The 70469-nt window shown below is 36.1% G+C and overlaps 5 protein-coding genes, 3 long non-coding RNA genes and 1 pseudogene across 17 annotated transcripts in view; 4 read left to right on the top strand and 5 right to left on the bottom strand.

Annotated features, from left to right (window-relative positions):
• Nucleotides 1-6149: 6149 nt before the first annotated feature.
• Nucleotides 6150-8988, top strand: LOC108808234 (uncharacterized). The gene is made up of 6 exons (XM_056987140.1): nt 6150-6181; nt 6258-7239; nt 7283-7522; nt 7753-7899; nt 7996-8501; nt 8700-8988. Exons 1-6 carry the CDS (start codon nt 6150-6152, stop codon nt 8986-8988), a joined length of 2196 nt encoding a protein of 731 aa, XP_056843120.1.
• Nucleotides 8989-17976: 8988 nt separating this feature from the next.
• On the top strand, nt 17977-22712 carry LOC108811231 (uncharacterized). The gene is given in 5 exon segments (XM_056988469.1): nt 17977-18362; nt 18499-19442; nt 19540-20877; nt 20979-22055; nt 22138-22712. Coding segments are annotated over 5 exon segments (4320 nt in total).
• Nucleotides 22713-24143: 1431 nt separating this feature from the next.
• Nucleotides 24144-24747, bottom strand: LOC130496417 (uncharacterized). 2 transcript variants are annotated; one of them, XR_008935556.1, is made up of 3 exons: nt 24603-24747; nt 24353-24503; nt 24144-24252 (listed from the first exon to the last, which is right to left on the bottom strand). It is a non-coding gene; the product is annotated as an uncharacterized LOC130496417 (long non-coding RNA). The 2 variants fall into 2 exon arrangements; XR_008935557.1 differs by having other exon boundaries at nt 24144-24249.
• A 3925-nt stretch (nt 24748-28672) lies between these two features.
• LOC108809651 (transcription factor ABORTED MICROSPORES) lies at nt 28673-31713 on the top strand. Of its 2 annotated transcripts, none has more exons than XM_018581808.2 (10): nt 28673-28796; nt 28919-28968; nt 29194-29310; nt 29413-29580; nt 29665-29737; nt 29817-29885; nt 29967-30581; nt 30653-30907; nt 30989-31165; nt 31257-31713. In XM_018581808.2, the coding sequence occupies exons 3-10, from the start codon at nt 29207-29209 to the stop codon at nt 31515-31517; spliced, it is 1722 nt and encodes a 573-aa protein (XP_018437310.1). In that variant the 5' UTR covers nt 28673-28796; nt 28919-28968; nt 29194-29206; the 3' UTR covers nt 31518-31713. The 2 variants fall into 2 exon arrangements, with proteins under 2 accessions (XP_018437310.1, XP_018437312.1); XM_018581810.2 differs by having other exon boundaries at nt 28712-28796; nt 28925-28968.
• A 515-nt stretch (nt 31714-32228) lies between these two features.
• LOC108813030 (uncharacterized) lies at nt 32229-36962 on the bottom strand. Of its 2 annotated transcripts, XM_018585457.2 has the most exons (16): nt 36783-36962; nt 36067-36582; nt 35688-35743; nt 35516-35543; nt 35245-35326; nt 35103-35159; nt 34946-35001; nt 34527-34758; nt 34207-34290; nt 34049-34123; nt 33654-33743; nt 33217-33281; nt 32931-33129; nt 32758-32846; nt 32559-32673; nt 32229-32476 (listed from the first exon to the last, which is right to left on the bottom strand). In XM_018585457.2, exons 2-16 carry the CDS (start codon nt 36555-36557, stop codon nt 32435-32437), a joined length of 1761 nt encoding a protein of 586 aa, XP_018440959.1. In that variant the 5' UTR covers nt 36558-36582; nt 36783-36962; the 3' UTR covers nt 32229-32434. The 2 variants fall into 2 exon arrangements, with proteins under 2 accessions (XP_018440959.1, XP_018440958.1); XM_018585456.2 differs by lacking the exons at nt 35516-35543; nt 35688-35743 and having other exon boundaries at nt 36783-36961.
• Nucleotides 36963-42931: 5969 nt separating this feature from the next.
• On the bottom strand, nt 42932-45710 carry LOC108805600 (translation initiation factor IF3-1, mitochondrial). The gene is made up of 8 exons (XM_018577522.2): nt 45264-45710; nt 45015-45105; nt 44769-44836; nt 44506-44604; nt 44350-44406; nt 44194-44262; nt 44014-44097; nt 42932-43940 (listed from the first exon to the last, which is right to left on the bottom strand). Exons 1-8 carry the CDS (start codon nt 45471-45473, stop codon nt 43125-43127), a joined length of 1494 nt encoding a protein of 497 aa, XP_018433024.1. The 5' UTR covers nt 45474-45710; the 3' UTR covers nt 42932-43124.
• Nucleotides 45711-49499: 3789 nt separating this feature from the next.
• Nucleotides 49500-55092, top strand: LOC108807192 (uncharacterized). Of its 5 annotated transcripts, none has more exons than XR_008935078.1 (4): nt 49500-49652; nt 49876-50842; nt 51104-53061; nt 53197-53394. It is a non-coding gene; the product is annotated as an uncharacterized LOC108807192 (long non-coding RNA). The 5 variants fall into 5 exon arrangements; XR_008935079.1 differs by having other exon boundaries at nt 49876-52764; nt 52884-53061; XR_001942694.2 differs by having other exon boundaries at nt 49876-52791; nt 52884-53061.
• Nucleotides 55093-55750: 658 nt separating this feature from the next.
• LOC108809024 (tryptophan synthase beta chain 2, chloroplastic-like) lies at nt 55751-56886 on the bottom strand (annotated as a pseudogene).
• An 11742-nt stretch (nt 56887-68628) lies between these two features.
• The window catches only part of LOC108810424 (uncharacterized), a 2504-nt gene continuing 663 nt past the window's right edge, over nt 68629-70469 (bottom strand). The window contains exons 2-6 of one of the 3 annotated variants that reach the window (XR_008935434.1): nt 70277-70469; nt 70056-70137; nt 69858-69964; nt 69293-69394; nt 68629-69132 (exon numbers count right to left, since the gene is read on the bottom strand). The exon at nt 70277-70469 is cut by the window's right edge and continues 6 nt beyond it. This is a non-coding gene — a long non-coding RNA (uncharacterized LOC108810424). The remainder of the gene's footprint in view (nt 69133-69292; nt 69395-69857; nt 69965-70055; nt 70138-70276) is intronic. The other 2 variants (XR_001943089.2, XR_001943092.2) reach the window with 2 other exon arrangements.

The raw sequence follows: 70469 nt of genomic DNA, 5'->3' as shown, positions 1-70469 counted from the left end.
GAAAATAATTTATTTTAATGGTTCTCGAATTGATAATATATTTATTTAGTAATTTAGAAAATTATTAAGCCCGCAAATGCGGGCAAAATACCTAGTTGTTAGTATAATATCCTTATATATTATTGGAGAAATATTATAACCTTTTAACTATCAAAATATGCGAATGATTTCCACAGTCTTTAAAAAAATAATTTGGTTCATTCAAACATAAAATTTATTTTTCATTAAACTAATAATAAAACTGACTATTAATATATAAAATATATTTTCCCATCCTAAGAAAAAATCATTTTCCTTAAATAAAAACATGAAATGACCTAATTTGATCAAAATATATATGAAAAATAATAATTTTAATAATAAAAATTTGATAATAATTCATACATCCTCTATCATATTTATTTAATCTTATATTACTAAAATAAACTAAACAATCACAATAACTATATAATAAGTTTTATCTTTTTCTGCATATATTATATTTTGAATTTTTTAAAAAATCATAAATTAATAAAACTGTTAAACTTTCGCTTCGAAATTTTTTGATCAGTGGTTTTATTTTTTATTAGAAGATATAAATATTCATAAAACTATATGAATATGAAGGAAAATAATGACTAAGAACGATAATGGTGATGGCATGGCGACTCCGCGAAGGCTGAAATTCTTCTCGTTAGTCCATGGCGATGGAGATGGTCCCGAAAGATGATGGAGTTGGCGACATGGCGAGGGAAAATCTCCGAAGGCTGAAGATGAGTCTTCTCATGGGGATTCTCTAGTGGTGAAGAAGATGCCGAGTGGTGATGGAGTTGGCGTCTCTGTATCGATTGTAGAGGGAGATATTTCTGATGGAAGTCTGGCGAAAGTTATTTCAAAGATCTCTTACTCTGATGTGGTAAAGGATGGATTTTATCTGTGGGGGATGAGGCTGTCTTTCAGGTGAATGATGGGGTCGCAGAGATAGTGGTTCCAGATGAGACTTTGGAGGATGTTAATCCCCGTGGAAGTATTTTTTTATTGGCTACTTCATGAATGATGCGCCATACATTGGCTCGATTCATGTTACACTGAACAGAATCTGGGCAGTGCAGGAGAAAAAGAGTAGGATTGATGTGCAGTTTATTGGGAAGACAACTGTTCTCTTTCGGATTGAAGATGCGGAAGTGTGTGATAGGATTCTGAAGAAGAATTTTTGGCATATTTTGGAAGTCCCTTGATGATCGGCGAATGGAATCCTGAAACCGCTAATACTTCTCCTGATATCTCAGCCATGCCGTTGTGGGTAGATTTATCGAATGTCCTTGGTTACCTCTATTCAAAAAGGGATTGAGCTTCCTTGCTTGTGCCTTGATTAAGTTTACCAAGCTTCACCCAACACTGAGAGATGTCTCTTCATGGACGTGGCTAGGCTTCTTGTTGAAGTTGACCTGGCGAAACCATTACCCAGCAAGATCAGTCTTAAGGGTCGTGATGGATCGTCTGGCATGGTTTTGGTCAGCTACCCTTGGTTTCCTCCTCAGTGTTCCACCTGTTTGAAATAGGGGCATTTAGGTAAGGAGTGTCAAAGTAAGAAGGTGATGGATGTTCAAAAGCAATTGGTTGTGAGGGCAATATATGATGCAAAAGAGCAAAGGAAATTGAGTTGGAGAATGATAACGTAGAATTGGAGGATTTTCTAGCGAAAGAAGGCACTGTGAAATCCAGCAATGAGATTGTATCCAAGTTGATAGAGAAATTAGAATCCTTGCCAAAAAAGGATAACCTTGTAGGTTTCATTGAAGGGGAGGAAATTACTTTCGGAGCGGAGATGGTTTGTCAGTTCAGGAGTCTTTGTTAACAGATACTGATAAGAAGATGGAGGCTCCCTGTGAGTAGAGAGACTGCATTTCCCCTAATGGATTTCATATGCTGCTAGAAATTAGGGAAGAGGGGAGATTGATGATGATGATGGCCAAGAAGACTCAGTTTCTTGGAATGTAGCGCAGCAGCTCAGGAACCCCATGAAGTTAACTCGGGTAAACCTCCTTCTATAATTCAGAGGCAGAGAGTTTCGCAAAGATATAATGGAAGAGTGTCGAAGTTCATAGAAAATTCTCAACATTTGGTTAAGGCAGTTATTCAGCAACAGAAATGTCCAACAAATAATAGAAAAGCTTTCTCTCGGAAGCACTGATGTCTTCTATATTTGCTTGGAACATGAGAGGGTTCAATAAGCCACACAAACAAAAAGCAGTTAGGTATTGGTTAAGGCTGCAGAGTTATCTTTTGGTTGTCTATTGGAAACTATGGTCCATGAAGGAAAGTTTCAGAAATTTTTGATCAACATTTCCAGGTTGGCATTGTTTACACAACTATTAATATCATCGGCTTGGAAGGATCTGGTTTTGTTGGTCTGAGGATATAGAAGTCTGTAAGGTTCGGTCTAGTGCGAAAATAATTATGGTATGGGTGAGATATAAGGCCACTGGTGACATGTTTCTTTGTTATTTATGCTTCCAATTTTGCTAATGAGAGAAGGGATATATGGAGAGAGATGGAGTTGATTTTGGGGTCAGTGGCTGGAAGTAATAACCTGTGGGTCATCCATGGCGATTTTAATGTAGCTTTAATTGAGGAGGAGCACTCGGAGACAAGATTTGATCGTAATACTATATGTGGTTTTCAAAATGTGGTCTTCATGTGTGATATGGTGGATTTAGCTCAGGTAGGGCCTACATGGACAAATTGCCAAGAGGATAATTCAATAAGCAAGAGGGGTTATGGTGAATAATTACTGGTTGAATGCTTTTCACAGTCATATGCTACCTTCGAATCTGGTTGTGTCTCAGACCACCTGTGTATGCACATCCTTCTATGGGCTGCACCTCAAGGAAACATGAAACCACTCAAGTTCTTTAATCACACTGCTGCTCACTACAAAAAAATCGTTCATTGATAGCACAATACGATAGCAGTGTTTACTAAAGTGCTATGGAGACCCAAATTTGTGTTTTTGGTTTTTATTAATAGCAGTTAAAAACAGCTATTTGGCAAAAGTTAGTGAGCGGTAATCGAAAATCACTTATGCCGCGAATACTTGGATGAAAATAACATAAGCGCCAATGTCATTACTCCTTTCCCTCTTAACAAACCACATTCAGTATAAGTAGTGTTAAAAAAAACCGACAGAAAGGAGACCAAAAAAAAAACACACTCTCTCTCTCTCTCTCTCGAGCATCTCAACTCGAGCATCTCCACTCGATTTTCCCTTAATCTCAAGCATCTCCACTCGATTTTCCCATCATCTCAACTCCCTTGTCTCATCTCTGTTTCGATTCCTCCATCTCTCTCCATCTCCAATTCCTCGATCTTCCTTCATCTCCAATTCCTCGATCTCCCTCGATCTCCAATTCCTCTATCTCCCTCGTCTCATCACGATTTCTGGTTAGATTCGGGTTTTACTTGTGGGAACCGAAATTCGCACTGTCGATTTTAGTTAAGTTAATCGGAGGAAAGCTAAGTAAACCTAACTTTCCCTGAAGGTCCGGATTCTCTGCGACAACCAACGACAAGTGATCAAATAAATGCGGAAAGGTTTTATTAAGATTTGAGACTGGACCTTAAGGAAGGCTGCCTACGTACCCCTTTCGGGGATCAAGTCGGACGTAGTTCAGTTGGAGTTGTTTGAACAAGAGATCAAACTGCCTGGCGGAGTTCGTCTAGTACGAGCGTTAGTCATAGAAACGGGCATGTCGAGAATAATGCCTAGGGTTTCTATGTGCGGAACTCTAAGTACAACAAGGGTTTTGTTAAGAGTTGGGACTGGACCTTGAGAAAGGCTGTCTACGTACCCCTTTCGAGGATCAAGTCGGACGTAGTTCAGTTAGAAAGATTTGAACAAGAGATCGAACTGCCTGGCGGAGTTCGTCTAGTACGAGCGTTTGTCATAGAAACGGGCGTGTCGAGAATAACGCCTAGGGTTTCTATGTGCGGAACTCTGAGTTAAAGAATTGTTAGATTCTTCCGAAGGAACAGAAGTCTGTGGACAAGATGAAGGCAGAACGAGAGGCGGCCAGACGTCTTAGGTCATGCCTTGCTAGTCTAACCACCTAAGTTCTAAGTTCCCTCAGTCTAAAATCTCGGATCTGCTTTCCCTCTAGGATTTTTGCTCTCTCTTAATGATTTTCGCTCTGCCTTTCTTCCTCTCCCAAAGCTCCTTTATATACTCCTTCTTATGACGGTCTATTCTCCTCCTGGGCCGCAAGGCGGGCTTCTTTCCATTTTCGTCGGCTTTCATCGGGAAACTTGACATTTATCTTCGGGAAACTTGACATTTATCCTTCCGGAAATTTAGCATTTATCTCGCTATGCAAAGATAAACGTAAATCGTCGTATCTATCTCAGATAATCGTAAACGGACTGTCCGATCGTGTTTAGTCCCTTTCGGGCCGTTTCCAGGACTTCCGTGGTTTTCTACGATCTCTCCGGAAGTTCTTCATTCATTCGTAGAGTTGAGACGAGTGGTGTCTTAAGATAACCATCGCTGTTTCGTACGAAGAATTTAAGATCTTCCTTTCGGTTGATACCTTACGAGTTTCCGAAGTGTTTCCGACGGTCTTTGATTGGAGTAAGGACTGGAGTTTCGTACACGGAATCTCGATGATTCGTCCTGCGAGGACTTGAGAAAAACTCAAAGTACAAACTTCAAACTGCCGGGGACTGGGATTCGTGTACCGAAGATCGTTATCCGAAGACCCGAGCCAGCACGGGGCTAGCCGCCCGGCGGTCATGGTCAGCACGGGCGCTAGCCGCCGGCGGCCACGGCCAGCACGGGGCTAGCCGCCCGGCGGCCACGGCCAGCACGGGCGCTAGCCGCCGGCGGCCACGGCCAGCACGGGGCTAGCCGCCCGGCGGCCACGGCCAGCACGGGCGCTAGCCGCCGGCGGCCACGGCCAGCACGGGGCTAGCCGCCCGGCGGCCACGACCAGCACGGGCGCTAGCCGCCGCCGGCCACGGCCAGCACGGGGCTAGCCGCCCGGCGGCCACGGCCAGCACGGGCGCTAGCCGCCGGCGGCTACGACCAGCACGTGCGTCTCGACGAGGGCTTCGATTTGATATGTTGATCGTTTTCTGGGTCCTCACGGTTTGAGAGAACGGGCTCTTTGAAGTTTCCCGGCGGCAAGGACCAGCACGGGGGCTTAGCCGCCCGGCGGCCAGGACCAGCACGGGGGCTAGCCGCCGGCGGCCAGGACCAGCACGTGCGTCTCGACGAGGGCTTCGATTTGATATCTTGATCGTTCTCTGGGTCCTCACGGTTTGAGAGAACGGGCTCTTTGAAGTTTCAAGGCGGATTCCTTGTCGTTCGGCCTATCCAAACTTAGATCACTTCCCGTTTCTTCCTTATACTTTCGTATGACAAATAGACTTAGCCGTTGATTTCGAGATAACCGTTTTTGACCCCAACATTACTCTTAGGGATTAGGGTTTGTTTGAAGCTTTATTTCAGTTTGCGGTCTGTTTGAAGCTTTGATTAAGATCTAGGGTTCGTTTGAAGCTTTGTTTCAGATTTATGGTTTTGTTGAAATCTTTGTTTGATTGACGGTTTGTTTCTGTTCTTAACAGATTTTCAGCTTCTCTTTTCTGGGACGCGTTCTCTCCTTACCAATAGACAGGTTATTCTCTTGTTATTACGTCAGTTAAAGCTTTGTTTCAGTTTCAGTTTCAACTAGTTGCTTTGTGTTTTATATGTTTTAAGCTTTATAGTAGTTGTATTTCGATATTAAGCTTTGTTTTAGTTTCAAGTTGTTAATAGATTCAAGTTCTTAACAGATTTCCAGCTTCTCTTTTCCGGGGGTCGAGTTAATAGCAATCAAGCACCACTTCTCTCCGTACCACAAGAAAGGTTATTTCCTTTGTTCCTTTTGTTGTTGTAACTAGTTGTTATATTAGTTTGGTGTAGATTGAGCTATATATGTTTGATTTGTGTGGTCTGCTTTTTTGTCAACTATTTGTGTAGTCTGCTTGTGTCTGATATATGTTTGTTTCGTGTACTTTCTGATTTATGTTTGACTAATATAATTTTTTATGCTGGTTTGAATAGTATTTCGGATTTGTGTTATCTGTGACTCTTCTTGTGTGTGTAACGGTTTTAAGAAAGGTTAGATCATACAATGCTGGAGAAGGCGTGGGTTAATTTGTCCAGGTATGAAATTTCCATATATATATATATGTAAAGTGTCTTTTGAGATTGGAGAGTTTAATGATTTTTTTAACTGCAGACTTGATCCTGCTTATGAAAAGGGTGCATGGGACTTTGTCAGAGCTGTTTCTGCCGTTAGAGGAGATAGTCAGTTGATCATTTGCCCTTGTAAAGACTGTCGCAACGTTGATCGTCATTCAGGCATTGATGTAGTTGATCATCTTGTGAGGCGTGGAATGGATGAAGATTACAAGCGGCGTAAGGACTGGTATCATCACGGAGAGTTGAGCTCAGTGGAGGCTGAAGTAGGGATGAAAGGAAATCAGTTAAACGACGAGATTGTTGGGTTATACAGAGCTGCTGACACTAAGTATGGCTGTTCTGGTTTCTGCGAGATGGAAGAGGTAGAAGACAGGAAAGAAGATGAGTTCTTGGCAAAGATAGTAGACGCCGAAACACCATTATATCCAAACTGTGCAAACCATAGCAAGCTCTCTGCCATCGTGTCATTGTTTAGATTGAAGACTCAGAATGGCTGGTCTGATAAGAGCTTCAATGATATACTTGAGACATTGCCGAAGATGTTACCTGAGGAGAACGTGCTTCACTCATCAATGTACGATGTGAAGAAATTCTTGAAGACGTTTGGTATTGGTTATGAAAAAATTCATGCATGTGTCAACTATTGCTGTCTCTTCAGAAGAAAGTTGAAGAAGCTTGATAATTGTCCCAAATGCAAGGCTTCAAGGTGGAAGATAAACAAGCAGACTGGTGAGGTGAAGAAAGGGGTCGCGCAGAAAGTATTAAGGTACTTTCCAATTATTCCGAGGCTGCAGAGGATGTTTAGGTCTGAGGAAATGGCGAAAAACTTAAGGTGGCATGCTAGTAACCGTAGCACCGATGGAAAACTCAGACACCATGTAGATTCAGTGACATGGAAACAAATGGATGACAAATATCCTTTATTTGCTGCTGAGGAGAGGAATATTCGACTGGAATTATCTACTGATGGATTTAATCCTTTCAGCATGCAGAACAGTAAGTATAGTTGTTGTCGTGTTGTTAGTAAACTATAACCTGCCTCCAAATTTGTGTATGAAGAAGGAGAATATCATGCTCACCTTGCTCATTCCTGGTCCACAGCAGCCTGGTAACAGCATTGATGTCTACTTAAAGCCTCTAATAGAGGATCTAAACAAGTTGTGGAGCCTAGGAGAGTCGACATATGATGTGGTGAGTAAATCTGTTTTTACTCTCAAGGCAATGCTTCTGTGGACGATTAATGATTTCTCAGTCTATGGAAATCTAGCTGGTTGCAAAGTGAAGGAAAAAATGGGCTGCCCTGTATGCGGGAAGGACACATATAGTATGTGGATGAAGTTCTGTAGGAAACATGTTTACATGTCCCATAGAAAAGGTCTCCCACCAACGCATAGGTATCGGATAAAGAAGACTTGGTTTGATAGAAAAGTTGAACATGGAAGAAAGTCTAGGATACTGTCGGATCATGACATATCCAATAATCTGAAAACTATGTCAATAATTTTGGGAATGGAAAAAAATCTGGGATGAAGAGAAAAAGGACCGCCATTGTTGATGAAGAAAAAACTGTGGAAGATGTTTCCAGTGAATCAGAGGCAGATGAAGAAGATGAAGTTGATGTTGAGGAGTTATCTAGATGGAAGAAAATATCAATATTTTTTGAACTGCCATATTGGGAGGTATGTGTTATATTTAACAGTTTACATTCAGCCTTTTCAATATATATAAAAAAAAAGCTTTCTCTAACTTTTTTTGTTTGTTTATGATTTTAATAGGACCTGCCCGTAAGGCATAACTTGGACGTTATGCATATAGAGCGAAATGTTGGAAATAGCATTGTTTCCACATTACTGCACTGCGGGAAATCAAAAGATGGACTCAATACTCGTAAAGATCTGGAACATCTTGGAATTAGGAAGGATCTTCACCCCAGCATCAAAGGAAAAAGAACGTACCTGCCAGCAGCACCTTGGTCGTTGTCAAAGTCTGAAAAGAAAGTCTTCTGTAAGCGTCTTTTTGATTTCAAAGGACCTGATGGATATTGCTCAAATATATCAAGGGGCGTTTCATTAGAAGATTGCAAGGTATCAGGACTCAAAACACACGACTATCATGTTCTGATGCAGCAATTACTCCCGGTTGCCATCAGAGGTTTATTACCAAAAGGCCATAGATTAGCAATACTACGCATGTGTGCATTCTTCAACCGCCTATGTCAGCGTGTAATTGATGTTGAGCAGATTTCAGTAATGGAAACTGAAATTGTAGAAACTCTCTGCATGTTTGAGAGATTCTTTCCTCCAAGTTTCTTTGACATAATGGTTCATCTGACAGTTCATCTATGAAGGGAAGCAAGACTTTGTGGTCCAGTCCACTTCCGGTGGATGTATCCATTCGAGAGGTAACTTCTAGTCAATATCATATCTAAGTGTCTTGTTCCTGAAAGTGCATTACAAAAAGTTTTTTTTAATGTCTGTAGGTACATGAAAGTACTGAAAGAATATGTTAGAAACACCGCGAGGCCAGAAGGATGTATTGCTGAGTCATACCTAGCAGAAGAGTGCATGCGGTTTTGTAGTGAGTTTCTTAAGAAGACAACAAGTGTAGAGGAAAAAATAGATAGGAATACTGATTATGAGAGCCAGTTAATCCTAGAGGGACGACCAATATCGGCAGCCACTTCAGTTAATCTGTCTGAAACAGAGAAGATAATTGCCCACCTCGCTGTCATTCAGAATACGTTTGTGGTTGACCCCTATGTTGTGTAAGTGGACTGATACTTTTTCACTTGTCATCTATGAAATCATAAATAGTACTGATACAGAGTTTTCTTTTTCTTAGCATGCACCTGCAATATCTTCAAGATACCAATGCCAGATGTAGACGTGATGCAATGTTTCTGTGGAGTACACATACCACAAATTTTGTATCTTGGTTAAAAGAACAGGCAAGCATCTAATTTTTCCTATGTGTTAAGTTTCTATGAAAGTGCCTAACTATCTTCAAACCTCAATGTCAGATACCTATTACTTCATAGAGACATGACGAAACACTAAAATGGCTAGCATATGGACCACAAAGTTGTGCAAGGTCCTATACAGGATACATTGTGAATGGACAGCGGTTTCACACACACTCCGTTCATAGGCAAAGCCAGAATAGTGGGGTTTTTTATGAGGCAACTGAGATGTGTAGAGCTAGTGCGAAAGATACATCACAGGTTGCGGATCTGGTGACATACTATGGAAGAGTAACAGAAATAATCTTACTCGACTACAATGTGTTTTATGTCCCTCTTTTTCGGTGCCAATGGGCAGTAAGAGGTAATGGAGTCAGGGAAGAAGATGGGTACACACTTGTTAACTTGAATCAATCTCAAGTTTCATTCAGTAGGGATCCATACATCTTAGCTTCTCAGGCGAAACAAGTCTTTTATTGTAGAGAAGATGATACCTCAAGTTGGTATGTTGTTCTAAGGGGTCCATTAAGAAGATACAGCGACCAAGAAGAAGAAGTTACTGCAGATATTGGACCTTTGCCTTCAGCTGTTGATATGGAAGTTGAAATAGATGAAGCCATAATGCCCGAGCTGATTGTGAAGGCATATATGTGTGATTGACTTCATCCCATTATGTTTTTTGTCCATTATGTGTTCGCTGCTGTGTGTTTGCCTTTAGGATGAATTTTTTGTGTGTCCATTGTGTGTTCTCTGCTGTGTGTTTGGCTTTCTATGTTTTTTGTTCAGTATGTGTACTAATGAAAGTGTTATTTGTTTCAGGTGAATTAATATGGGCCGCCCTAAGAGAGATACGACTAAAGATATGAACAAGGTCACAAAGAAGGTCACAAAAAAGTAACAAAGAAAGCAACAAGGAAGCCAAGTAAGAAGCAAGATGACGAAGTGGAATTTGTGTGTACAATGTATGACCAACCACTCCCTGAAGAGAATGCACCTACACCATAGTCCGAACAACCTGATGAGAAAGAGCCTGAAAAAGGAGATGAAACTGCAAGGTCTGATCAGGAAGAGTCTGAAAAAGGAGATGAAACTGCAAGGTCTGATGAGGAAGAGCCTGAAAAAGGAGATGAAACTGCAAGGTCTGATCAGGAAGAGCCTGAAAAGGTAGACGCGCAAGAAGAAGTAGAAGGTGAGTTGGAACTGAATGAAGATAATGATCCATCTCAACTTAAGAAGCAAAAGCATAGAGGACCAACAAAGATGAAGCACATCTCAAAAGATCCAAATGTTCGGGAAAGAGTTGATTTTAATGATATGGGAGAACCTGTTGGTCATGGATCAGTGAAATTGTCTTCATACTTAGGTCCTTTAGTGCGGGAACATGCACCTGTCACAGTTGAAGATTGGAGGAAAGTCAGTGAAGAAGTAAAAACAGTTCTATGGAAATCTATTCAGGTAATATTATGTACATCACAATTCTGAGTTGATTCAATTATATAATATTGGTTTCTATGTATGTGACTGTAGGCAAGATTCGAGCTTGATGAAGATTACCAAAAAAGTGTTGTGCTGAGGCAGATGAGATGCTTATGGAGAGCCTCAAATCGAGACTAGTCACGCAGATAAAGAGTAAAGCTATTAACCAACAAAGGATGAATCTGAGACCAAAGAATGTTAATCCTGTAGAATGGCGTAAATTTGTGAAGTGCAAAACTAGCTCAGCCTTTAAGGTAAAGATACGAAATGTATTTCAGTTTCTGAATTGAAAGCATAATAATCACTATATATATGTCTTCTAGGTTGTCAGTGATTCATACAAGGAGAGGAGGAGCAAACAAATACCCCACACTTGTAGCCGTAGAGGAATGGTTAGGCTGGCTGAAGATATGGTGCTATGCTTTCCCTTAACTATGTACTTGATCACTAAACTTTTTTCATATTAATAGTTTTTGTTGTTTGCATCAGAAAAAAGAGTGTGAAGATCCTTCTAAAGTTAATAGGCTAAAGGTGTGGGTCAGGTCGCACACAAAAAAGGATGGTACACCAGTCAATACCGTATCAGCTGAGAAGTTTGTCAGTTGTTCAATTTTTTGCTTCAAATTGTATTTCTTCTTTAGCAGCATATTAACATGTTTTTATTTTGCCAGAAAAGGCAGCTGAGCTGGTTGATACTGCTAGTCATAGCAATTCAACAAATCCATCTGTGGATCCGCTTACAGTTCTGTTAGGACCTGATCATCCTGGTCATTTGAGGGCAATGGGTAGAAACATAGGGAAGACGAAATTAGCTTGTTTTCAAATGAAGAAACAGTTTATGGCAGAAATAGCAGAGAAGCAATATCATTTGGAGAGCAAAGTCTGTGAGTTGCAATCTGAGCTTGCTAGAATTAAGAAACAGGTGAGCTATAATCAAACATATCTTTAATTTTCGGAGACTGAGTGTACTGAATCTGAAATTTTGTTTTTTTGGAATACAGGAAGCTGAAATAGGGAAAAACTCAGCTACTGCAAGAGGAAGATTATGTAATCTATGTTCATTTTTACGCTAGTTTTTTGCTTTATAGCTTCAGATGGTTTGAAATAATATTTTTCATGTAGAGTGTTAACCAAAGGGCACAACCTAAGTGTGTATTAGTCGATTGGTCTGGTTTGGATGAAAACGTTGCTGAAGGACGTATTATTTCATCTGAATCGGAGGACTTTGTCAATGACATCCCCTTAGGCCCTCTTGCTGTGAGAGTATTGGTGGAGACTGCAATCAAATCAAATGCATTTCTTTGGAGACCTGCTACTGATATGTATATTGTTGAGCATGCGGTTGGGGAAACAATTCATCTCCAACATTTGTATCCGCAATATACGAGTTCACAATAAGCAACTTCACATATGTTACACAAAATAAAAACATCCAGCTCTTATTATATCTATCATGTTGATTCTTTTGAATCTATTATCTACAAAAAAAAAAAATGTGGAATGGAATTAAGCATTAAATCATTGATAAACTACTGGACAAGAGTGGAGAGGGTTGAATTATTAAAACTACACAAACTTGACACTTTTATAAATGTAGAGTCCCAGTATATGATGTGAAGGTTGTTGTCTATACAAATTCTCTTGGTGCAGTAGTTTTTATTCCATTCATTTAGAATCGCAGTATATGATGTGAAGGTTGTTGTCAAGATGCAGAAACTTACGTCAGACAATGGGAGTGGTTTTGTTACATAATCTGAATTTCAGCTTCATAAAAGCTGGACAGTTGGGTCTATGGATATTGATTAGGAGACAAAGCCAGCCCCAGCTTTTCCCCACTAAAATTAAACATATTTACGTAAATAATTTGTGATACATTTAATAGAATGTGTATAGATATGGATAACTTAAGTATTAATTGTTTTCATAATAGATCTACGTCATTTTCAGCTCATTTAATTGAGCATGTGTACATGCAATTATTGTGCACAATTTATCTCTCAAGTCATATGAGATAGCTAGCATATTTACCCCTAAACTAAAATAAATAAAAAAATCAGTGACAACTTCCAACTTAACGACGATCTTGAGCCTACCTTGTTTTTAAAAGCTAATATAAATAGGTTTTAATATATTTTGATTGTACAATCTAATTTATTAAAACAAGAGTACAAAATATACTTAGCCCAGACTTTTACACAAAAATTACAAGTTTGTGCCACTGATACTAAAACTCTGAGTTTTGTCTTAAATTTGAAAAACCCGTGGGCTGCTTCCTTTAAAATCGATGAAGCCCATTTCTTATGAAACCAAAATTAATAAACCATTGCTAAATCATTGAACCACTTTAAAATTATTCATAACCTATCACTAAACCACTACATCATTGGTTCCCTACATATCATTGTTTTTAATTTATAAAATACTAAGTTTTCCAATATTACTAAACCATTCAATTACAAATCGTTGCTAAACCAACCATTGTATAAATTTGTGATATTACCTTCCTTCCTCTTTGCCAATCTCCAATTCTGAGGATGTCATACCTCCGGTTTGCATCGGTTCACTGAAGAATCATAACAATCAATTACAAACATATAAATTAATGTAAACCGAAATATCATATTTTCTATATTTAAAAATTTTATAACAATATACTTCTTAACCAATTGTATTAAATTCCGAATAAAATCTTCTATATTTACGATTTTCCTAAACTAGATTGTCCTCCACAAATGATTCATATATTATACCCAATCAACCTAACAAATACAATATCATATCTTTTACATTACTACCTAAAGAATATTTTTTGGGATTACAATACTTGCAAATCACGCCTAACTAAATACCTTTAAATCATATCTTCCTCTTATTACGTTAACTTTCTAACAAATTTACAGATTTGGGAATAAAATCTGTTAGTATATTCGCTGTATAATGCTAATTAATAAAAACTAATGAAATAACTAATTACCGACGGCGTAATTTGCAAGATTGATAACCTAATTTTACATACCTATATATACCTTTGGTAAAGTTACGTCTCAACCATATCATTCAAAAAGCCTCTCTCAAAATGTCAACTCTTACTACTTTTCATCCTCTCACAAAACTACGCCCTTTTAAGAGTAACTGGCGAGTTCAGGTCAAGTGTTTACATTCTTGGAGGCAGAACACTGCTTTTGGTGATACATTTGAGATGGTTTTAGCAGACCAATGGGTAAGTCGTCAGTTTCTATATGTTTTCTCGATTATACTCACCTAACGGTTTTAGAACATGACCTAATAATACCATTTTTATGATTCATAGGGAAATAAAATTCAGGCCTCTTGCAAAAAAACCCTTATGTACCGTGTTCAACGTGAGCTATCTCAAGGAAAATGGGGAGTTATTGAAAATATGCAACTCAATCCAGCTGGTGGCAAGTTCAAAACAACCAGACATCGCTACAAGATGACCATTGCTGATGACACTGTGGTAAGAGGTTCTGATCTAAAGGATGATCGTCTCTTCCTCTCTCCTGCCAATTATGAGGACGTTCAAAAGGCAACAAGTAAAGAGGTTCCCTACCTTATAGGTATTTAATTTATCTATATTTTCTCTACTTATTCTTATTTTCTAAGATGTATTTACTATATATGGCGAAAATTGATATATTTGGATTTTCTTTCAGATGTGATAGGTAGAGTTCATGAGCTTGGTAATGTTCAAACCGTTAGAGCACAAGGTGTAGACAAGAAAAGGGTCGAGTTTAGGTTAATTGACTCTCAGTAAGTTCTCATTACCTCTATTTTGACTTGACATTCCAATAAAATATTTTTTCCTTTACAGATCGTGATGTCAAACCTTTAATTATATAGGGGAAACGACCTTGCATGTTGTCTGTGGGAAAGTTATGCTGAGCAAATAGAAGCATTCGTGGATGAGTTTAAAGATCAAACTATTGTTTGTTTGCTAAGGTTTGCAAAGATCCAATTTTTCAGAGGTAACTTGATTCATCATAAGGTTGTTGTACTATTTATTCTGCTTGGTTTAAATTTATATTTTAATATGAACTAGGCGAGGCACAAATCACAAACGCCTTTGGTGCATCACGTCTCTATCTCAATCCAACAGAACCTGAAGTTTTGGAGTTGACAGAAAGGTTTGTGATTTGTATTTTCACATTATATTTTTTACACAAACTATTGCGTCAATGATGCTTAATGATTTATATTTTTTTTGTAGCCTATCTGATGCTCATTTACAACTTGCTCCTATTGAGAAACCTATTGGAAAGAAGGATGGTAAACGCATAGCTTATGACTGGAATGATGCTGAGATCAGGTCCATTTCAGAAATCATAGACGGGAGTCAGGTTGAAAACTTTACAGTTTATTATTATTGTCATGTTTTAAACGCATACCTTATTGCTTCCTTGCCAATTACTAAATTTTAATATCAACTGAAATACATTTGTAGGTGGAGATTTGTAAGATCATTTGCAGTATTGAAGAAATTGACACTGATTATGCATGGTTTTACATTGGCTGCAACCGTCACAGGAAACGTGTGAACAAGCTCCCAAATATAGATTATGAGAAGCTTACAAAACTTGACAAACCAATGTTTCGTTGTGAAGTATGTAATGCTAATATCACTAATGTGGGACCTAAGTAAGTTTTTTTTTTTTTGTTTAGATTTATTTGCTCAGAAGAAGTGAATTTTAATTATTTTTTTTCCTCATTAGGTTCAAGCTTCATCTGGTTGTCAAAGATGACACAGAGACATGTAATTTGATGTTACTAGGCTCAGTTGCACATTCTATCATTGGCCATTCGCCTGAAGACCTATGGGATGGCTCCTATGCGGAAGTAAGTTTGATCTGTATGTTTTTAAGTGAATATACTTCTTCTAAATCTGACAGAGTGTTTCAAATGTGTAATAGATTGAAGATCCAGAGATACTACCAGAACCAATTCTTGGTCTGATTGGGAAGTCTTTCTGTTTTGGTGTCTCAGTATGCGCGGATAATACCACAAATGGATCAGATACCTTCATGGTATTAGAGGTTTGTTCTGGGGATAAAGTTCTAAGTATTGAGACCAATTCTATTGCAACTACTGACATTGGAACATCTTCATCTACCATGTCATCTGCTGGTGTAAGTTTATTAGATTTGCAAACCGATTTTATATTTATAAGTTTATAACTTTAATCGTGTATTCCAAGGATAATTTATTTTGTTTGCTCCTACTCATTTTAGGTGTTGATGTTGGACTCGATTTCAAGTGAAGATCCTAAAACTCCCTTTTCAAAACGCAAAGAAGAATATGCTGATCTTCTTGACCATTCATCTACTTCCAAGAAACCGTGCACCAAGATGATCAAACAGGAAATGACAAAGACAGCTTAATGTCAACGAGTTTTCACCAAGTTCCTTTTCGTGTTATGATTTCAAGTTTTTTGAGTTATGCTACTTTCTGATTTTTCATACATTATTTGCAGTGTTTTTCGATTTTACTTTTTTAAAGTTCTATTCCAATAATAAGATGTTTTTTTTTATTCCATTATTATTAAAATCGAAAATATCCTAATTACTAATCTGAACAGTCTTAAACACAAGTCAAGGGGAAGCCTAACTAACCAATCAACTCATATACTACATTCCTCCTAACTAGAGACCTAAAATAACATTGTAGTTATGAGTTAATAACAGACGTTACCTGTTTAAGCCTGACTTGACATGGTCGAATCTGTGCAATAAACTTCCTTCTCCTCACATCTCCATTTTTTATATTTAACGTGACTGCAAAGATTCTCAAAAATGATTCATAATAATATCAATGATGATATCACAATTTACATGGAGTGTAAATTTTTTAACTAAATTAGATGGATTTAAAGTGTATTTATTAATTAACATATGAAGACAGACATTTATTACTGAAATTATCTAATCAATTTTCAAATCATTTTTTTAAAATTGACCCGCTAATATTAACTACTTTCCTAAATTTTAGCTAATCATATATTGTCATTCAATAATTACTACCCGAAAATAAATCATTACCTCCAAACAAATCAAGGAAAAATCAATCTCATCCTTCCCCCTTTTGCTCAGTCTTTCCGAAGCATCACTTCTACATCGTCTCTCTCAAATGGTGAACCGGAAAAGAGAGGATGATAAAATCGGATTTGACACTGCGAAAAAAAAAATAACCACACCATTAGATGATATGCATGATCTTCGTAGGACTCTGAGTTATTCTCTTCCCATCTCAAAACAGCCTATTCCATTAAGTTCTATTTATTATAGACTATTCGAAACCCTTGAAAATCGTCCTGTTCTAAGCTATACAATTCCACCTCATGAACAAATAAGCAAGTATTCACCTCAGACACCAAGAAATAAAAGAAGACGTGTCCTTGGTAAGTGTTTCATGTAATCTTGGTTATTACCTATAATCGTGGTAAAGCTAGAAAATTTGACATGTTTTTTTTTTCTTTTTTTCTAAGGTATCGATACCATCATAGACGAAGTCAGTGACGCCCCAGAGTTCGACAGAAGTTGTTTAACCTCATTGTCGAGTATGTTCTTTTACCCTGTTTATGGCTTAAATATTTGGTCTAATCTGTATGTTTTTATATTCACTTCAACCTAAATTGGTTTCATAACAGAGGATCTACAAAAGAGGAGCTTCAAAGCTATGAAATCTAAAGGATGCCATCAATCAAAAAGTTCATGTAATGTATTGAAAGACATTACTAATATAGCACATCTGAGGAAAAAAAAAAGGATTGCAACCTCAACAAACTTAAATGCATCGTCCGAGACCTTGGATGAAGATGATGGCTTAGTTGGAACTGATCTGTTTGGAGGTAGTCAGTCCTTTTATTAGTTTTTTTTAACATGTTGTAGTTTAATATTTTGGAAATTTAACTCTTTTTTATTTCTCCAGGGCTAATTGATGCAGATAACGAACAAGTTTTTGATTGTTCTTCTTTAGAGAATACTGATACAGAAGATGAGGATTCTGATTTTGATGAAACTGTGGATTTCGAAACAGAGGTTGAGCTGAACAGAAACAGAAACAGTAATAAGGACAGTCTCTCAGAACCCCGATGTGAAGTTGTAATGGCGCCTAATTCAGCTAAGAAGAAATATTTGGATGAAAATGGTATCAATTTCGTGTGTTATTTAATATGAATCACGAAATAAATTTCTTATTTATAGTTTACAATTTTTTTCTTATTTACATTCCTCTTTTTTTTTCTAATTTTCCAGACTATTTAGATGAAGGTGATCCTGACTACAAATGTTCTCATTGTGGTGCTATCATGTGGTATGGAGAACGCCTAAACAAACGGAGAAATGCAAAGAATCCTACTTTTTCACTCTGTTGTATGGAAGGTCAAGTGCAATTACCTTTTTTGAAAGAACCACCACCAGTTCTTAAAAAGCTTTTGGAAGGAGATGATCCAAGAAGTAGACATTTCCAGAAACATATAAGACCTTATAATATGGTGTTTTCCTTCACTTCCCTTGGTGGTAAAGTAGAGAGGTCTTTGAAAAAAGGTACAGGCCCTGATATGTTTCAGCTTCAAGGAGAAAATTACCATTTACTGGGTAATTTATCACCACCTGATGGAGGCGAACCAAAGTTTGGACAGCTATACATAGTTGACACAGAGAATGAAGTCGAAAATCGTGCTAAATGTTTAAGGTATATTACTATTTTTACAAGTATCCACAATGAAAAATAAGATCACGTATGGCTTTTAAACCCGAGTTTTGAAATCATCTTTAACAGACCTTTTCATTTTCTGTTTAACAATTGATCTTATTTTTATGTTTTACAGCTCTGCTAAACAGAAACTCAGCGTGAAGAAGAAGGATCAACTCAGGAATGATATTATTGAAGCATTGATGAAGATGTTGAATGAAGTCAATCCATACGTGAAGCAGTTTAGATCAGCAAGGGATCGCTTTAACACAGATCCTGATAATTCTTTTCATATGAGGATTGTTAGTGAGAGGTTAAAGGATGGAAGAACATATGACACACCCACAGCCTCAGAGGTTTCTGCGCTCATTCCTGGAGATTTTAATCTTGATATGGACAGAAGGGATATTGTTCTACAACAAAAATCAGGAAAACTGTTGAGAATAAACGAGATTCATGCCGCCTATCTTGCGCTTCAGTATCCTCTTTTGTTTACATATGGAGAAGATGGTTTCAGACTCGGTATTAAGAAAGGAGTTACACAAAAGACGAAGAAACATAAGAAGCCTAATATCTCTATGAGGCAATTCTTTGCTTTTCGGATGCATGAACGCAAGAATGAGTCTCATTCTCTCCTACATTCTAGAAGGCTATTTCAGCAGTTTGTGGTGGATGCATTCACGACAATTGAGTCTAATCGCCTGCGATATTTGAAGTTAAACCAACCTTCCTTGCGATCAGATAGCTATGATTCAATTAAAGAGTCTGAGAATGCAGGGAAAGTGGATATGAGTGACCAAGGATCAGAGTTCACATTACCAGCTTCATTTGTCGGAAGTCCAAGATATATGAGGAACAATTACTTGGATGCTATGACAATATGTAAGCATTTTGGATTCCCAGATCTGTTCATCACTTTTACATGTAATCCCAAATGGCCAGAGATCACAAGGTATGTTAAGGCAAGGAAGCTAAAGGCTGAAGACAGATCAGACATTATTTGTAGGATTTTCAAGATCAAACTTGATTCATTGATGGATCAATTAACCAAGAAGAATATTTTGGGACAGACACGATCTGGTAAGTTCAGGATTGGATTAAATTTTGGTTTAAAGTTGCTGATTATCTTTAACTTTTGTATCTATGATTTTCATTAATTTTTTTCCCTTTGAAACAGCTATGTACACCATTGAGTTCCAGAAACGTGGTTTACCACATGCTCACATTCTCTTATTCATGAAGAAAATTAAGCTTCCTACAACAGACGATATTGATAATATCATTTCGGCAGAGATTCCTAATAAAAAAGATGAACCCGAGCTTTATGAGGTGATTAAAGATATGATGATTCATGGACCATGTGGACCAGCTAATATGAAATCACCATGTATGGAGAATAGACGTTGCTCTAAGTCATATCCTAAACCATTTGCTGAGAAGACCACTATTAATAGTGAAGGATTTCCTGTTTACAGAAGGCGTCAAGAGTCAGAACACTTTGTTTTGAAGAATGGGGTGAAGTGTGACAATCGATATGTCATTCCTTATAACAGGAAATTATCTCTTCTTTTCAGAGCTCATATTAACGTTGAGTGGTGCAACCAAGTTGGGTCTATTAAGTATTTATTCAAATACATTAATAAAGGACAGGATCGTGTCACGGTTGCCGTGGAACCCCCAGACAATATTGTTGCAAGTGAGTTAGGAGATGTCGAGCTTACTAAGGAGAAGATGGAAAAAAAAAGGAATGAACTTAAGGAATTCTTCGATTGCAGGTATATTAACATCACAGACAGTTGCATTATCCAAATTTATTTTGTTTTCCTGCGATTTACATCACCTTCAATTTGATCTTGCAGGTATGTCTCCACATGTGAAGGCACGTGGAGGGTTTTCAAATTTCCCATTCACTATCGTTCAACTCCTGTTGAGAAGCTTAGTTTCCACCTCCCCGATAAGCAACTGGTTACGTTCAGAGGGAAAGATAAATTGAAAGCAGTCGTCAGTCGCAAGCTCATTAAAAATACCATGTTTTTAGCTTGGTTTGAGTTGTGTAAAATCGACGAGCTTGCAAGAACATTGACCTATGCTCAGATTCCAAACTTCTTTACTTACAACAAAAAGTCAAAGATGTGGAATAGAAGGAAACGAGGTTTTGCTCTAGGAAGGATTACTTATGCTCCTAGATCGCAGGAAGATGCATATTTCTTGCGTGTATTGTTGAATGTTGTCAAAGGACCCACCAGTTATGAGGACATTAAGACTTATGAGAATGTTCTGTATCCGAGCTACAAAGCAGCATGTTATGCTCGTGGGTTATTAGATGATGATCAGGAGTACATTGATGACATTATAAGAAGAAGTTTTGAAAGCACAGCAAGTGAGCTAAGGAAAGTGTTCGTTATGATGCTTATGAGTAACACTTTATCGAAACCAGAGACTGTATGGGAAAGCACTTGGCAGTTTTTATCTGAAGATATAGAGTATAACAGGAGAAGAGACTTAAATAGACCAGGTTAGCTTTTGATTTTGGCACAGATTGTTTCATAATACGTGGTTAATATGTTGTGAATTATAAGTTACTTGACACGCCTTTTCTTTTTGTTTTTATTGTAGGTTTATTGCTGAGTGATGATGATAAAAAGAAGTATGCTTTGCTCGAGATAGAGAAAGTTTTGAAGCGTAATGGTACTTCTTTAACAAGATTCACAACTATGCCGAAATTGCCAGTCTTAAGCAGTCACGATGATAATGTCTTGGTGTCAGACGAGCGCAGCTATTGCCGTTCATCTTTGTTAGAAACTCTGGATAGAGATATTTCAAAGATGACCTGCGAGCAAAGGAACATATATGACCACATTCTTTCGGCAGTTAATAAAAGAGATGGTGGAATGTTTTTTGTTAGCGGTTTTGGTGGGACTGGAAAAACATTCCTCTGGAAATTGCTTTCTGCAGCTATCAGATCCCGGGGAGATATTGTCCTAAACGTTGCTTCCAGTGGCATTGCATCGTTGTTGTTGCAAGGGGGTCGGACAGCTCATTCCAGATTCGGTATTCCCCTTAATCCAGACGAGTTTTCATCATGCACTATGAAGCCTGGATCTGATCAAGCAAATTTAGTGAAAGCATCTTCACTTATTATATGGGATGAAGCGCCTATGATGAGCAAGCATTGTTTTGAAGCTTTGGATAGAAGTTTATCTGATATTGTGGGGAAGCACGACACACAGCCCTTTGGTGGAAAGGTTATTGTTTTTGGTGGTGATTTTAGACAGGTGTTGCCTGTTATAAATGGAGCTGGCCGAGCTGAAATTGTGATGGCCTCACTCAACTCATCGTATCTTTGGGAGCACTGCCAAGTGCTCAAGCTCACCAAGAATATGAGATTGCTATCAGCCGGATTGTCAATAGAAGAGTCAAGGGATCTACAGGAATTTTCAGAGTGGATATTAAAGGTCGGTGATGGAAAAATTTCTGAGCCTAATGATGGTGAGGCAGAGATTGAAATCCCCTCTGAGTTTTTGATTACGGAATCTAATGATCCTATACAAGCAATCAGCGAGGAGATATATGGAGATTCAAATTCATTGCATGAACACAAAGACCCCAAGTTTTTTCAGGAGAGAGCTATCCTATGTCCAACTAACGAGGATGTTAACAGAGTAAATGAGTATATGCTCGATCAGTTAGATGGTAACTTTCTTTTATATTTTGTTTTAATGTTGCTTTTAATATGTGTGTATCATATTGACCTAAATTTGTTACTTGCTTTCAGGTGAGGAGAAAATTTATAACAGTGCCGATAGCATTGATCCCACTGATACAAGTTCTGTTAACAACGAAGCTCTAAGTCCTGATTTCCTGAATACGATTAAGGTTTCTGGTTTACCAAATCATTCTCTTAGACTAAAGGTAGGTTGTCCGGTTATGATTCTGAGAAACATAGCGCCTTCTGATGGCTTGATGAATGGGACGAGGCTGCAGATCACTCAGCTAATGGATTTCATGGTTACAGCAAAGATTTTAACAGGGGAACGAGTTGGTGAAACAGTTGATATCCCTAGATTGTTGATAACTCCATCAGACACCAGATTGCCTTTCAAAATGCGCAGAAGGCAACTACCTCTAGCTGTGGCTTTTGCAATAACAATCAACAAAAGCCAAGGGCAGTCACTATCTAAAGTTGGTCTTTATCTACCAAGACCTGTCTTTTCTCATGGTCAGCTATATGTTGCTGTATCTAGAGTCACTTCGAAAAAAGGTTTAAAAATTTTGATACTTGATGAAAATGGCAAACCTCAGAAAAAAACTATGAATGTAGTTTTCAAACAAGTTTTCAACAACCTTTAACATTTTAGATCATAAGGTATGTGTTTTTGAGAATTTGAAATATGCTATGGTTTATGTTTGCTGTCTAATTTTGAGCTTTTAATTAAATTTAAACTTTTGATATTTGCAGATGTCAAAAGATGGGTTCGATGGAAATTGTCGTTCAAGAATTTATGCTGGTCAGAAATTTTATTTCCTCAGATACTAAGAACATTTGTTTTTTTATTTCCAATAACTAATCGAAATAAAACTTTGCTATTCACTGGATTTCTACATAACTACCACCACCCTATAAGACTATCACTATATATCATAAACTCCTATATGCATCACTGAGGCAAGTAAATATGAAATTCCTATACTAAATCCGGGGTTCGTCAATCTAATAACATATTCTACACTGTCCTACTTTACTTTCAGTTTAGGAAAGAGTTATAATAGATTAGAATAACACTAACCGTATTAGAAGTGCTTTGTCCCGTAAGTTGTTGTGTTTTTCTCCAGATTGGTTACTGGTACTTCGGTTACTCCACCTCCATAAACCTTACAATACGTTTTAAAGTGTTAGTACAATAATATGTAAACTATAACAAAAATCGATCTAATAAACTGACATCTATAAATTAGATAGAGTAGGAAGAGTTGTACCAGTTCTTAAACATCCTTCTTTTGCTCCCTGTTTTGTCTTTCTGGATACTGATGACATGAAAGAAACTTCTGATGTGGTCTCTATATCACTGTAAATTACTTAACAGAGGGCAACCTAAAGTGAACCATAAAACACTATCACCTATCTTTTAACTCGAAAGAAAGTAAAGAGAGTGTTTAGTGCTGAGTAAAGAGAGTGTAAAACTCAACCTGCGCAGCAAGAGTGTGCAGAAAAGTCCAAGTAGCCCTCCCGAGCTGACCACCTTCCGTGTATCTTTGTTGACCTTTTAAAATATCCTGACGTTCCATGAACTCACTCACGTCGAGACGGGTAATTGCTTCCTCTGAGAAGATGAAACTTGCTATGGGGCTGTTCGCAAAAGTTGACACCAACATGTGCACGTCTGATGGCTCTGCTAATGGCTTTCACGACTTCCTCCTTCTTGGCCAGCTTTGGTCTCAGCTTTGTTCACTTCTTTGCATGTCGCTAAAACAGCAGCTATCTCGGCTGTAACCTATATTTGTCGGTGACGGTGCCTGTCACTGAGAAGAAACTCAGTGAATTGTAAAAACAGTAATATTGGATTTGATCTACATTAAAAAAAACTCTAAGACGATACCTTCTCAAAGTCTTGGCCTCTTACAGCTTCATTCTTCTCCTTACTGACCTGTCTGAGTTGCCTTTCAAGTTCTCGAGTTTCCTCAGGGACCTAAACAAAACCAAAATTTCAATTCTCAATCACTCAGCTCCAATATATATATATATATATATATATATATATATATAGTGACAGTTCTCTGATAATGCAAGAAACATTCACAACACAAACCACCGCATGACGTACCATAACCCGATATCCAGCTTCATCATTCAACTCCAAAGCTTTGTCGGGAAGAAACCCATCACTGTCTACTGAAGACAAGAGATTGGGTTGAGAAATTGGTCTAAGATAATGAATTTTCATCAGACGTGCAGAGATAATGAAAGACGGTTTGATTGAAACAGAAATTACCTTGACCTGAATAAATTTCTCAGATCCAGCGACTCCTGAACAATAACAATCCCAAGCTGGATTCAAAACAGAGCTTCTACGATGTTTCTATTTCATGAGTAAACAAGAGACAGGATCTATCTATCCGGTTTATGGTCTTGCTTATCCAAACCTGAGATTGATTAAACCCGCGTTATAACTCAGAAAAACAACTCGATGACCTTGCGACTGATATTGAAAAAGAAAAAAAAACTATTAAAAAATCTCTAACCTGGAAGCCAAATTCGGATGGAGTTATTAATCGATCTATCTTCAATCATGCTTCAGTAAATCGACTTTTTTCGACAAAGCGATTGATGAGGACAGCAACACGAAGATACGACACTTCCAGAAACAAAGATGAGAGACGAAGAGTTGTTTCAGTTGGAAACTGAAAAATCGTCGATATCTTCAATGTTTTCTGTTTTTTTTTCCCGGAAAAAAAAATTTGGGCTTCCTGCAGAATTAAGATGGGCCATGTTTCTCTATTTCAAATTTGATAAATCATTCATATTATTATCACAATCTGGCCCATTTAGAAATCTATTTTTTTGTGCACAAATATATTTATTCTCACTTTCAAATACTTTTTATTATTAATGTTTAAAAACTATATAATTCAAGTGATTTTAAAATCTATTAAAACAATAAAATGCTTACAATACATAAATATACAACCACTCTATTTTCATAATACTCAGATATTAATAACAAATTAATGTATACATTACAAAATAAAATTAATACCTCTAAAACATCATATTTTTTAATTCGGCACTAAACAAAGTTAACAAAATACATCATCCCAAAAACCAAAACAGTAGTCCATATATTAAAAAAAAAATGTTAACATATATTTTCTGCTAACTTACACCCGCGCGGGCGCGCGGGTCCATAATCTAGTTTATTATTAAAATTTATTTTAAAATGTTTATGATCCTCAAAATTTAAGAGCCGATCCTGCTTACACTGTTTAACCTGTGTTAGAGATTTTTGAGAAAAATAAAACTAATTAAGTACAATAATAAAATTAACAAAGAAGAGAAAACATAAAATAACATAAGGAGTAAGAAGAAAATAAGCTTTTAATTCATCAAGTATATATTGTCGGTATTTTTAATACATAAGTATTGCTTGTGTAGATTTATTCTCTAACTAATCAATTGCACAAAATTATGAATTAAATAGTCAATCATTAAAAAAAAAGCAGAAAGTAACAATGTCCACCTATTTTAACAATATACTGATTGCAAATACTTGAAAAAAATATATATTTTCTGTTATGATCCATATAAATTTTTAAGTCAAAGAAACATCCAAATAGGACATTACAAAAAAAAGATAATAAAATAGAGCAGTACATTAATGTGTACATAAAAGAGTACATTGAAGTATTTAACGTAGAGCGCATTATAAAAAAGTGAAAATCAAATTAGCTAAAGCAAATTTCTACAAACACTATGTTCGAGGGTAAACATGATGGTTTGGTCGTATTGCTTCAAAGAGTGATCGTGCGTCTCCATGGGGTATATTAACCTCTGCTGGATTGTATCTTCGATATATTTCTAACATCTGGGGTTATGATATATGGAAATGCTTAAGAAAATTGATTTTAGCTATCTATATCACCAAAGTTGACTTATCTTTTCTGTTACACATCCGTTTAGAACATAAGAGTTAAACATACTTGAGCTGAAGTAGTAGAAGGATGGGTTCCCTATTGTGAAGTGATTCGCGATACCGTGCAAGTAAAGTAAAGCACGAAAAATATCATGTGGTAATTGAATGGTCAGTAAACAATGATTTCGACCCTTGGAAAAATTAATGGACCGATGGTTGGAACGGAATGGGTTCCACGGACCAAGAAAGCGGGCATGGGTGACCCATTATCCGTAGACAGTCAAGGTGTTACAAGTGGTATCAGAGCTGGTTAGCCATCTCGGTTCTGACCCGAGAAGCGTCTTGAGACCTCTCGTGGTGCGAAACGAGGGCGTTGCGTACTTTGAGAGCGGGGGGGGGGGGGGGGGGGGTGAAGGGGGGGGGGGGGGGGGGTGAATTGTAACATCCCGAATTGTGATATATAGAAAGGTTTAAGAGAATTGATTTGTCTACCTATGTTACCAAAGTTGACTTACATTTTCCGTCACACGTCTGTTTAGCACTTCAGAGTTACGCGTGCTTGAGCTGGAGTAGTGGAAGGATGAGTGATCTATCGGAAAGTAATTCGCGATAGCGTGCGAATGAGACAAAAACACGAAAAAATGTCATGTGGTGATTCCAGGATAAATAAATAGTGATTTCGAGCCTTAGAAAAATTAATGGACCGGTCGTTGGAACGGGATGGAACCCGCAGGCCGAGAAAACGGGTGTGAATGGTCCATTAACCGTGGAGAATCAAGGCGTTACAATCTTCTTCATGGTGAACCCTTTGGGGATGGTTCTTCTTCGTGGTGTACCCTAAATGATTTTTCTCCAAGTGTTGGTTGAATTTCAATGTTTGAAATTGGCCTCCATTAGAGCTTAACTCAGTTCGCATATTTCCTTAATTTTCTTCACATTGATATTCTCCTCTCTATGACCCATGACGTTTTGCTTTGTAGCTAATAATAACTTAATGTCCTAATCATATCGTATATTATGTGGAATTTGTATAAGCTCATGTCCAACTCTTTATTGCAATAGATAAAACCAAATGGATTTACTTTTTGGTGTCCTTCCCAGAAGTCCTCGTACTAATTAGAATTGGACTTCTCTTTATATATTAGATTCTCTTTTGTCTAACTTCTGATGTGAGACTTAGACTGAAATCTCTTATTCTCCCCTTCAAATTAAGAAACCACATTTATCTCGTATTTTTTCCTCCAGCGAATGGAGGATGCTTCCTTTCCTACAACATCATGTTTCGTACTAATTAGAGTTGGACTTCTCTTTATATATTAGACTCTCATTTATCTAACTTCCGATGTGGGGCTTAGATTGATATCTCTTATTCTTCTTCTCAAACTAAGGGACTACATTTATTTCGTGTCTTTTTCTACAGCGAATTGAGGATGCTTTTTTTCTTACAACATCATGGGTTCTATGATCTCCTGACTAGTTTCTATCACAAATCTCATCTTCCATTTTGAAGGGTCTCATTGCTACTCGAATGGTGTTTTGTTATAGATCTTCGTCAAACCACTCTGATACCAATTATTGAAATTTGTAGAAGTTCATGTCCAGCTATTTATAGTCTGATTGGTATGATATTGTCCACTTTGAATTTAAGAAATATATAAATCTGCATGGATTTATTTTTTTATGTTCTTTTCAAAATATCTCGTAATAATTAGAATTAGATTTTTTTATGTATTATAATCTATGTTGTCTAACTTTTAGTGTGGGACTTAAATTTTCATCTCTCATATTTGTCATATGTCCAACTTGAGACAACTTCTTAACTTGGATTTTTAGAAAATATATGGTGTTCTTGACTTAAAAACTTATATGGACATAACGGAAAAATTAGTTTTTATTCCTCAAATGTTTGCAATCTGCATATTTAATACTGAAGTGTTATAAGTGTATTTATTTATCAGCTAGCCATTGATTCTGCATAATTAGGATCAAATTATTCAACAGTTCAAGCAAATGAAAACTATCATTTGTTCTTCAACGTTTGACTATTTCTTTTCATTTCTGGCAGTTAATGATTACATAGAAAAATATATTCGTACAACTAATACATGGATATTAAATACTTCCTCCGTTTTATTTTACTTGTGGTTCGAGACACACAGATTAATAAAACATTTAAGTTTGTATATTTACTAAATAAAAATATCATTACCAATACACATAACTGATTTCAACCAATAGAAAAATAGTTTAAAATAAAAAGTCAATAAATTTTAAATTGAAATCATAAAATAACATTTATTTTGAAATAAAAATTTTGCTCTAAAATGACATCTAATTCAAAACGGAAAGAGTATATTTATTGTAAGTACATGACTCGTTTTCCCAGTGAGTAAGAAGTGTTTACAGGTAATCAATGGTTTCGAACGGGACTACAACATGTTTAAACCTGTTCTAATAGAAAAAGGAGAAATAGTAGTTGAGGCACCGAAAGAAGAATGCATAACCTAAACGGAACTACGAGAAGCTCTCAACAAAGGTAGTTAGGGTTTTACACGTTACCTTAGCTCATGCAATCTTCGCCTTTCATCATTCTAATTCTTTTTAATATATTTATTTTATTTATATCTCATATATATACGTAGACTCATATATACATGATCGTCATGCATGTCTTGCACTTTACCTACCAAAGCCACATTCAATCTCTCCTAAGAGAGAAAGAAAGAAAACTATACACAGCTATTTTCACACATATATATAAATCTAAGTTGTTGGTGACGTTATTTTACACAGAAAGCACAACCATGTATGTATGTAGTTAGCTTCTATTGTTTCTTCTTCTTTCTTTCTTTTTTTTTTGAAAAAGTCTTCTTCTTTCTTGCAGTCTCTTGTCTTCTTACTTAACTGTTCTTGCTTTATCTTGTCAAGTTTCAGCAGTCACAAGATTTTTGAGGAATCTTTCCTTCCAAGAATCTTGTGTAAGTTCTTGTTAGCTTATTTCTTTTCATGATATTTGAGCTCTCTCATTAATTAGTTTTAAATCATGTAAATGATACGTTTTGTCTTTTAAATTTCTTATGTCATCTCAAATTTCTCCTTTGTTAACGAACAAAACCATTAAAAAAATTAGCACTATATTGGTTAGAGTTTGAAGGAAACTTGTCCATTTTTTGGAAGTTTTTTTTTTTCTTATTGTGGTGTAGACATTGTGAGAGAATGGAGAGTAGTAGTATGCAAAACTTGTTGGAGAAACTAAGGCCTCTTGTGGGTGCAAGAGCTTGGGACTATTGTGTTCTTTGGAGACTAAACGAAGACCAAAGGTCTTATTTGATTATTTTAGTACAATAAAGTTATAAAGAATTTATCTCTCTTATCTTTCCTCTTTCGTCACATTACTGCTTTTTCGGTTTGGGAGGAGACAGGTTTGTGAAGTGGATGGGATGTTGTTGTGGTGGGACACAACTCATAGAGGAAAATGGAACTGAAGGGTTTAGCTTCGAAGGTTGTAGGGATGTTATGTTTCATCATCCTCGAACCAGATCTTGTGATTTTCTTGCCCATCTTCCTTCTTCCATCCCTCTTGATTCCGGGTATAATTATATACACTTGGCACGCGCTTAAATATACTATTTCATATGATACATCTAGAGATGGAAGCATGGACTTTGTTGTAGGATATATGCAGAGACTCTTCTGACTAACCAGACCGGTTGGTTGAGTGAGAGCTCAGAACCCGGTTTCATGCAGGTATTTTATCCGTTTAATATCATTTCAATCACATGAACAAGAACTCTTAATCAATATTTTTAGTATTTGTGAAATCCAGGAAACGATCTGTACCAGGGTTTTGATTCCTATACCGGGAGGATTAGTGGAGCTCTTTGCGACCAGACATGTATGTTTATCGTGTCTTAGCTATGACAAGTTTTGGTTAAAAACTGTACTTGTTCGTGATGATTTGGGTACGGATGTATAGGTTGCTGAAGATCAGAACGTGGTGGACTTTGTAATGGGGAATTGCAACATGTTGATGGATGAAACGGTAACGATCAACATGATGGTAGCAGAAGAGGTGGAGTCGAAGCCATATGGGATGATATCTGGTGACATCCATCAAAAGGGTTCAAAGGATGAAGAAATGATGAATCTCACATCGCCTTACGACATCTCTACCGATCAAATGCGGCTCAATTTCTTGCCTCAGATGAGTGAGTATGATGCACAGCAGCAGTTGAAGGTGAAGAGTGATTATCATCATCACCAAGACTTGGGATATCTCCCGGAGAATGGTAGCAAGGAGATGATGGGCATGAACCCATTTAGCACAGAAGATGGGATGTCGGTGATGGGCGAGCCTAGCTTGCTTGTGAACGAACAACAAGTTGGTAATGATAAGGAAATGAACGAGAACGGAAGGTTGGATACTGGTTCGGATTGTAGCGACCAGATTGATGATGAAGATGATCCAAAGTACAAGAAGAAGACAGGAAAACATTCTCAAGCTAAGAACCTGTTGGCTGAGAGGAGGAGGAGGAAGAAGCTAAACGATAGGCTTTACGCTCTTCGGTCTCTTGTTCCTAGGATAACCAAGGTATATATATGTGTATCCGCGGTTTTAGTTTTGTTTCTTTATCTGAAACTAGTTTCTTTGTGGCATGGAAGTTGGATAGGGCATCGATTCTTGGTGACGCGATCAACTACGTTAAGGAGTTGCAGAATGAGGCAAAGGAGCTTCAAGACGAGCTTGAAGAGAACTCAGAGACTGAAGATGGATCTAATAGGCAGCAAGTAGGGATGAGCCTGAACGGGACAGTAGTCACTGGGTTTCACCCGGGGCTTTCGTGTAACTCTAATGTTCCTAACCTGAAACAAGATGTTGATCTTGAGAATGCCAATGATAAAGGACAAGAAATGGAGGTTAGAGGATAATAAGATAGAACCTAAAACTCTCAGCTTCTGTATTGAAAGGCTATTAACACCTCATTTTAATGGTATCAGCCGCAGGTGGACGTGGCTCAGTTAGATGGCAGAGAGTTTTTCGTAAAGGTGATTTGTGAATACAAACCAGGAGGCTTCACAAGGCTGATGGAGGCACTTGATTCTTTGGGACTTGAGGTTACAAATGCTAACACCACTCGCTTCCTCAGTCTTGTCTCTAATGTCTTTAAAGTCGAGGTATGATCTACAGAATCTGCCGAATGAAGAAACAAAAGAGAACATGCTGAAACTATATGCTTCTTTTCTTTTTCTGGTCTCCATGTTACAGAAAACAGATAGCGAGATGGTGCCAGCTGAACATGTGAGGAACTCTTTGCTGGAAATAACCAGGAACACATCTAGAGGATGGCATGATGATCAGATGGCAACCGGTTCCATGCAAAACGAAAAGAACGAAGTTGACTACCAACACTATGATGATCACCACCATCACGGCGATCATCACCACCTACATGATCCTCAGATGAATCACAGCGCTCACCATCATCATCATCATCATCACCAACACATCAACCATTACCAAAACTAATAAGGAACATGTTCCCAGAGCTATCAAGATGGGTGTTCTTACAGGAGAAAGAACCATTAATATACGCATAAATGCACTTCAAACATCTTTCCATTTCAAGAAATTTAATAAAAAGGAATGTCAGATTCTCATGGGACATAGAAGTATATATAAAAGCCAAAAAACTTCACTTTTAAATTATCTTTGTTAGAAGTTATTTGACAACTAATGACAAACACAAGTGTTGTAGTGCACCCCTATAACTTTTAAGCAGGCTCCAAAACATGATCAACCAAAAAAAAAATCATTTTCCAATTTTGCTTTAGCAGATGGAGGTTACAACTCGGGATCATGTAACAAAAAAAACCATAATCCTGATTTAACGTCCTTGATCAGCTGGCAATATTATTTTTAAACCAAGATAATCGTCTACACTTGGTTTTGAGAACTGTAAAATTGTAAATTGTAGTTACGAAAATTGAAAAATGATTATTGAGACTAGGAAAAGGACGAACAATAGGTTCAAAAAAAATTAAATGGCGACTAAATGACATGTTCCAAAAAGAAAATGTAAAAAATACAGATTACAGAACAAAAATAGTCAACTTTCTCTTTTTAAATAAATATCTTAACCGAATATAAAGCATTCTTATGAAGATCCAAAATGTGTTGGCATAATACTAGATACTGAATTGTGAACTTAAAGAAAGGTTCTCAAATGAAAGAAAGAAAGAAAGCAACCAACACACACAATACAATACCGAGTTTAATAATACAAGAAACGTTAGTCAAAGATTTGGATTTCTTTAATAGCCATAAGACAAAAGCTTCATTATCTTAAATACGCTAGAAAGTCCATACTAAAAAAACTGTTTCTCTGCTCCACCAGAATACAAACCTTAATTTTTTTTCCCAGGCTTACGTTCTCATGAAGCTCTCTACTTACTCTGAGGGAACTTGGCCTCGTAAGTCTCTGTAGTCTGCGGACACAAAACAAGAAGAAGAAGATTCATTAATAGAGATATTAAATCCAACAGTCTTGAAGTGAAACAAGTCATGTACCATGTAAGTAGCTGTAATCATCTTCCCGGCAAACCATCTTCCATGGAGAGCACGTTGCGCTCCCATTGCTGCTTGTGCATTCTCAAATCTCAAGTAGACAAAACCCATGCTGTTCCTGTTGTTGTGAGCAACAGACCATCAATGTCAATAAATATCAGTCGGAAAGAGAGATAATACAGGATTCTGAAGCTTCACTCACTTGTCAACAAAGATATGATTCAGTTTTCCGAACTTGGAGCATTCATCTCGAACATCTTCCTCGATGTCCTCGTCAAAATTAAGTTCAGTCTGTACGAGACAGATACATGCATAAAGACGAATTAGCTTGTGATACAAAACTGTAAAGCAGACAAGAAAAATGTTTACACCGACCTCTGTGGATGGATCAAACATGTTTTTAAGCAGTAGACATTCGCTGGGGACACCAACTGGGTCGACAACAGCTGGAACATTTACACCGAGCCCTGCGAGTCCAGCAACAGCAGGGAAACCCCCTTGTACAAGAGGAGCCACAAGCGGAGAGACGGTCGAAGTTGCACCGAGAATAGAAGGAACTGCAGTAAGGCCAGTGCTGCAAAGAATATTCGTGTTTTAGTGGAACTGGAACATGAACAACGAACTAAAATTAACCGAAATAAGTAACAGGAGCCAGGGAAACCTTGATGCAGTTCCACTGCGATCGAGCTTCATCATGAGTGCAGCCCGCGATTGTGCATTCAGAGACTACAGTATAAAGAACCAGGTAACGCTTAAAGTTTACCAACGATGTTTGAAAAGTACTCCACTTATCCTTCATACATAGTAGCTATTAAATGTTATAGAAAACCAGACTTACTAATAAATTTGTCCATTAATAGTTAGCAGCCTTTTATTTAGTTGATTATAAAATTGTGATCATATATATACCAAATCCTACATGATTCAGTCCTACATGATTCAGTCCTACATGATTCAGTGTCTTATTTTAATCAAATAATGGAGTGTCTATATCTATTATATGAAACATTTTACACATACTTCAGTTCTCCCTATATATATCCATGAGATATGTTCTCTTTTGGAAGATAGGTTAGCAAGATTAAGAAAATTGCTTACCAGGCCCGCCCCATCATCATCATCCAGATCACCCGTGTTTTGCGCTTGTCCAGCGTCTGGGACTTCAGTTTGATCTGTTACAGCTGACACCTAATGAAAGATAAAAACATATCATCAACAGAAGGTTCTAGAATGGACTCAAGATGACTGCTCAGAGCAACAAAATAAATCCACATGAATGTCACGGCTCAGTTTGCTTAGTAGACGTAAAATTGTAACATTCTTAAGCAGAGAGAATATGAATTTCTGTTTGGTTGTTACTTGTTATATCATCATTTCACCACACTGATAGAATCATTGTTTCTTACAGTTTAAAAAATATTTAACACAGCTACAACTCTCTATGGCCTTCCGGATTAATATCATAAAATTTTCAAATTAAGTTCAGCCAATACCTTGATTGCACGACCTGCAATCTCCAACTGCCCATTCAGATTCACTGCATTCCTAGCATCCTCCAGGCGAGCAAACTGTAATTTTTGGAAAAGATAAAATTGCTGTAAATCACAAAGAATATCAGTAAGAAGCCAAGACTGTTATTGACTCAACATACCTGAACAAAACCAAATCCTTTGCAATGGCCAGTTTCGTCACGAGGTACTTGTACCAGCTCGACACTCCCAAATGATTCAAAAACCTAGGAATGCCAAAACAAAAGTATAATCATCTCACATGAACACGAAACTTATGATCAGAAGATGAAGCAATTACATAAGAAGTCTATAAATCTTGTGGTTCGTACAGAATAATAATATTCCCACTTTAATCTATGCACTATACTAAGCATAATTGCAATTGGATGCTTAATTTTAATTTTAAAAAATAGGTGGGTTACATGTCACATCATTAACTGCTCAGAAAAAAAAAGTTTACCTTTCGCAGATCATCTTCTGACATGTTAATATGCAGGTTACCAACATAAAGACGTCTGGCTCCACCAGAATAGGGACCCAGCATCCCTCCTGCTCCAGCAGCAGCAGTTGTTGACTGAACAAGATTCTTCTCAGCTTCAGATGGTTTTACCATAACAGGCTGACCAAGAAGAGGCTGTCCAGATAGAGCAATAGCCATAGGGACTGACATTGTTTCATAAAACTCCACATACCTGCATGCAAAAGGACAAACTTAGAAACTAGCAAACAGCACTGAAAGCCTGAAACTAGGACACTATTTATGTAGCCCAAAACTACTGGAAGCTTATCAGAGTACCAACAATAAATAATTCTTTAAACACAAACGGAAACTTAATGTCCTCACAAAAATCTTAAAGAATCGAACTGTTTTAAACTCACCCGATTCCTCTTGAACGCCTGGAAATTCGATCCATAATTATCCGCACATCTCGTACCTAAAACAGTATCAGGAGGCAGTGCATTATATATTTTTTAACTGAACCAGGCCGAAAAACATTTAGATGGCGTCACTAAACCAAAAGAGGAGAGGACAAACCTTTCCAGCTCTCGAGAAGAATTCATAAACATCCCTTTCAGTTGCCCTCAAAGCAATCTGCCGTATAGGTATCCACAAATAAATCAATTACTGATCAAGTTATAATGTTCCAAAAGTCCCGTAGCTATCACAACAGGCATACCTGATAGGCAAAAACTGTCCTCTGGTCTCTTTCAGGATCAGCCTCAGGCTCTACTTTATCCTCCTTTTTATCTTTGTGGCGTCTGCATAATAACAAACACGTGAGCTTGTATCATTGGATCCTAGATACCTTCATCCAGAATTTACAAGAAGTCGCAAGTCGCAAAATATGCCAGAAACAACATATCATAAGGCATATTCTGGTATGAAGCAATATGTTAGTATTAAGACAGTTCAAAATAGAGAAACATTTCTCCGATAGGCGTACACACGTGAAGCATGAGATGGCCCTGCAGGGAACTATGCGAAGTCAACAAGTGATGAACAATAAACTCATAAAATTTAAACTAAGAACTTCTTTCATTTTAAATGTAGCACGTGACCAACCTGAAGTCTAACCAACAACCTTTTACCTTATAGAACAATGATAATGTTAAACGGAACGAGCCCCATCAAGTTGTACAGAAGGCAATACCAATGAACCTAATAGCATTATGAACCTGTTAAACGTTTAGCTTACATCAAAGCTATTGCAGCAAAACCCAAAAAGCATAAGAGAATTTCCAAATTCAGTTGTCTATTAAAGAAAACAGGAAGCAAACTAGGAGCCCACATCCTCAATTTCAGTCGCAACTTCATCAATAACATTCTGAACCTACCATGAAGGACTCTTCTTAAAAAGGATAGAATAGTAAAGCAGCGACCAGTAAACATAGTAAGAATCACTACTTGATACGTCTTTTGAAGCCAATTAATGACAAGTATGTATATTGATTGAATGCAGTAAGCATTTAATGAGACCAAAAAGAAAGAGAAGAGGCACCTGCGATCTCTATCACGGTCCTTGGTGTCTCTTTCCTTAGTTTCTATCTCCTGGCTCTTTTCTCTTTCCTGACTCCGACGTCTCTCTGATCTACTTCTGCTTCGACGTGATCGATCTCTGTCCCGATCTTTTTCATGGCCACGCACTTTACTGTCACGATCCTTGTCTTTGCCCCCTTCCCTCTCTTTCCCATTTCTTTCTTCTTTATCTCTATCCTTCTCGCGATCCCTACCACCTCTCTCTCTTTCTCTGTGGTCCCGGCTACTTCTATGCCTATCCCTTTCTCTGTCTCTAGATCGTGAACGGTGGTGGGACCTCGAGCGCTTAGAACGCCGACCATCATCGTCTTCATCACTCCTATGCCTTGAGCTTCTACTCCGCTCTTTCACTTCAGATTTGGGTTTCTCATCCCCACCACCATTTCCAACTTCGTTCTCCAGCTGAGGATTCTCAACTGTCTTCTCTAAGTAGTCATACTCATCAAAGTCCATTACTTCAACACCAAATGCCAAGAATCTACAAAACGTAATCGAAAAGGTGTAATTAGTATAAGAACGAAGAGTATCTAAACCCTAATTCCTAGAACGAAGATCCATATCTATTAATTAGGTTTCTCTCCGTGAAATCAAAATTCATAACGATGTTGTTACAAGCAAGGATACGACGACGAGCTCCAGATTGAAATTGAAAACGAGCTTAGTTAACTCGGTGCTTACCTCTGGTGACGAAGCTTGAAGAAGGGAGAGAAAACGACGAACTGGGAGAAGCTCGAAGGTCGAAGCTGCTCTCAATCTAGAAATCTCCCGCTCGCTCGAAATCTAGGGCACAGAGAAGGGCTGTGAAGAGGAAGCTTGTGATGTGGTTGCTATCTCTCTCTCTCTCTCTATAGCCACTTGCCAGATTCAGACTAAACCCTCTTTCGGGTCTAAGGCCCAATCCATTTATTTGCTCCCCTTTAATTTACTTCTTCACTATTTTTTTAGTTATATTAGGATCGGCCCGGGCTACGCCCGGGGTTTTATATTTTTAATTATATCTTCAATTTATTTAATTATTACATATATGATATATGTAAATTAATATTACTAAAACATAAATCATTACACAAATTTCAAAAATGTAGATTTTTTTGTCTAAAAAATTGGAATTTTACCACTCAAAATTTGTTATATTTTATTATTGAAAATTATTTATCACTATTTTAAAAAGCATATAAATTAATTAAAGTATAGTTTAATCTAAATAATTTATTTCAATTATTTAAATTTATATAAAATAATTACTACATGTACATTTCGTTTATTTTCTTTTGGTTTTAGAACCATCAAATTTATAACGTTCAGTTATTATGAAATTTATCTTTCAAATTTTCTTGTTCCACTTGGTCTTACATCTATGTTGATGTATTTGCAAATACTATCATTTTTAGAATTAGTTGGTGGACAAAATAATTATTAGCAAAGTACAACAAATTAGTATATCATAGTTGTTTTTGGATGTCACATGCTATATCAATCTATTACAAATTCTTATTGTTTTTATGAATATAATAATATTAACTATTATCATGCATTCACGCTAAGATGATTTTGATACAAAGGTCACCTAGTTGATCTTGATATGTGATTACATCTGTTTTATATCATCAATCTTTCAGTATAATTGCTCTTTCATTCTACTATTCTACTGCCACTGTCAAGACCAGGTCAGATACAAACTTATAAGATTATATAACAACCAAAATAAAAAAATCCATGTATCAACCTAAAATCAGAAAAAATAAAATAATTTAACCTCTAACACGGTGTTAGTAACACCATATTAAAAGAATTTACATAAGGTTACATTTGGCTAAAATCTAAGTCATTCACACTCTTCGGCTTGAGGTCGAAGCCTCTTCCACCATGTTTTACGAATTTTTTTTCCTTTTCAAAATAAAATACCATATTAAAAATTTGCTATGATAGCAAAGTTCAATCACCATTCAGATGTTTCTCGGTATATCGAGTGCCATAGACCATTAAAATAATTAAAACAAATGCATTCATATATCAAGATCAAACATAATTAAAAATGAAAATTCATTGATTAATAGTCATAGAATTAGCTGAAATTACAATTTTATGGAGGAGTTTTATTCTTCAACCATCTCTCAAGACGAAACACATACTCAACTTGGCAAAGGAACTCACTGGTTTACATTGTCAGAGCACTTATGATACTGCTAATGGCAGTAATCTACTTCGTGATCTGGTGAAGGAGACATTAAACATGTCTCCGGCGACTCCTCCTATTTTCCTCTGCGTTGTCTTCTCATCCACCACATGCTCAGTCTCCCTTGTCATCCCTCTTTTCTCTTCACCTCGCCATGAACCACCGTGTGATCACGGCGTACCACAATTTCAGCCACTGCATCCGTAGTTGTTATTCCTGAAACTGCGACCAAAGCTCCTCCTACTTATCACTAATACCATTTACAGATTCAAACTCTGCTTGTAAAGACTTTTGGCTTTAAATCATCATCTGCATTTGTTTGAGCCACAGTAAGAAACAAAAGGCAGAGGAACTTAACATAAGAAGAAGCAAACATCATATGAATAAGATCAAATCACGTTACTTGTAAATTTCAAAGGAAAAATGTTGGTTTTTTTTTTAAATCGCCGGACCTACCTTGGAGCTAAGGAGAAGCATATCGACGGCCATAACAATTTTTTTTAAAAAAAGAATCCAGACGAATTGATTGAACGTAACCGCAACAGTTTCTGTTTACTTTTGTCAGCGAGAAGAAATCTCCACCGTACCTGACGTTCCTGATCTCCCAGAACCGTATCAACTTAACGTCAACGGAGGAAGAACATCTACCGGACTTAAAATCGGAGATATAACATTCTAGAGCCATATCACAGAGAATAAGTATAGTAAGAAAAATATAGAGGATGATTTTGGAGAAGAGAAAGCATACCTTTTTATATCCGTAGAAACACCACTTCGCAGAAATTAAAGAAACTCACATTAAAGGCTAAATCATTGATCCACGACGGAGCTGCACCGGCCGGGCTTCAGGTCGGAAAAGAAGACTCTGGTGTTAGCCATCTCGAGAAAATAGAGGATTAATGTAATACTTTGAAAGAGAGGATGAGGTGAAGAGAAGAAACTTCACACCTATATATACTGTAACAGGGGACTTAAGCTCGACGAACCGCATTGAAGACGTCGCGTTGAGGGCTCTGATTAGATGAGAGTTATCACTGTCTTTAAGAAGCCGTTTCTGTGATAAAATCTGGATCGACACTTCAGCGCCGTCGAAGAATGGGAGATTTTTTTCCCTCATGTTTGTCACTAACCGGGCCTATAATAACTAAAACAGTTACACGTAGAAGCTCAAAGATCAATGTGAGCTCAACATGTATTAGATTAAATGAAACGGCAAGTAGAGCTGCGTTTGGACGCGTGTCGCGACGTCAGAAGAGTAGTTTCCAGCCTGGCGATGACGTGGCACAACAGGAGAGAAGGGACATTTTTTTATATATATAGATATTAGATGTTTTCCTACTACATTCGTATAAATTTATATTATATTTAAAAATAAATAAAAAAATGTTACAATTTAGGTTTTTATTTTCTTAGCTTTAATTTAATTTAAACAAACCTAAAAATAATATAAAATATTTTATTCCTTTTAAGTTTATATTTGAAAATAGATATGTAAATATTAAAACTATAATTTTGGTTATATTTTTTATCTACTTGATTTAGTTAATACATATTAAATCAAACTGTATAAAATAAAAATAAAATTTGTTAGAAATATATTCTTTTATGACTATCAAGTGATTTGGTTACAAGTCATTACCACAATCATTTAAGCAAAAAAATGATGATATGACTAACTCAAATAACGATAATAGTTAATTGAAATGATAGATATGGATCATACCTGATTATGAGATGAATTAACACATTTACTACAAAAACCCAATTAAATAAATTCAAATATAAAATATTAAGTATATCATTATTACCATAAGTTAAATGATATAAATAAAATAATTTAAATCCGAGAAGGAAATTATCTTAAATTTACACTCTAAACAAGTTAACGAAAAGCAACTAAATTTATTTATTTTTAGTATTTATCTATTTTTGATTTTTATAATGAAAATTTATCCAAATATGGTAAAATTATAAGAAAGTATTTCATTCTTAAACTTATATCTCATAATTGAATTGTTGTATATACTGTAAAGAAAACAAATGTTGTTGTCAAAAAAGAAAAAAAATGCTCTATATTTTAGCATTTATAATGTTTTGAATTTTTTAAAAGGCTTTTCTGCAAAATTATATGTGCTTTACATTTCCAAAAGTTAATCTATCTTGAAAAATTTATATTTCAATGAATTATTTTTTAAAAGATTTATTAAATATTTTTTTACAATGAAAGAATATTCTATTACTCACTTTACCATATTTTTTTTAAAATATTGCAGATAAAAATTATTATTTGATATTAAGATTATAATAACATGGATAATTCATTTTAGATATTTTGACAAATTTAAAAATATTGTAATAATCCTAAATCATTATATTAAAGATAATTTTTTTTATAAATATTTAATTTTATTTTAAATTAACTTTTAAAACACAAAAAATGATGATAATAATAATTATATATTTTTATGCATTTAAAACATTTATATTTAAATACACCACTCAAAGTAAAGATAATTTTAATCAATCTTCTAAATTATTAAATCTATTAAGAAAATTCTTAAGTCCATTAAAATGTTGTTTTAAGTTTAGTTTAAATTTAAAATTTTATTTCTGCACATGGCAGAAAACACCTAGTTATTATATAATAGTTATGATTTGATTGTTTGATTTTGCATTTCTGTTCACGGAAAGTAAAACTGCAAGATGAACCTACTTGAAAGGTTTTCCATTTTACTATTTTCTGATTTTTCATATAAAATTTTATTTTACTATTAAAAAAAGTTTATTAAATCCATTAAAATTTTATTTTGAGTTTAGTTTAAATGTAAACTTTTATTTGTGCACATGGCAGGAAACACCTGATTACTATATAATAGTTACAATTTGATTGTTTGATTTTTCATTTATGTACCCGGAAAGTAAAACTGCAAGTCGAACCTACTTGAAAGGTTTTCCATTTTACTATTTTCCGAATTTTCATATAATTTTGGGAAAATTGGCACAGGTAGCCTCACGCGCTAGTCATATTAGTCAAGTATCATTCAGTTGATAAACTCATTTCTGATTCCTTTTTATCCCTACTGTAACATGTTCCACCTATTTCCTAGCCATGCGTTTTGCGTCAGGGTACTCACACTTGCTCTTCCCCTTTTTATATTTTTTCTCTGTTTTTATTTTTCTTTCTTTTCATTTTTCTTCTCTTTTTATTTTTCCTCTTTTCTTATATTTTTCTGTTTTTCCACCCTGTTTTCGGATTAGGATCTTCAATAAACCAAATTCTGTTTATAACAATTTATTTTCCTCTTTCAGAAAATCCTTGATATTTATATCTATTATTATTATTAGTCTTATTAAAACCTTATTATATAAATCACACAAGCTCATGATTATGCTTCTGCTACTGGTAAACTTTTCATTTGATTGTATAAAACTGAAATAAGTATATGCATTTTATATTTGATATTATTTTAGTGTTAACAAATTTGTATCTTATTACAAAATTTGTTAACTCGCTAACATATTTTGTAACATGTTAACATATTTTGTATTTTGGTACAAATTTTTTTAATGTGTTAACATATTTTGTAAAATGTTTGGTGGTCAAACTATTGATGATTTATAATGTAGTTTTATTATTAATCCAATAGAAATTGATGTTATTTCAATGTTAATAATTTGTGTATCATGTTAACTAAACTATAGTTGATGTTATTTTAATGTTAACAAATCTTGTATCATGTTAACAAAATTTATATCATATTATAAAATTTGTTAACCCGCTAACATATTTTATAACATGTTAACAAATATTGTGTCTTGTAACAAATTTTGTTAATTCGCTAACATATTCGTAAAATGTTTGGTGGTCAAATTAATGATGAGTTATTATGTAGTTTTATCATAACCCAATAGAAATTGATGTTATTTTAAATATTAACAAATTGTGTATCATGTTAGCGAGACTATAATTGATGTTATTTTAATGTTAACATATTTTACATCATGTTACATAATTTGTTAATTCACTAACATATTTTGTAACATATTAACAAATTTTGTATCTTGTTACAAAATTTGTTAAACTCTCTAATATATTTTGTAACATGTTTAGTGATCAAATTATTTTGTAACATGTTTAGTTAATCTTCTTCTTTCATAATTTTATTTTAATTTTTAAAATTATTCAGTTTGATGGAAAATCAGAGTGAACGCAAACAAAACAAGAGTTGTGAATTTATATGAAAATTTCAGTTTTCCATCAAACTAAATAATTTTAAATAGTAAAATAGAATTATGAAAGAAAAAAGAAAAGAAAATATAGTGTTTATTTATAGATTAATATCATAAATGGAAAGAATGAAGAAAAATAAAAGAATCTGAAAAGAAAGAAATGAGATAACGAATAAAGAGATGAGATATAAAGAAAGAGAATGTGAAAGAAGGAAGGGGGAACAAGACTTGCAATCTGCAGAAAGTGTCAGAGAAAAAAAAGATCACATGAGAATAAGAGAGAGCAAGAGGGCATTTCGGTCAAACGAAGAAAAAGATTGTGTGAGAAAAGCTTGAAACGTCAATCCATTGGTACAATGCAAATATGGATCATTTATATGGGTAGTCCACCAATTGTCCCTATAATTTTCTCTTTATTAAATAAAAGTGACTCATTATATTTTATATGGAATCAAATGGTTCCAAGCTTTCTTGTTCAAAGATGACCAAAACAAATTGAATGAGAGGTACAAGTGTATGCATTATTGGACTATTAGTTATACATAAAATAATGAGTCCCAAGGAAAGCATCACAAAGATTCAAATCCTACGGGTTTCTTTTAAATAGGCTGGTCCTACTTCGTATTTGAGGTGCTGAAAATCCCATAACTAGGAGCCTCACCCGTAGCTCTTCCAGGAGCTGCAGGTTGTTGGTTCGAAGTTTCATTTGGCAACCGGGTTGGTGGACGTGGTGGTGGTGGAGCTCGGGGAGGCGGCTTTGGTGGCTGGACTCCAAACCGACCTGTAGCTTGTTGATTTGGATACTGGTTTTGGAATCGAGGTGGAGATGGCCCAGGAGGTTGCTGATTTGGAGCTTGGTCTGGGAAGCGAGGCCGTTGTGGACTGGGAGGCAGGCTTGGAGGCTGGCTTGGAGACTGAGGATCAAACCGCCCAGCATGTTGTTGGTTTGGGAACCGAGGGTGTGTTTGACTTGGAGGCTGGTTAGGAGACTGAGGATCAAACCTCCCAGTAGGTTGTTGTTGGTTAGGGAACCGAGGCCGTGGTGGACCTGGAGGCTGGTTTTGAGACTGAGGATCGAACCGCCCATTGGGTTGTTGGTTTTGGAACCGAGGACGTTCTGGAGCCTGAGGTTCAAACCGGTTTGCATCTCTACCTCCTGAGAAGTCATTGCTCGGTTCACCTTTTGCATACCTGTTCTGGAGTTTAACTGGTTCAGGTGTCTCTATAACTACTCCCTGATCATCATCATCAGCTTCTGAGCTATCAAGCTTTGGTGAATCATCTTTTATTCTGGCTGCAGTTTTTATGTTCATATCCTTCAGTTTAATCGCCTTTCCTTTCTTGGGCGGTCCAAACATGGCGTGTCTAACTACCACAACGGCGTTCCCTTTATCCGCCTCTGGCCCAAACTCCACTAGTGCATCCCCAATCTATACAAGACAATGATTTAAACCAAAGCAAATGCATGAAAACTAGATAAATAAAGTAGGGGAGGGGGCTTACATAACAAGTGAAGCGAGATAATAACTCAAGCAGCTTCTCTGGTTCAAGCTCCTTCTTCTTGTCCTTGTCAGGAACTGCATGGCACTGTTACACAAAATAGAGAAGAACAAAGCAGAGATGCATGAAAAATTGCTCAACAAAGATGTTTACTTGTTCCAAGTTTGGGACTTTGATCTATACCTTCACACGGTATCCACTTTCCATAAGTTTCGTTGCTTGTTTTGCTTTGAACTCTAAGTCCTTTGCATCCTGAAGAAAAAAAAGTAAAATTTTCGTTGTAGGTTTAATCATTAACACAGAGAAGAGAATAGAAAGAAACTGAGAAGAGGAACCTACAATCTTTGGAGTAAATCGAATTTCCTTGACCTCAGGTCGAATGGTTACTTCAGCACGCTAGAAAATAGCATCAAAACAATAAACTCAAGACTGCAAATACATTAAAAAAAAAAGGCAGGAGAATTTGAAGTACGAGTAGAGGCCATTATCACTGACCTTGGCCTTAGCACGCTCCTTTCCTACTTGAGCCTTTTTGTACTTCTCATGGGCGTAGTCTGCAATTTTACACACTGGCGGGTTAGCATCTCTCTGGACCTACAAGACAAAAGAAGAATACAAACAGATTAGAACTATATTAAGAGATAACCCTCAACTCAAGAGAGACATTTGTAGACTATAGGAAACTCATCAAGACAGATATGCAATGATCAGAAGCAAGCAACTTCTAGAATTACTATTAGTTTAAATAAACATATCACCTCAACTAAGTCATGCTTGAGCTCCTTAGCCCGTCTGAGTGCTTCCTTCAATGATACAATGCAGTGTCCTGCACATCACATTTTTCCTTAGTTAATCTCCAAAATTCCATTTATCTTTTCTAATTTTCTTTGTGTGTTATAAAGCTCTACGCAGATGACACACACTTCTTTACTAAAATATATACAAACACTGACTCAATCTAAAGATACTCAACCCGAAAGGAACTTAGTAGTAAAAGAGAGTACCTTCCGCTGAAACCAATCTAACAGTGTCGGCAGTAATCTTCTCATTAAGACGTGGACCATCAGATTCAACTTCCTCTTCTTGCTTCCTTCTCTGAACAAAAATAATGGAAAAGTATGAAGTTATAAATCATGATCAAACATGACAGGATAAAAAGCAAATCTTGCAGGGTTCTTGTTCCAGATTTTCCATACAGTTTATGCAATCTGATAGAAGAAGAACACAGTGCTGAGAAAGATGAACGAGTGTACCTGAGCTGACGTGGCAAACAACCTGACAGTTTCGAAGAGATTAGAAGGCTTTCTAGAGATGTCTGAATTTGGGATGTCGAAAGAAGACAACTTTGTCTGCTTCACGGCGTGAGTGAGGGAGGTAGCAAGACATACTTGGCTGTAGCTCCTGGTTAGTTGTGTTGATGCGTACTTGAGGTACGAACGAGTGATTATACGCCAAACCGCCATGGAATCTCAGAAGGGAGATTTCGATTTGGAACTGTAAAGGAAGCGAATGCTTCTGATTCGGAAGCACGGTTTTGTGAAGGCGAAGAGGAGTGTTTCGATATAGAAGAGAAGGGAAGAGTGAAGAATTTAGGGAATCAAAGAGAGATCAACGGAGTTTCAATGGCGGATGCATCTCGGGAAGAAGGAGGCCAAGAGGGGAAGGGTTCACCGTCGACTTTGTTTGGATTTTCCCTCAAACTCGAAAGCTAGTTATTGGGCTTATGGGCTTTCCATTGTTTATCTTTGAGATAATTCTTGTAAAAGACACTTTCTTTTATGCACTTTCAAATATCTGAAAGTGAAAAAGCACACTCTTTTCGTTATTTTTTAAATTTAAAGAAAAAACAATTTCAGTTATCTGTGACATACATTATTCCTAGCTTTTTTTTTCATCTGGTAGATAATCTGGTATATTAAAATTAGATCAAACAAATTTTTACACACCGACACATTAACTATCTTTCCTAAGCCAAGAGCCAGCAAAGTAACAAGTACCACCCGGAACTAAAAGATAGACAAAACACAACCCTTAAAACTATCAAAAACAGAAGAAGAATAAAGAGAGTCAAGAGGCCAGATAGTAAGGCTGAACTTCCCAAGAAAAGTGCTCAACCTTGCGCTCAAAGACCAGCTTACTTAAAGAGAATTCATAAACAAATAACACAAATTGAGAAGAACCACGAGAAAGACTGGAAGCATCCGAATATCACCAACACATAAATTGAATCGAAAGAGGTTAGAATCCTTAACCGTCGCTGTAAACACCCTTCAATCCTAACTAAAACTCGCCATTGAACCTTGAGCGGGTTCTCCACGCGCCTCATACGCACCATCACCCCACAGCGAAGCCAATAAAAGCTTCCCGAACACGTCTTATTCACACAGCCGATAACTGAATAATAACCACTCCAACTTCAAGTCTATCACGAGCAAATCGGCGGCAATCGACCAACAATGAAACACTAGCTCCGAAAATCATCTAACTCCATTTATCCTCTCAAAACTAAAATTGAATTCTCAAAAAGCACTGACCATCACGGCATAGTAGCCACTGGAATGACTCCAATGAACATAGGCACCCTACCAACCCCAAGCAAGACGCCAAGCCACATCTGCAGCTAAAGCTTCACACACCCCTCCATACTGGCCACTGCAGCTTGTCCCCGAGGAGAACCAGAGTTCGTCAAACACCACAAGCCCCAACCTCCATTAAACCCGCAAGATCTACAAAGGGAAAGGGAGATCTGTGGAGAGAAAAACCAAAAGCTGACTCCCACCACCCAAAACCCCCTACCGCCTCACTGATCCTCCAGCACAGAACCCACAAACCTCGGCTTTACACCCTTGGAGCGAGTGTAGATGAATCCGCGGCGGAGCTCCGGCCACAACACCAATCATATCGATGTCAAGTAAGAAAAGGGCAAATCGGAGCAAAGGAACAAGAAGAGAGCAAGGGGATAAAGCTTCCGACGGTCACGCGCCCAGAGGACGACCGCCGGAGCTTGAAAAGTCTGACTGTAGTTTTGGATCTCGAAGAGAGAGTCTTTCGGGGGAGAGAGGAAAAAATACCAATTTGTACATGTAAACTCAAAAAAAGAAATTTAGAAAGTGAAAAAAAAACAAGAAGATGATACACATAACATCAAGGGGTTCATAAAAAACTCATGGTTCATTGAAACAAAATATCTATATCAGATTAACCATAAGCTAAGCGCAAGAGAGACCTGAATTTCTTCAGATGCTTCAAGGGTAAAATAGAATTGATGACATGTCTTTTGAGGTTCTTAACACAACCATTGGAAGAACAAGAGACTCGTTATGCAGAACATGTTGTTACGAAATAGTAACCTCAGAACTAAGGTTAAGATTGAATAAATAAATTATAACGGAGGTCTTAGCTCAACTGAAAAGGATCCTGACCATTGTGTCAGAGGTCCCCAATTCGAGTGATCGCTGATACGAAATTAATTTAATATGCTATGATTTCAGATTTAAGGGAGATTGCTGACTTTGGCCCCGTACCTCCTGTTATTCAAAAAAAAATTATAAATATTTTTTTTGGCCAAAAATATAAAAAACAAATTGGCCAAAATTATGGGTTTATTTATCTTTCACTTTTATATAAGTATTTTAAATTCATTATTAATTTTCATTTCTCTTATATATTTTTAAGATATATGCTGCTACTGCAGGCTGAGGAGAGGCAAGCTAATAAAAGTTTCTTTCTAAAATTTTCCAAATAACATATATAATAAAAAAGAAACATTTATAAAGTTTACAAAACAAAATTTAAAAACAAAAATATATGTTTATATAATATGATTTTATTAAAAACGAAATTTCACAAAATAGAAATATTCATTTCAAAAATATTTTTATATAACACAAAATATACTTTTGAAGTAATAAATATTTATTTATATCTATATTTTCTTAGATGAAAAATATATATTTGTATATAATGTGATTTAATAAAACAAAATTCACACATATAATCTTGCTATTAGAAAAAGATTTATTATTTATTTTAAAACATAGTTTTGAAAAACACAAAATATATATTTCAAAGTAATAGAAATTTTTTTTTAAATATTTCTCTATTTTCTTAGATGATTACATAAAATAATTAAGTAACATAAACTGATATATGTTTAATTGACTAAGTAGTTTATAGTATTATGTAAATGTTTATTTATTTTTCATATATTTAAAAACGAAAATATATATGAAGTTATTTGTGTAGTTACATAGAAGCTAATCCTCTCGTAAAAAAGCGAGATAACGTTCATATACTTGAGAATTTTTAAAGAAATAAATTAGCCGTTGTATGTACAGTTGTACAAGCTATTGACCGTTAAGAGTTATAAACGCATCGTTTAAACGCCGCCTAACAAAATATTCTTATTTTAAAATATTCTTATTCGTCTTCTAGGGTTCAAAATATTATATAATCTTGCTATTAGAAAAAGATTTATTATTTATTTTAAAACATAGTTTTGAAAAACACAAAATATATATTTCAAAGTAATAGAAATTTTTTTTTAAATATTTCTCTATTTTCTTAGATGATTACATAAAATAATTAAGTAACATAAACTGATATATGTTTAATTGACTAAGTAGTTTATAGTATTATGTAAATGTTTATTTATTTTTCATATATTTAAAAACGAAAATATATATGAAGTTATTTGTGTAGTTACATAGAAGCTAATCCTCTCGTAAAAAAGCGAGATAACGTTCATATACTTGAGAATTTTTAAAGAAATAAATTAGCCGTTGTATGTACAGTTGTACAAGCTATTGACCGTTAAGAGTTATAAACGCATCGTTTAAACGCCGCCTAACAAAATATTCTTATTTTAAAATATTCTTATTCGTCTTCTAGGGTTCAAAATATTATATAATCTTGCTATTAGAAAAAGATTTATTATTTATTTTAAAACATAGTTTTGAAAAACACAAAATATATATTTCAAAGTAATAGAAATTTTTTTTTAAATATTTCTCTATTTTCTTAGATGATTACATAAAATAATTAAGTAACATAAACTGATATATGTTTAATTGACTAAGTAGTTTATAGTATTATGTAAATGTTTATTTATTTTTCATATATTTAAAAACGAAAATATATATGAAGTTATTTGTGTAGTTACATAGAAGCTAATCCTCTCGTAAAAAAGCGAGATAACGTTCATATACTTGAGAATTTTTAAAGAAATAAATTAGCCGTTGTATGTACAGTTGTACAAGCTATTGACCGTTAAGAGTTATAAACGCATCGTTTAAAGGCCGCCTAACAAAATATTCTTATTTTAAAATATTCTTATTCGTCTTCTAGGGTTCAAAATATTACTCTCTCTCTCTCTCTCTCTCTCTCTCTCTCTCTCTCTCTCTCTCTCGTCTCTGTTTTTCCCGGAGGCGATAACGAAACCATCGGAGGCGATAATGAAACCATATCTCTAGGTTTACTCTTTTCAAATTTTGGTGTCTATTTAGAATTGCTGATACCTCACAAATCGCGATTCTTAATTTGAATTTTCTCTTGCAGAGACGTTTTTTTGGTTCGTCTTCTTGGAAAGCCATCGCAGAAGAAATGAGAAATCCACATACCCTATCCGACGGATCTTCTTCAAGGTTAATTCTTGATTTTGAATTCATGGGTGTCTACATATTTCCACTGTAAGCTTGTATAGTCGTAAAAGCTTGGTTATTTCGCTCAGTGATCACCTTTTGCCTTTTAGCCCTTTGTTTGAATAGGTTGTTCGACACACTGTTGTTTTGTTTTATTCTTCGCATCTTGATCCTCTAATGTATACATATTTCCCCCATAGTTTCTGATCATTAGCGATTGTTTCAGGGCTCTGCTATATCCTTCTTCTATTCTATCAAGCCATTATGTGGCGACACCTTTCTTCCCAGGTACTACTTCCTCTTTCTTTAACTTTTAAAAACTAAACAAAACAAATCGGTTTTGTTATATAAGTAGTAATGCTTGAAAACAAGTAGTTCATATGTCTTTGTAGTTTTCACCTGTATTCGTTATGTGTCTTTTTATTTAATTAAATTCCACTCTTTACTCATTTCCTTATTCTTTGTATGTTGATTTTATTTCTAGTATTTCAAATTTGCTTGATTTCTATATCTTTAGCGTGGAGGTTTCTTTAGTTCTACGAGGTAATCTTAACTACATCTCTAGAGTGGCCCCTATTGCTATAATGTGATGAGCTTGTCCCATGGTTTCCTAATTGTCCAAGCTATAACCAAATGACTCATAATGATGTAATCTTAATTACCTCTCTGAAATGTCCCTGATGCCAGAACATAGATTATGTTGTCCCGCTTGTCTATAAAGCTCTGTTTTCTAGTCTCAGAGCTATAATGAAACAAGGTAATCTTAATTACCTTTCTGAAATGTCCCTGATGATAGAACACAGAGCTTGTCTCATAGCTAAAAATGAAATAAGGTAATCTTAATTACCTTTCTAAATGTCCCTGATGATTGAACAAAGATCTTCTCCCATGGTTAACTATTCACCAAGCTAAACAAATGCCTCTTACTATAGGTAATTTTAATTACCTCTTTGAAGTGTCCCTGATGCCATAATGTAAGTGAGCTTGTCCCAAATAAACAAATGCCTCGTGTCAAGGTAATCTTAGTTACCTTTTTGAAATGTCCCTGATGATAGAACACAGAGCTTGTCCCACGGTTTACTAGTCTCATAGCTATAAGGTAATCTTAATTACCTTTCTGAATGTCCCTGATGGTTGAACAAAGAGCTCACATGGTCTTATTCACCAAGCTAAACAAATGCCTCTTACTATAGGTGATTTTAATTACCTCTTTGAAGTGTCCCTGATGCCATAATGTAAGTGAGCTTGTCCCAAATAAACAAATGCCTCGTGTCAAGGTAATCTTAATTACCTTTCTGAAATGTCCCTGATGATAGAACACAGAGCTTTTCCCACGGTTTACTAGTCTCATAGCTATAAGGTAATCTTAATTACCTTTCTGAATGTCCCTGATGGTTGAACAAAGATGTCTCATGGTCTTATTCACCAAGCTAAACAAATGCCTCTTACTGTAGGTAATTTTAATTACCTCTTTGAAGTGTCCCTGATGCTATAATACAAACGAGCTTGTCCGTGAATAAGTCAGGTTTTCTAGTCATCCGAGCTATAAACAGATGCCTCCTAACGAGGTAATCTTAGTTACTTCTATAAAATGTCCCTTATGAAAGTTAACAAGTGAGCTTGTCCTGCCGTAAAATAAAGTGAGCTTGTCCTGCCGTAAAATCAAGTGAGCTCTAACCAAATGCCTCGTAACAAGGTAATCTTAATTACCTCTCCGAAACGTCCCTACTAGTATTATGTCTCTTAATTTGGGCTACTTGGAATCCTTGTTACCTGAGTTAAACACAAAATGCCTTCGGAGTTATTTGAGATCTTAGTCACTCAAGTAAAATGTAAAACAAAACGAAAGTCCCTGACGCTAGAATACAAATGAGGCTGTCCCACCTCGTTCAGTACTCAGTTGTCGATTCACCTGAGTTAAACACTAAAGCCTCAGAAAAATGAAAGCCAAATGAATTGTAATGAGGAAATTTCCCGATGGCATAACACAAGTGAGCTTGTTCAGCAGTTTCCTAATTACCGTAGAGTCAAGGTAATCTTTATTACCTACCTCTCTTCAATGTCCCTGAATAAGCTGGTTTCCTAGTCAACCGAGCTATAACAAATGCCTCGTAACGAGGTAGTCTTAATTACCTCTCTAAGATGTCCCTGATGCCAGAACACAGATGAAGAAGTTGTCCCGCCTGTTAATAATACTTGTTTCCTAGCCTCAGAGCTATAATCAAAATGCTCTGGAACAAGGTAATCTTAATTACCTTTCTGAAATGTTCATAGAACACAAAGCTTGTTCCACAGTTTACTAGTCTCAGAGCTATAATCAAAAACGCTCTGAGAAAAGGTAATTTTAGTTACCTTTCTAAGTGTCCCTATGATTGAACAAAGAGCTTGTAAAAATGCTTTGTACTGCAGGTAATTATAATTACCTCTTTGAATGAAGTGTTCATGATGATAGAACAGAGCCTGTCTCACGGTTTGCTAGTCTCAGAGTTATAATCAAAAGTGCTTTGAGACAAGGTAATTTTAATTACCTTTCTAAATGTCCCTAATGATTGAACAAAGAGCTTGTACAAATGCCTCGTACTGCAGGTAATTATAATTACCTCTTGTCCCACGGTTTACTAGTCTCAGAGCTATAATCAAAAATGCTCTAAGACAAGGTAATTTTAATTACCTTTCTAAATGTCCCTGATGATTGAACAAAGAACTTGTACAAATGCCTCGTAATGCATGTAATTATAATTACCTCTTCGAAGGGTCCCTGATACTAAGAATGCAAATGAGATTTTCCCACCTCAGTAAATCACTCAGGTTCGATACCTGAGGCTGAGTTAAACACAAATGCCTCTGGAATTGCTTAAGATCCTAATCACTCAAGATAAATAAAAGGCAAGAGATCAAATGATGCAAATGAGGAAGTTGTCTCACCTCTTTGGATTACTCTGGGTATTTGGTCAATTAAGTTAAACACAAATGTCTCGGCCCAGATCTAATGAAAATGATCAAACTAAAAGAAAAAAACCGAGTCTCTAGAATGAGTTTGGGCTGCCTCTTCAAATTACTCGATTCCTAGCCAGCCACACAATCCTTCCCGGTTCCAAGTGTCTTAAGGGATGAGGTAACTATTTTCCTTCTTCTGTTTCAGGTATGTGTTTTTCTAATTCTCTCTGTGTATGGTGCTTTATTTCTTGATCTATGTTTTAACTCTTAAGCTTTGATCTGTTCTTCTTTATGCAGGTTGACCTCTGTAGTACAAATTCATTGTGTTTACACACTATCTAGAATATCAACAAAATAATTTCATGTTATTTTTTTCCATTTGAACAAGCTGACAGATGTCGTCTAACTCCACCTTTCTATCTTTCTTTGCATGTAGTTTTCCTCTGGGTTTCAAAGATCACGCCAAGAGTTTCAGGTTTATTTTCTTTCCACTCTTTTATCTTGTGGGTGTGTTCTTTAAAAGAGATGCATATTTCTTTTGCTTTTAGTTTTTTTAATTAGTTCTCTAAGAAACTACGTGTATATTACTAGTGTGTTAATCAATTTGCAGGAGCTTGATATCCATGCAGTTTCTTATCCATGTTGCTTGAGTTAATGATAACTACCATTATAATAAGTTTTTTTCATCTCAGTTTTTCAGAATATCCTTATTTAGGTTGTACACTATTGTCTATTTATCTATGTTAAATTGATCTCTTAAACTTTGTATTATTCTTTGGTACATAATTTTCTCTCGTAAGAAAGTTGATTGTGGAGTGCTTATAAAAGCTACAATGACTGCACTGCATCACTTTGTAATTCGAAAATTGTCTCACTTAGTTTCTTCATATTTTTTTTCTTTTAATCTGTTTTTCTCATATTGGTAATGCTGTATATAAAAAATGTATGACAATTCTAACATAAGTCAAGTGTTTCAGCTTAAGTTAATAGATTTCATGGCTCTTCACATACAAGTGTTTATAACAGCATAATTAGGTATTTGTTTTAGTTATGTAAATTTTTTTGGCATATGTTCTGCAATATGTCTTATGCTTCATACGCTTCTAGTTGTATCATTTGTTGATTTGGCTATGATTTTTTTCTTGCTATTATACTACATTTGTTTTTTGGGAGAACTGAGTTGGTGAGAGTAGAATTATTGGTTATGGTTTTTGGGTGGTGACTCGAGTTTACTTGCGATTCAGCCATAGATGATGTTATTCTTGTTACCTCCATACCATGTTTTTTTTCTTTAAGATTCTTTATGTAAGCTTATGTGTGTTAGATTATTAGTACCTTTTGATGTCTTTCATTTGCTTGTCATTAGTCTTTGATAGATAATGCTTCTTGGACTCTCAGTCTCTTTGAAACATTGTCAGTTTGTTTTCTATCCTTTTGTGGTTGTCTTTTTTGTTATGCTTTGTTTTTATGTTCTTAGTGTGTTGCGACTTTGATGAAATGTTTTTTATAACTTCTGTTTTTTAAAGAAAAGTTGTGTGCTAATATCGTTTAAAGATCAGACACATTTAAACGAGTTTCATGAAGATGTTTGGATTTAAAAGAAAAAAATAACAAATCAAAAGGAACCGAACTTTTCCCAAATTCTGTTTAAAAAAAAAATTAGTGATGTTCTTGTTTGTTGCATTGTGTGCTAATATCATTTAGAGATCTGATATATTTAACCGAGTTTCACGAAGAAGACTGGATTTAATAAAAAAAAAACACAAATCAAAAGAAACCGAACTTTTCCCAAATCGATCTGTGACAGTGCACAATGATTTCATGATTCTTAATTTGAAATTAGGTTTTTATCATATGAACATAAACAATAAAATATGCTTAAATATTCAATTATCGCATATATATGTGGGGTCTGGGCCGCACTAAACACATAGTAATGCTAAATTTAATCAAAAGGGATTCAGACAACAGTTATGGTAAATAGTCTTGTTTTATTGTGTTAAGAAGAGATGATTTGGCTGTTTCATTCAGTGGTATAAAACCATTGAAACTGTTGAGCAAGCCAAATCATCTCGTTGCCTGCGACTAAAGACGTTTATTTTCCATCTCATCTTCAACTCCCAAAGAAAGCCCTTACATTCTTCAAGTCATCTCGATGATTAATAATATATGCACATAGTCTCTTGCGTTGTTGTTCGCATGTACACTAATTCTAAGTATTGTATTCACATGCGCTCATGTATGTGTGTGTATAGATGTTAATGCTAAGAGAAATAAAGAAAATAAAAGTATCAAAATTTGTTTGATTTTCTTTAAAAAAAAAATTGTTTGATTCTGATTCTTAGTACAAAAAGCTAGAATTAGTGTATGTTTTCTCATTGACATGCAGAAACTTTTAGACACTACACCACTAGTGCTCAGCTCAGTTTGGAAACCGTCTCCTACTGGATGGTTTGATTACAACCACGACGCTGGCTTTCCGGATGCAAATGCACGTGTAGGATCATGTGCAGGCCCGGTCTTGAGGACATACTCAAGATACATTAGTATGGGGCCAATAATTTTGAACACTTGAAAGCTTGCAATTTATACTATTTTTTTTGTAGCAGATGTCAAAATGAATTCTAATCAAACTTGTAACAGAATAGAACTTTGAATTTTTTTTCCTTATCTATATAAAAGAGTAAAAAGATAATTTTTAGGATTGATAAATATTTGCCAGCTTCAAAATATTGTAAATTTCAATTTTTCTTTTGTTAATTAAAATTTTTAATTATCATTTAAGGCCTACATTTTTAGTTTTGTATTGGACCCGAAATATCTCAGAATCGGCACTGATCATGTGTATTTCACTTATTCAAAAGTGCCAATCCTCTGGAAGCAAAAGATTTCAGCCAACTCCAGGCTCTACAAACGTTATAGAATCGAGGTTTCAAATGGATCATTATATTTACGTCGAAGAAATGACATAGCAATGATAAACTTGACCTCTGATATACATCATGTTCAAGTGGTACAAATTGAAATAAGTCACAATCCAGCAGCAGATGCACTGGCAGTCTTGCTCGGACTGAACAGTGAACATACACAATATGATCAATGTCTTTTCAAGAATATGTAAAATATATCATGCTGGTATATGCAAACGTGGGGCTTTAGTAAGGTGGCAGCAAACTAAAGAACAATTTATTCAAACTTTGCTCTCTTCTTAGTCCTTTTCTGTTTCCAATTATTTTGGAAACGTCACCGACCGTGTAGAAGTACAAACAGATTACAAGTACAAAAAGATTTCACTGTCTTGAAACTTTTTTTTAAAAAACAAACAAACAAAAGGTTCTTATTCTTTTCAAACTTCAAGATATTTAGCCACCGTCTGAACATCTTTATCTTCTCTTCCGCTGAAGTTCAAGACCACTCTAGCTCCGTCCGGTAACGTGGGACACAGCTTCTCGAGGTGAGCTAACGCATGAGAGGTCTCTAGTGCCGGGATGATTCCCTCTAACCGCGAAACTCTCTTGATCGCTACAAACCAAAGTGAACACATAAGGTGAGATATGAAACTACAAAACAGGTTGTAAGGTATGCATTACCTTCCAATGCTTCTTCATCGGTTACGCTAAAGTATTCAGTTCTTCCCATGTCTTTAAGGAAACTATGCTCCGGTCCAACTCCAGGGTAGTCCAATCTGTAAGAAAATTCCAAAACAGTTATGATGGCTGGTGGATCATTAAATATAGAGTTAGGAGTTTTATCTTACCATGCACTGATGGAGTAAGGTTCAATGATTTGACCATCATCATCTTGCAGCAAGTTAACTCATAGCTCGATGTAGAACACCAACATCTCCCTTTGTCAGTGTAGCAGCGTGTTTGCCACTATCCACTCCAAATCCCACAGCTTCCACACCAATCAACCTGACCTCTGCATCATCCACAAACTCATGGAAGAGTCCCATCGCGTTTGAACCCCCACCAACACAAGCCACCAAGACATCCGGCTTCCCGCCCCATTTCTCCATCGCTTGTCTCCTCGTTTCTTTAACAATCACCGCGTGAAAGTCTCTGACCATCATAGGGTAAGGATGAGGACCCACCACAGATCCCAATATGTAATGTGTAGTCTCAACGTTTGTCACCCAATCTCTTATGGCTTATGATGTAGCATCCTTCAACTTTGCTGTTCCAGAGTGAACTCCTCTCACCTGTAACACCACCACAAAGGGTTCAATAAACAATAAAGAAACTGAGATGAGTCTTGAGCATTACCTCGGCACCAAGAAGTCGCATCCTGAACACACTAAGTGCTTGAGAGCCGCGAAATACAGAGGACTTTCTCGAACCACATAGTCTTTCAAGATCCCAGCCAACTCTCTCTAAACGAAGATTCATCGAACACAAAAAAAGCAAAACTCAGACATAGAACAAGAAGGACAAAGATCCAAACTGTTGAGAAAAAGGATGATGATTTGCTCTGTTTTATGCTCGATTAGTTTGTATAAACTCTCACCTCTCTCGTTTGTTCACTCGTGTGTATTGCGTTTGCAAGTAAAGAAAAGACACACACGATTTTTACCCAGTTCACGCCTCAGTGTAAGGTCGCTACGTCTGGGCCGAGATTCACTCGGAAATCCACTAGAAAGCTTGGTTACACTTAACCCTTGAGAAACAACGCACTACAAACTCGCAGCCGTTCTTGTCTGTTCTCCTTGTCTCTCTTAACCCTAATCTTGCAGGCTGTGTTGGCTTATATAGGATCACTACGTCGGTGAATCCTCTTTGTCTCTTTCTCCTCTGTTCTACTCTGCCTTTCGTACAGAGGAAGACGACAAAACGCCAACTCACCGGTGATAGGTTAATTACGCCTATCTCCCTGAAGACCGTTAAGCTTGCACGTGAGCTCCTCGTGCTTCTTACTTGCTAACGGTCACATGAAACCTTCTGCTTGGGTTAGAGTCTTCTTGACACTTAGGCATATTCTCAACAAAACTCCACCTTGCCGTAGTGTCATTCACTTTCTCTCTTTAGCTTTCTTTCTAGTGTTCTTGATTTCCATCTCGGATCCTGATACGCTTATCAGCTACTGGTGATCCTGAGGCTCTCCAAAGCACTCAGGAACTTGTTGACCGGCAATACTTTAGTAAGCATGTCCGCCGGGTTATGAACCGTTGATATCTTCAACACTCTTGTTTCTCCATCAGTGATAGTGTCTCTGATGAAATGGAATCTCCTCTGTATATGCTTGGTCCTTTCATGGTGGACAGCATTCTTTTCCAATGCAATGGCGCTTTGCGAATCACAATGAATGTCCACTGCTCCTTGCTTAAAACCCAGCTCGTTCATCAGCTCCTTCAACCAAATAGCCTTTTTAGCTGCTTCTGTCAAAGCTATATACTCTGCCTCTGTCGTTGATAATGCCACAACTGGTTGTAAACCTGACTTCCAACTTATGACGTTACCCCCCACAGTGAATGTATAGCCCGTTATAGACCTTCTCTTATCGAGATCTGCTGAGTAGTCTGAGTCGCAGTAACCTGTTGCCACAAAGTCTCCTTCTCCCCTGAATTGTAACCTTGTGTCAAGTGACCCCTGAATATACCGGAGAACCCACTTCACTGCTTGCCAGTGAATCATGAGAGGTTTTCCCATGAACCTGCTTATCATCCCAACCGGATAAGCTAAATCAGGTCTTGATCCTATCATGGAATACATGATGCTACCAACCGCGTTTGCATAGGGAATAGACTTCATTTGATCAGCTTCAGCTTCCCTTTCTTTGTCAGTAGCAGACCTGAGCTTCATATGAGCACCGAGTGGAGTCTTCACTGCTTTGCAGTTCTCCATTCTAAACGACCTTAGGATCTTCTGCAAATATTCCTTTTGAGACAGATCCAATGTGCCTTGTTCTCTGTTTCTGCTTATCTCCATCCCTAATATCCTCTTGGCTGGACCAAGATCCTTCATCTCAAACGTTGAACTCAGATTATCCTTCAGCTCTTGTACCGTTTTTTTGTTCTTAGATATGATTAACATATCATCAACATAAAGCAGAAGGAATGTCCTATCTTCTTCTCTGTTCATCTTGAAGTATACGCAGCTATCTTTCAGACATCTTGTGTAGCCAGTAGACCTCATAAACTCGTCAAACCTCTGGTTCCACTGCCTTGGAGACTGTCTCAGACCGTACAATGATTTCCTCAACAGACAGACCTTATCTGGTGCGCTTTCGTCCACGTACCCTTCTGGCTGTTCCATGTATATTTCTTCATCTAAGACTCCATGCAAGAACGCTGTCTTGACATCCATCTGCTCCAATTCAAGATTGAAGTGTGCTACTGCAGACAGCATTAGACGAATGGTTACATGCTTTACCACTGGTGAAAAGATTTCTTGAAAATCAATGCCTTCTCTCTGAGAATATCCTTTTGCAACAAGTCTTGACTTGTGCCTTGCTCTCTCTATTCCTGGTATACCGACTTTCCTCTTGAACACCCACTTACAGCCAATTACTTTCTTCTTCTTAGGCCTGTCAACAAGATCCCATGTGTGGTTCTTCTTTAGAGAAACCATTTCTTCATCTGTAGATCCTCTCCAAAGTTTACTTTCCGGTCCAAGCATTGCTTCAGAATAACTCTGTGGTTCCAATGCTCCACCATCTTCTGTCAGATTATATGCAAACCCAAGCTCTCCTAATTCATCATATCTCCTAGGAGGCCTTGTTGACCTTCTTTCTCTGTCTCTTGCTAATTGATAGTCAGCAAGACTTGGTGGCATATAATCTTCTTCTGAATCATCTTCTGATTCTGATCCTTGTTCTTGAGCAGGTACTGCTCCTTCTTGGGTTGCATTCTCTCCCTCAACAGCTCCACCTTGATCTAAGCTCCCACTTTCTGTTGTTGTTACGGTAGGAACGCTAATTACTGCAACTTCTGTTTCTGCTGTTGTTTTTTCCCCGCTTGTGCTCACCTCAGAAGAGCTCTTGTACATCACTTCCTCGTTGAAGACTATATCTTTGCTGATCACAACTTTCTTGTCTTCAATGAGCCATACTCTGTAGCCTTTTACCCCTGTTGGGTAACCAAGAAACACACCCTTCTTTGCTCTCGGGTTGAGCTTACCTTGACTTGTATGCATGTAAGCAATACAACCAAAACTTCTTAAACCACTCAGATCAGGTAAGACCCCTGTCCAAGCCTTTTCTGGTATCTCAAACTCGATTGCAGATGCTGGCGTCCTGTTGATTACATACACTGCCGTGGAAGCTGCTTCTGCCCAAAACCTTTTCTCAAGTCCTGACTCACTGAGCATGCTTCTTACCTTCTCCATAATGGTTCTGTTCATGCGTTCTGCAATACCGTTTTGCTGTGGGGTATAGGCACAAGTCCTGTGTCTTACCACTCCTTCTTGTTTGCAGAACCCATCAAACTCTCGATTACAGAACTCAAGTCCGTTATCTGTCCTCAACTTTTTCACCTTCTTGTTTGATTGATTCTCTACCATTGTTTTCCACTCAACAAAGGTTCCGAAAGCTTCATCCTTTGTTCTTAAGAAATAGATCCATACTTTTCTGGTAAAGTCATCAATAAACGTCATGAAATACTGACAGTTTCCTATGGATTTTGGTACTGAAGGTGCTCCCCAAAGATCTGAGTGTATGTACTCAAGCTTTTCTTTTGTGACGTGTATCGCTGTCCCAAAACTCACTTTATGTGCTTTCCCATACACACAGTCTTCACAGAACTCAAAACCTTTCATCTTATCCGCTTGCAGACATCCCTTCTTGATCAACAAGTCTGTGTTCTTCTTACTCATGTGACATAGTCGACTGTGCCACAGTTTTGACTCGTTTTTCGAGCTTACTACAGAATTAGCGCTTCCTGCAACAACCTTTCCTTGCAGGATGTACAGCGTTCCAACTTTCTTTCCCTTCAAAAGTGTCAAGCAGCCTTTTATCACTTTCAGAGATCCATTCTTCGACTGAAACCAGCAACCTTGATCTTCTAAGGTCCCCATAGAGATCAGGTTCCGAGACATGCTAGGAACATATCTTACGTTTGAGATCAGTACCGTTGAGAGATCCTCATTCTGTATTCTGATGCTTCCGATGCCTTTGATCTCGGAGTAAGTTTGGTTTGCCATCTTCACTCTACCAGTCTTTGAGTCATCAAACTCGACAAACCAATCTCTTCTCGGTGTCATGTGAAATGAGCACCCTGTATCCATGATCCACTCATCTTCTTGACCGTCAATGACTGCATTTGATTCTTCTTCTACATTCAGACCTGCAGCATCGATGATCTGTTCCATAACGTTTGAAGACTCTCCCTTCTCTGACCCGTTAGACTTCTTGTTTCTCTCTTTCCAGACAAAACACTGCTTCTTGTAGTGGCCTTCTTTGCCACAGATCCAACACGCTTTCTTATCCTTAGACTGCGACCTGTTCTGACTCTTTCCTCTTTCTGAACTCTTAACTCTGCGCTCAGTTCTTCCTCTGTCTTGAACATACAAGGCTTCAGAACTACTCTTGCTCAGTTTACCGCTAGCTCCAAGTTCAAGGCTTTTAGACCTTATAGCTCCCGTAATCTCATCTAGAGCTAGTGTTGTCTTGCCGTACTTCAACGTCTCCTTCAGTTGATCAAACTGCTTCGGCAAGGACATTAGTAGGACGATGGCTTGGTCTTCATCAGGAACTGTAACCTTCACGTTTTCAAGATCTGAGATTAGCTTGAAAAAGTCATTTACGTTCTCCTCCATCGTCATGCTCTCTGTCATCTTGTACCCATATAGTCTTTGTTTGAGGTAAATCCTATTGGGTAGCGACTTAGCCATAAACAACTTGTCTAGCATAGTGAGCATCCCGGCTGCAGTCGGTTCCTTTATCACCTTCCTGAGGACGTGATCTCCCAGGCTTAGAATGATAGTAGATCTTGCTTTTCCTCTCTTCTCCTTCAGAGCTTTCTCTTTTGAGATTCTTTCTTCTTGTCCTTCAGTACCTTCGGTAGCAGATGTTTCTTCGACACCCACGACCTCTTCATCTTCGAGACCTTCTAGCAGACCCAATAGCTCCATGTGAGCTAGCAGCTTCTCTTTCCAGAGCACATAGTCTCCGTCTCCATCAAACTTCTCCACCTCCGAACGTCTTGAGGTCATCTCGTGCATAAAGGGTCAACCTTTTTAGAAAAGCTTCGACCTTTGCAAAGTTACAACCTTTTCCCGACCTTAGCCGAACCAGGCTCTGATACCAATTGTTGAGAAAAAGGATGATGATTTGCTCTGTTTTATGCTCGATTAGTTTGTATAAACTCTCACCTCTCTCGTTTGTTCACTCGTGTGTATTGCGTTTGCAAGTAAAGAAAAGACACACACGATTTTTACCCAGTTCACGCCTCAGTGTAAGGTCGCTACGTCTGGGCCGAGATTCACTCGGAAATCCACTAGAAAGCTTGGTTACACTTAACCCTTGAGAAACAACGCACTACAAACTCGCAGCCGTTCTTGTCTGTTCTCCTTGTCTCTCTTAACCCTAATCTTGCAGGCTGTGTTGGCTTATATAGGATCACTACGTCGGTGAATCCTCTTTGTCTCTTTCTCCTCTGTTCTACTCTGCTTTTCGTACAGAGGAAGACGACAAAACGCCAACTCACCGGTGATAGGTTAATTACGCCTATCTCCCTGAAGACCGTTAAGCTTGCACGTGAGCTCCTCGTGCTTCTTACTTGCTAACGGTCACATGAAACCTTCTGCTTGGGTTAGAGTCTTCTTGACACTTAGGCATATTCTCAACACAAACTTTATAAATATAGATTGTTATAATGGCGGGAAACGAAGTCAGAGGCGGCGAAGAAACTGGAGATCGGAATCTACTTCACGACTTGGTGGGCTCTGAACGTTGTCTTCACTACAACAAGAAGGTGTTGAACGCTTACCCTTATCCGTGGCTTACCTCGACGCTCTCTCTCGCCGATGATGTTAATCTCTTGGGCTGTTGGGATTGTTGAGACTCCGAAAACTGATTTCCATTTCGGGAGAACTCTTTTTCCGGTAAGTGGGTTGTTGGGGAAAAGAAGTAAATGTGGAAACTTTAGGTTAAAGGTCGCGATGTTTACGATGATGGGTATTGATGAGTCTTATGGTCAAATTTATTCAGATCTTGCATGATTATTTGTTGTCTTTTTCTTACCTGAGTGATATGCATAGTTTTTTGTTTGCTTCCTGAGTGAGAGAAGATATCTTTTTTGGCTGTGTTTGTCTCTTAAGTTGCTGATTTTTTTTGTTATTTGTGATAATTTATGAAATTTCTTAACTAAATATCAGGCTTTGAAACCAGCATGTTGTACTTTAGTTTCTAGTAAATTTCAGTCTAGGTTAAAGTATTGAAACTTTATTATATTTGTTGTACTAATAGTGGTTTTGGTTGGAATGTTTAAAGGTTGTTGTGGCACATACAATTGGTCATGTGGCTGCAACGGTGAGTATGTCAAAGGTTGCGGTTTCCTTCACACACATCATCAAGAGTGATGAACCAGTGTTTAGCATTCTTGTTTCGAGGTTCCTTTTGGCGGAAACCTTCCCTACTTCGGTTTACTTGTCCCTTATTCCGATCATTGGTGGTTGTGCCAAGATCTATGGGGATAAAATTGAATTTGCAGTGAGTTTTCATCAATCTCTGATTTTTAGTAACATTTTTTAGGTTACCAATTTTTTCTAAGCTGTTTGTTGTGTTTTGTAGGAAATTTACGTGTGTTCAAGCATTGCCGACATTCATTTTATGTGAAAAAATAGAAAATAATAACGTTACTGAAAAAATTATATTTCTTCTCTCTTATGAATAGAAAGATGCAGAAATAGTGCAATCTAAGTTTATTTCTCATTCAGCAAATTAATTGTAGAAACAAAAACAAATGATTTAGGCTTGTAATGGATGTGCATGAGAGATATATAGTCAATGCAGTCAAGTTCTTATGTAGTTTGTCCTACATTTATATTCCATTCAACAAACTAAGTGCATAACAAAATTAAATGATTGAAAAAATAAAATTTGCATGCAGATTCAAACTAGAGAAATTGCCAAAAATACCATTTTCATAGTACCACTTTTCATGTTTACACTAACCACTTTTACCACTACTTTTAATGAAGGGTTTAGATTTGAAGGTTTAGGATTTAGGGTTTAGATTCGATGTTTTAGAGTTTAAGGTATATAGTTTAGGGTTTAGAGTTGAGGATTTAGGGTTTAGAGTTGAGGATTTAGGGTTTATAGTTTAGACTTTGGGGTTTAGGGTTTAGGATATTGAATTTAGGGTATATAGTTTAGGGTTTAGGGTTTAGAGTTGAAGATTTTGGATTTAGGGTTTAGAATTAGAGGTTTAGGATTTAGAATTTGGGATTAGAATTTTGAAAATCATATAAAAACAAAGATATAAGAGTCTTTACCATTTTAATAAATTATGTATTTTTGAAAATGTGTCTTTAGTGGTGGTAAAGATGAATAATGGTACTTTGAAAGTGGTATTTTTGAAAATTTCCCTTGAAACTAAACATTAAATTTATGAATTATATTCTACATATCTAAATGAGAGATCATGGTATATGATTACCTCACAACTATTTTCACGATCTATGTTTTGATCAAATGCATGTTTATCTTCATTCAATAGCTTATTTGAACAAATTTCTAAGAATTTGTATTTTAGTATAATATTTAATTTTATTATTTTAATTTTCTAACATTCAATCTGATAAATTTTGTTAATGTTTCATATAATCTACTTGATCTGCTTTTTTGACCTATGTTACCATTCAAAATCTTTATATACATAATGTGACAAGTTAAATAATAAACATAACCAACTCTTAACCGACTGCAATACAAACCTATACCTTGCACTCATACTAATTGAAAATGAATCAAGAGAAACACATTTCAATAATAATCCATGGCAATCACATTTGATCATTTGTGTTTTCCCATAAAATATACAATACCTAAAATATAAATCATACAAATTCACAAAGAGAGAGAGACAAAGCCTTGGATGCTTGTCGGGGAGATTTAGATACATTGAGTGATGGTGGAACAACATACTTCACCGGTAAAATCAAATTCCATCGTTAATAGTTTTATTAGTGTCAAGAAAAACGTTGATTGAAAAATGAGTTGAGTTAAATTCATTGAAACGACATTGCTTTTAAAAATTGAATAATCAATACTTGTTTTTTTTTTTTGTCAACAATCAATACTTGTTTATAAATTGTTAGTTTATATAATTTAGTTTTATAAATTTATAAGTGATAATTGGTAATTTATGTTTTGTTACTCCTAAATAATGTTGTGGAGTTCAACAAAAAAATTTGATCTGTTTTCTTGGACAACTTTGTGATGGATAACTACATAGTAGGGTAGATATTTCGTTTATTGATTTCACATGATTGGGGACTACAAGGATGGTAATTCGAATGGGTGAAATGAAATTCAGCTTTTCATGAGGACATTATTCTCAAATGAGACATAACCCTCTTCTTTTATTCTCCTATAACCCAAATCAGTTTATATGACCCATAAAATATTAATTTACCTTTATACCCTAAATAAAATAAATAAAAAAATAAAATTAAAACAAAACTAAAATTGTCGTCGTCGCGATAGCTTCCTCCCATTCTACCACCAAGCTCGATTCGTTCGCAACGGTTGAGCCCGCTGCCATGTCGTAACCATCATGATAGCTTCCTCCATTGCTTTCCTTGACGGATCCGGCTCCTCCAACTTTGTCTCCTTCGCGATCAAACCATCGTGAAAGTGGCTCAGCCTTCGCCGACAACAAAGACCCCGTAAAAATACGGCACCTTGGCGATCTCTGACTCCTTTGTCCATGAAATCCGACCTGCTCAGCCCGCGTCCGTCGTTCGTGTTGAAGCCAAGCTCGATCTCCTCCAATGGAGACTTCTTCAATATTTTCAAAACAGGTCCTCAAACTCTTGATCATTCACGAATGTGGTCCAACTATTAAAACGTGCAGGCTGGTCCTCTTGATTTAGTCCCAAAGATTTTAATTGAGCAGATCAGAACTCTTCAAAACTGCACGATGGTCCTTGTCTCTTGATGATTTACAAATCAGCCACAGACTTTATAATTTGCATGAATAACTTCAAGATTTCGTCCCAAATTTCTCAAGTGTACATTTTAAACCTGTCAAATGCAAATGAACAAACAAATACAATATTTACATATAAATGCATTATAAACTGATTAAAATGAACTGAAAACCAATACTAAACTAATCAAAATAGTGAGATATGATGATTCTTTTGCTCTCTTAATTGTTCATTACAAACCCTATTATATATCAATGGGCGCATAAATACAAGATATACACCTAAATCAAATCTTAAATGATTACAATAAAACCTCTATAAATTAATACTCGATAAATTAATAATCTATATAAGTTAATAAATGTTGCCGGTCCCAACTTGGACCGGTTCAAAATTTGACACAATAAACATATTTTATATAAGTAAGGATATATTATTACATTGTTTGTTTTATATTCACAATAGAATTATATTTTTATCTTCTAAAACTACACTTAAGTTTTATGCAATATATATTATATACAAAAATATAATAAAATTAATATAAATGACAAATTTTTTAAAAAATAACAATTAATGTTTATACATTAAAATCAAATATTTTCTTATCTTGAAATAAAAAATATTTTAAAATAAGAAATCTAAATAAAGAAACTTTTGTAAATTAATATCTCTATAAGTTAATAAAATTTCAAAGTCCCAACATTATTAATTTATACTGGTACATCAAGTATAACTATATGATGTAATACTAGGAAAACTAGTACAACTACATTATATACACGAGGAAGGAAATAATAGTACAACTGGTACAACTTCTTCAAATATAACATTTTAAAACTCTATTTGGCTTTCTATAATTAAATAACAATAGACTATACAAGTTGGAATGTCCTTAGAGTGGTCCATCCTAATTATTTGATGTTTTACCAATTTTTTTGCAATTATTAGACAATCACATAAGTTTCTTTGATATACCTTATACTTTAAAGGTTTGTTTACTAGTTTGTTCAATATATTTTTGGAAAACTTACACATAATATATTTTAGCAAAACTAATGATTCCTTTGTATGTGTTTCTATGCATTTAAGAATTCAAAGGCTGTACAACTGAGGTATATATATTTTTAATGTGGTACAACTACACAATTCAAATTCTCAACCAAAATACAACTATGAACAAACTTGTACAACTAAAATTCTCGTACAACTATGTATTAGATTGTACAACTAAAATACTGGTACAACTACTTGTTAATAAGTTTGTTATGTTGTAGTTATTTATCACGTTTTAAATGTGTAACACGTTTTAAGAACAATAGTTGTACCTTCTTTTATCTACTTGTACCAGTTGTACCCATCAGAGTAATTTTGCCATAGTTTACTTGGTAGTATTAGTTATACCAAAATCCTATCAAGTTCAACCAAAATATGACAAATATAAGTTCACTACTAAATCATAAAACACATAGGTTCTAAGTTTGACAAAAGCAACACCAAATCTTAGGTTTAAACTAGTCATTGCAAAATCAAAATAGTCTAACACCAAGTTTGACAAAAGCAACACCAAATCATTGCAAAATCAAAATAGTCTATCCAATGTTAAAACAACACAATTCAAGTTCTAGCACAATTAAACTAGTAATACTACTACCGTTTTTAAACCAACTGTACCACTTAGATTATTATTTTCGTAGTCCAAACACCAAACATACATGCTTATTCATAATTTTTGAACTCATGATTTTTGTTCTTAAATCAGACCATCGCCGCCAATTAACGCAATGGATGAACGAAAAATCAATCTCAAGTTCAAGTTTTATTTTTGCTCTTTGGTATTCTAACTTTAGGTTGTTCTTAATTTACCCTAAACACATAAATGTGCAGATAAAACCTTCAGTATTAACAATAACATAGGCAATATAAAATTTTAGGTGAACTTTATATTATTCAAATTTATATTACTAGTACAACTGAAACAATTACATTATTACGTTACATTTTATTCAAAATTGTATTCTTAGTACAACTATTACAATTTTGTTATTTCAAAAATTGATAAAATGGGTATTCCGTATGAAACAACAGTCAAGTATCTAAATTGGTAAGTGGTGGAAAAACTTTCTCTTAGTTTTTTGGAATTTTTTTACAACTATTTAAATCAAACAAATAGATTTTAAGAATAATTTATGTTTTGGAAAATCAAAATAGATTACTACCCAATGTTAAAACAACATAACTCAACTGCTATCACAATTAAATTACTAATACTACTATCTATTTAAACCAGTTGTACCACTTAAATTATTATTTACTAGGGCCGGCCCGTCCTACGGACGGGAAGTTATAAAAAACTACTTTATATGAATTTATAGTAATTTTATGAAGCATTTTTTAAAAAGTTATGGATTGAAGACGATATTATAAACAAACAAAAAATAAATAGAATTTTGAGATTATGTTGTTATATTTAATAAATATTTTTGGATTGAATTAAAACGACAGTAACCTCTATTACTCTATCGAAGAAAAATTCTAATAAAATAGAATTAATGTTTCTTTTCATGTGCAAATAATTATGCAATGATCAAGCTAGAGAAATATGTTAAGGAAAAGCTTATATTCTCTAAGTCAAAACAACGTTTTGTTAGTGTGAATAGTTTGGTCTGTGTTTTAATTAAAATGTGATGGTCTTCTCTTCTCCTGATGAAAGTCATACTTCAACCTCCCTGCTACTCTTTAAATTAAAAACGGTATGTCGTTATTAACTGGTTTTGTTCAAACTACATGAAAAAAGTGGGAATATTAGTGAACTTTACTGGATCTACACAGAATTGGAATCCACTTTTTCTTTAGTATTCATCCTCTCAAGTTATGCTACCTACGTTGTTGTACTCTCATATATGTGGTTTCTCATTTTCTGTCTAAAAGGTCAAAGCATCATTAACATATGGTTTGCATATTAAAAATGAAAACATCATTGACATATGTGTCTTCTGCCACTTTTCATTATCTATAAGAGTTTATTTATTGCTCTAGCTAGTTTCTCATTTTTCGTTTTACACTTGCTAAAATTATAGAGCTCATAATCATCTATATCTATTTTTAACTCCAGTCTTATATGTCAAATCCCTAATGCCATATTGTTTTCTATTTCTCTCTACTGTTGTCACACCGCCCACAAACTCCGTCGTTTTCTTTGTCTTCATCTAGAATCTGAAGAATTTCTGATTTAGTTTTACTTAGCTTAGGGCTTCCCTGTTTTTTTTTACAAATTCCTACAGCTTCTCGACATGTTCCTCAAGTAAGTTTATGACCTTTCATTTCAAATAATCTTTTATAAGTATCTTCACCATTTTCATCCAACCTTGCATACTATCCTTTTAATCTGTGTATTAATTTCTATCGTCTTCATCTTTGAAACTCTTCCCCGGCAGCTTGCTTACTCGTTATCCATCCTGTTTTGAACATCCAACCCCATCATCCCGTCAATACAATTTATAAGCATGTAGGATACAGAAGAAGGAAACACACAGCACGACAGAGAGAAGACTTAACATTCAGACTTTTATCAGTTAAGATCTCATGAGATTTCAGAATTGAAGATCATTTTCATACCTTCGTATACAAAACCTGACACCAACTTCTGATATTTAGCTTCTAAGGCTACCTTCTCAGTTCTCCTTGAGAAATGTTTGCTTCAATTTCATCAGGTTGGTTCTGCAACGCCAAATGAAAAGGAATAAAATCATATATATTCACCACCAAATATCTTTAAAGACTATATCCAGAACCTGCAAGGCATATAACGATTAGTGAATGATACTATTGAAAAGAACAGTCACTGGCAGCTATAGATAGGCAACAGGAAACATAAAGTAAAGATAAGTCACTGACAGCTATAGATAAACAACATGGAACATAAAGTAAATATTTGTTCCAAGGTTGTAGAACCCTGTTACTTGGCAAACATCTCCTTAGAATCATTGGCACCAGTCTAAATTTGTTATAGAAATAGCTTTTCTTATCAGAGAAGCTTAATATAAATATCAATGGGAAGGAAACACCACAACGCTAGCATTATGTTGCAGACAGAAGAAGGGAGATCAAAGAGGAGGCTGATTCATCAGCCTATTTCTCAGAGATATAGTTACTAAGCGTGTTAGAAGCATAGTCATTTTACCTTGTCGTACACACAATATGCATAATTATCTTGGTCAAAGGATCTATAAAGCTCTTTCTTTTCAGCCCAATTACTCCAAAAGTACGTCCGTAGAAAATAATTTTCGCCTGTCCATCCGAGGGAAAAACAAAGTTACTCCGGGGCTCTAGCTATATGAACTTCTAGAAGAATGAAGTAAAATCTAGGTAACCAACTCACCTGCTCCAGTAGCTGACATCAGATTCAATCTCTTGGATAACATCTTCAAACCCATGTTTCAACCTTGAAAGTTCAAACAGACCTGTAGATTTTTAATACCAAAAAAATCTGGATTCATGTCAGGAACAAAATATTAAGCCACAAAGAACCATATCACTGCAGCACGACTTGCAAGAAAAAAACGTCAAACATCAAATTATGTTTAGCTGCAAAGTACGCACGATATGGAAATCACCGTTAATTGAGGAGTTGATATTCTTGTGATGATATTGCTTCATCCATGCCCACAATGGGATAATCGAGGTTTCGAAGAGAAAAGACAGTTAGTAGTTGTTTCTTAGTTATCTTCAAGCCACTTTCTCCTCTTTGCCTCTATAAGTAAAGCAATAGCACACACTAAACAATCAATCACTC

This window comes from Raphanus sativus, chromosome 6 (genome assembly GCF_000801105.2).
Source record: "Raphanus sativus cultivar WK10039 chromosome 6, ASM80110v3, whole genome shotgun sequence".
Classification (NCBI taxonomy): domain Eukaryota; kingdom Viridiplantae; phylum Streptophyta; class Magnoliopsida; order Brassicales; family Brassicaceae; genus Raphanus; species Raphanus sativus.
Note: the sequence above shows the minus strand (reverse complement) of the source record. Positions and strands in the feature narration are given on the sequence as shown.

Excerpts from the sequence above, each read along its gene's own strand:
- LOC108808234 (XM_056987140.1), top strand. The coding sequence starts at position 6,150 with ATGCTGGAGAAGGCGTGGGTTAATTTGTCCAG. Across the intron at positions 7,523-7,752 it reads AGGAAAAAATGGGCTGCCCT|AGAAAAAGGACCGCCATTGT; the intron begins GTATGCGGGAAG and ends TCTGGGATGAAG. Across the intron at positions 7,900-7,995 it reads TTGAACTGCCATATTGGGAG|GACCTGCCCGTAAGGCATAA; the intron begins GTATGTGTTATA and ends TGATTTTAATAG.
- LOC108809651 (XM_018581808.2), top strand. The coding sequence starts at position 29,207 with ATGGAGAGTAGTAGTATGCAAAACTTGTTGGAGAAACTAAGGCCTCTT. Across the intron at positions 29,738-29,816 it reads CAGAACCCGGTTTCATGCAG|GAAACGATCTGTACCAGGGT; the intron begins GTATTTTATCCG and ends TGTGAAATCCAG. Across the intron at positions 30,908-30,988 it reads ATAAAGGACAAGAAATGGAG|CCGCAGGTGGACGTGGCTCA; the intron begins GTTAGAGGATAA and ends TAATGGTATCAG.
- LOC108813030 (XM_018585457.2), bottom strand. The coding sequence starts at position 36,557 with ATGGACTTTGATGAGTATGACTACTTAGAGAAGACAGTTGAGAATCCT. Across the intron at positions 35,160-35,244 it reads GGACAGTTTTTGCCTATCAG|ATTGCTTTGAGGGCAACTGA; the intron begins GTATGCCTGTTG and ends CCTATACGGCAG. Across the intron at positions 34,291-34,526 it reads CAGAAGATGATCTGCGAAAG|GTTTTTGAATCATTTGGGAG; the intron begins GTAAACTTTTTT and ends TGGCATTCCTAG.
- LOC108805600 (XM_018577522.2), bottom strand. The coding sequence starts at position 45,473 with ATGGCGGTTTGGCGTATAATCACTCGTTCGTACCTCAAGTACGCATCA. Across the intron at positions 45,106-45,263 it reads TGTTTGCCACGTCAGCTCAG|AGAAGGAAGCAAGAAGAGGA; the intron begins GTACACTCGTTC and ends ATTTTTGTTCAG. Across the intron at positions 44,407-44,505 it reads AGGAGCGTGCTAAGGCCAAG|CGTGCTGAAGTAACCATTCG; the intron begins GTCAGTGATAAT and ends GCTATTTTCTAG.